A 71,791-nucleotide genomic window follows, 5' to 3' on the forward strand; every position below is an offset into this window, starting at 1 on the left:
GGTAACAATAGTCAGGTGACCTCTGTGTCATTCTAACGTGGTTAACTTTGTGAAACAGTCACAGTTTGGTTAGGTTTAGGTGTTTGGTAAGGTTAAGTTCTGACACATATTGTGACGCATATATGACACAAGTTAGACACGTAACATTGTGGGAGTTACCTTAATGGATGTAAATTGAAATAAGTCAACTCCAATGTTTGGTTTCACATGGGATGCAAACAGCAGTCTTCTGGGTGAAAGTCATGTGTTTGATTGGCCCATCCACGGACTTCGACCTTCTCTCAACATGGACTTTCCTGCTCTTTACACTACATCACCTGCCATTTTTTTTCTGTCTAAGAATGACATTCGTGCATAAAAGGACACACAAAGTCTTAATGCGGATGGTGGTAAATGACACGTGAAAAGCAAAATAGTTAGACTTAAGACATTAACATGTTATGTTATAGGTCATTTGGTTCGAACAGGGTGGTTTGTGCTACAGCTTGATGTTGATGGTAGAAAAGGTGAGTTACAGTGGTGGGAGAAAACAAAACAATCCCACAGTTACATGGGAAAAATAAATTTATTGTGTGAATAGCAATACAAGTGCGCAGTGTGGCCATATGCACTAGTGAGATTTTAGTCTTTATCAAACCTTCATAATGTCAAAATGAAAAGAATACAAAGAACACTCATTATGTATATTGCGCCTCACACATTACAACCAGTGTAGTGCAGTTAGCAGAACTTGCCTACTAGTTAGGCTAAAAAAGTAAAACTTATCAACCATCAATTAAAGGATAAAAGTGATGCTGGGCTGTGGCTGCTGTAGTCACTTCATGTGTACTACTTTGTCCTCATATCTATATGCAGAGCTGGCATAGCTTCTTAAGACAAAATTGGAAGAGAGACCTCAAAACTGGCATGTAATTAGATTAAAACTTTCTGTCAACATGTTTTGCCTGTGGCTGAATTTAATCGCACGCTTAGAGAAAAGCTGCTTTTAATCCTGTTTAACTTTTTACTAAAAGTCACCCTCTGTGAGACGGTAAAAGGTTCAGATGGGGTACCCATGTGGAGAGATTTACTTGGATAGTTGTATAAAAGGGAACAATACCATATGTTTTCTCTTGGGCTGTCTGGACATTTTGTACCCTGTCAACCAGTGTAAGTAATGCTAATTAATGACAGATGACAGATATTCAAAAGAAAAAACAGGACTGATGGCATGTTTTCCTCTATTTGTGCCCTCAAATCTTCACCTGTGCATTACAGCAGTGTTTTGCCCCATACCATAATGTACCTGTTTCAGCAGCTCCTGCATGAGTCTTCATATGATTATCTATTTTCAAATGATACCCTTTTTGCTTTCTTACCAGATGGCAGACATTGTGTATGTCAGGTTTGTGTGAGTCTGAGATTTTGCATGTGTATGTACATAATCATATTCATGGCCATATGCTGTGCCAATATGATTAAGCCTGTTAAAACAAACGTGTCTCAGAACAAGCCACTCAGCAGTGTCATATAGTGTGTTATTGTCCATTAACTTGTGCTTTTTTTCCCTCCCCTTCAAAAACTGGACAAATTTCATCACATTCACAGGACAGCATAGGAGAGTAATTGCTTATAGCACCGTAGCAGTTTATAGAAAAACATCATTTCCACAGATGAGGCGCTCCCTTCTCATCCCCCCATCCTGATTTTTTTCAGAAACAAGGTTTCACTTTATTTGATATGTGATAAAAGTACAGAAAACACCTTCATGCATGAAATGGTGAGGTTGAGAGGATTTCAGCCGGATTACGAGGCAAGACCAGCTCAAAAATCCAATCTAATGCTGTAATCTAATCTGATCTAGTCCCGGTGCATCATATTCATCAAAAATAAGTCCAAAGGAACACATAACTGGCTCGAGACATAAAAGCAGCAAGTGGTTGCTTAGGCTCCCATAGCCAATAGCGCTCTGAAAAGAACAAATTACATGGTAAATAAATCTTAAATCTTCCTTTTTGGGTTGTGTTTCTTGGTTTTGCTTTCCATAAAAAGGCAAATTATACAGATATTAAATTTGACCAATTTATTTTCTTACTGCAGTTGATCATTCTGCATATTGCCACAACAGCAATCATTTTATTGACTTAAAAAACACTGTGGTTTTCTGGCTTCATAAATGCTTTTAGCACACCACAGTCTTACTTACTACTCTTATTATATTATTAGATCGAAAACTGCTGTCTTAGAATTACTTAAAGTGGAAGTCTAACATTTTGGGAAATATACTTTTGTTGCAGAGAGTTAGATGAGAACTTTAGCTAGCTGTCTGTGTGTTCACTACAGTCAACATGAATGCAGCATGAAGACTGGAAAACTGAGGATCAAGCAAGCCTGGGTCTGCCCAAAGGTTAAAACAAATCTGCCTACCTGTTCCTCCGAAGCTCATGAATAACTAACTGTGGCAGCTGTTCAGAGTCAATAAATAGTCCTGCACATATTGGTGAACTGACATTTATTTACACTTTGGTTTTTGTACACATTAGTGAGCTTGTAGGTGGTGGATTTTGTTACCTTTGGACAAAGCCTGGCTGTTGGCTTTTTCATCCCTGTCTCTGAGCTAAGCTCAGCTAACCAGCTACTGGCTGTAGCCTTTATATTTTACCTTTAGCTCTCTACCAGGCAACAAATAAGCATATTTCCCACAATGCCGAACTATTGCTTAGAGACTAACTGTATGGCTCATAATGTAAGCTGGGTGAGGTTGGCTCTAAAATACTTATAATGCAAAAGGTTTTAGTGACTTACACCAACACAATAATTAAACAATATTAGATTTTTTTTTAAGACAAATGACCCTGTGTGACCTTGCACACAAGTTAAAACTTACACCAAATAGAAATCTACTCCACGTATATAGACAGTTAATTACGTTGCCTTTCTTCCAAGTGATAAACATACTGTGAGAGACAAAGAACATGAATTACAAAGGAAAAGAAGGAAAGACTGAGGGTCAGCCTCTCTCATCTGTGTAAAGAGGATAATTGGTGTCTGATCCTGTGACGTCCATCACCCTCAGCTGAATAGCAGGGTGACAGTGACTAACACTGTTCCAGAGCACCAGGAGCAGCTGCATCACGTGCACACACAAGCTCCAAGGTACACTGCAGTTCACACTCCACACTCAAACACACACCCACACACAGTACTCGCAAATTCTCATACACACACACACACAAACACACACACTTTAAAACCTCTAACCTCACATACAGAGTCTTATTTGTATGTGTAGTACCAACTGAGTGGAGTCGTCATTCACTAATGCATGTAATTAGAGCTCTTTGATCAGGCAGGATGAGCACTCAATAAGTACACTGAGTAGTAATAAAAGGTGTTTGCAGCATTTATTGTGTGTGTGTGTGTGTGTGTGCTAGGTGAGTGAGTGGGTTACTGCATGCATTCACTGGTACATGACGCTCAGAGCCCAAAGTTAAACTGTCAGAACAGGTAGAAACATGTTTCAGCTGAGTCAAGTTGAATACACTTTGACAGGCTTGTGAGAATTTGCAGTGTTTTGTAATATTAAGGTATCGTTCAAAAATGTCAAAAATTCACTCCACGCCCAGTTAGAGCCATGTGCGTAGGGATGAAACACTAAAATATGCAGCACTGTAATCAGTAGTGTTGTCAGGTCATCAAATACAGACGTTTTGGGTTATTTGTTCCTTGTTTCCAGGACTCAGCAATAAACAGTAGTGGCATCAACCCAGAGTGTTGGCATTTGATTACCTGGAAATGAGACTCAGCAAACAACCATCTTTCTCCAGCATGGTACATGCTGGCTTTAAAGGAAAATTTGCCCCTGAAAACAGCTATTACAATATTCGTGATCCTGGTTCTCCTGTATATTGTATATCTTACATCCAGGAAGAATTTTGGCATGTACACTTTAGGTGTTGCCATCAAACAGATGAGGCTTCTATGTACACCCACCTTTTTGCACCAATGTTGGACAATCATCCATCACGCAGCGTGGTCAAGAGATGACAGATTTCCATTTTAGGAATGACCAAATATTTTCAAATGGAAAATTTCTGTTACCACTCTTATTCTCCCTGCAAAATCAAAGTTAGACGCCTCAGGTGACTGCTCATCGTGTTGACTTTTCCCCTTTTCTCTGAGACGCCGTACTGACTCTCATCAAGGAAAGGTACCGGTTGCTCAATAAATCACAACTAGATGACAGCATGCGTTAATTTGCATCTGGATATCATATGAAGCATCAGTTATGGATGAGAAACCCTGTAACCACTGGAGTGGCTCGGATTTACAGTCACACTGCACAAGTGCAGTGGCATTAGTTATCTGGATTTTCACCAAATGCTGGGAGTCAACTCATTAACTCTGTGAGGTTGAAAGCAAAAAGAAAATGTAATAATGCAACATCTGAAGTGTACGGAATTTTAACTTTTTCTCTTTGACTTCAGCGTCAGAAGTGTCAACTGTGCATGATGTATAAATGAAGTGCCACTAATTCAGTCAAACAGTATAATGAGTTCCCCCCAGTTCTGCTAACTTTGGTGAGCACTTCTTCTGTTGTGTGATCATCAAGTCACTTCTAATTTGCCCTGTATTTTGATTTGTTTGCAAAACTTCCAAAATTTCCATCAAACTCAGGGGTATTAATGTTATTAAGAAATGTTAAACTCTTTTTCCCTGTGGTTCTCAGCACCTGATTGTAAACACCAGCTCACTGACAACAGAATCACTTTGGTGGAATAGACTTTTATGTTCATAATGCAGTGTTCACCATTTAACGTGTTTACATTTGTGTTTAAGTTCTCTAGTGTTTCAGTTGATGTGCGTAGCTGTTAAATCAGATTTATTTTAGCCCTGTTCATGTGACACCTCCGAGAATTTTAAGGCGACAGGGTTTGAAATTGCCTCGACTTTCCACTGGCTTTGTCATTGACTGGCAGTCAGGCACAAAATTAACAAATCTACATACAGCGTCTCCCACCTTAATATTTAAGTTCAGTTAAATCTGAGAAAATTGGAAAGGAGATTTGACTTTGACTAACAATGTAATTTCCTTATCACAACAGGGACTTTACGCTCAGCGCTGTCTCTTCCTGTGCAGACCTACGCCAAAGTCCCAGCATGCTTTGATAATCGTTAGACTGATAATTGGACAGACTAGCAAGGCTATTATTGCTGCTAATGCTTCCAGAACAGGCTCTCATCTCTTTAATCACACAGGAGAGATGAATAATTTTTTTGACAGTGGGGTTAGGTGGCCAGCTCCAAACACCTTGACGTTCATTATTAGAAGATGACTCACAAATCCCTGAAGGAGAAACAAGTGTGAAGAACCTCTAATGATAAAAAGAGATACTCGTATTATTGATGTTTAGTGGGTTAGTCAGCCATTCCTGTAAGAAGACACAGCAGAGTGATTCAGTCTTTCAAACAGTTTTCAAACAGATTTGAAGATGGAACAGCAGGATAACTTTTAAATGGATGACTATTCCCTTTACATGTGTAGATTGTGTTATATGGTAGCAGGGAACTCAGACTGATGCAGCTGATGTACACACACTGTCATCATGTTGGTGTCAGTTTAGTCATCTGACTTTGAGTGCAAGTCAAATTTTTCCTTGTAGGTAACACTTTACTTCAGCCTCGAAATTTCACACTTTTTATTATTACACACTTGTTAAATTGTTGATGACAAACTACAAAATAGCTGTAAAACAGATTTAAGCGTTTGCTAATGTATTTGTAAACAATTACAACTTTACCTGCAAAGGGGGCAGGAGGAGTTCTAGTTGTAAATATATCATTTATTTACTGCTTAGAAATGCTGAAAAGGTAGTTAAAGGAAAGGGCGCCGACTTGAATATCTTATTTTTGTTCATTAAGTTAATTATTTTCAGTAAACTGTAAGGTTTAGTAAAAGTAAATTAAGCACATGCATAAATCAAAGCAGGATGCACTGAGATAAGAGCAGTGCTGCCTCCATCTGCTGCAGGTTAGTAAGTACTGCAGCTTCCTATGGGGAGGTGGGGGGGTAACTGCCATGTAAACTTGTAGGAGCAACTAGGATGAACACTTCATTTCAAAATAAGATGTCCAGTCTTGGAAAACATCTGCGTTTAATTTTCCTCAACTTTATACTTCCACTTCACCACATTTTTTTTGACAATTTCATCTGCAAGTTACTTACTGATGAACACATTAATGCATCGTGAAATCCTGCACAAAGAGTTCTTTTAGTTTTAGTACTTTAAATATGTTTTTTAGACTTGGTGTTCATATTGAGAAGGAGGGGCTCAGGACTCCCTGAAAAAACAGATTGGCATCAGCATGCACTTACATGGGAATGATTTTTTTTTTCTTTGCATTTTAATTGTAACCTTTTCTGTTTTCTAGTCATGTCTCCTGACTTTTGTAGCACTTGGTTTTTGTTTTTTTTTATTGTCTTTTACTATGTTTATTCACAATAGCAAATTCCTTTATGCGAAAACCTCCTTGCGATGAAGCTTCTTGTTGTAGATTCTTCTTCAAATTCTGATCCTAATTGTAGTTGTTGAGATATTTCAATGTTGAACAAAGCTGTGGGCCAACAGACATTCATTGCCACAAAGCCGTGCTGTTTAATACAGCGTCTTTCACGTCAGAAGTAAATAAATCACTTCAAACTGGTTCAGAGGCTCTAATCTGATACTGTAGATTAAATGTGGGTCTCACTGATAAACTGATGTCAGTCTTCAAATAAGGATGGAGCACCTGACTCTGAGCTAACAACTTTTATGAACCTTATCAGCGTTCAGTGGCAGTGATTTCCTAATTTCCATGAGAAAAGACCTAACCTCTGAACATTCATGTGATGCAGCTTTATCTATGGGCCAGAGCTTTTTTTTTCCCTTTTATCGTAACTGTGCTCTGACATGAAATCTCTCTGTCATTATACTGTAAATGAAAATGAAGTTGAAGTATTAAAGCGATAGAATAACTCCTATTTAGACCTCAGCCAGTATGTCTGAAACTGAACTGAACTAAACAGATAATACTGACAAACAAGTTCATTTTAGAATTGACAGAAATTTTGTTTTTACCAGTGAAAGCTTTCTTTAGATAACTACTTAAGATTTTATCAGTATCACTCACAAACAAAAAATAGTCTCATTACATTTTATGTTTAAAGGGGAAGAACAAATGCCAGTAACAGTGGACATTTTGATTAGATTTTGAGAAATGAATAACAACCCAAAAAGCTATTTGACAATATTATTTGTATTATTATGTAATATTGATTATGTAATCAATGACACTTCCATTATCCGATTGATTCGGAGGTCGACTGTATCTGAGTGACTTTCTAAACCTAAAGATAAGGATGGCAAATCTGACTATGACTCAATTTTTCTCACGTTAAGTTTTGTTAATCAGTAAACATGACTTCTGAATTAGAGGACATTCAGTGTAGAAGCACAAACATATTCACACTTTAGGTCTCTAATCTACCTTATTCCAATTCTATATTCTTTAGTAGATTTACAATTTAGCTTTAGAAGCTATTAATTAAGCTTTAGATAAAGATATGAAAAAGACTTGATGCAGCAGCCAAGAACGAATAGATCCAGACAAGACTATAAGGTATAGTTTAGAAACACATGACATATAACAAAAGTAAAGAATCATCAACTGCAGCATTCGCAAATGCAGCCATGCAGGCTGAGAAAAAAAGCATGCTTTATTTGTTCTGTACATCATGGCAATGTTTATACCTACTATGACAACACTGGAACTGTAGATGAAAAATAACTATGAAGACCATATTTTATTATATCTACTATGACTGATGTCGAAGATACAGTCAATCAACATGTTAAGAAGGTATTATTAAGAAAAAACTGCAAAATACTTCCAAATAATATATATATATATATATGTAGTTGATTTAAGTCTAAACTTACCCAGACTGTTAGAACTCTCATGGATGACACCAGAGATGGGGGAAGAAGTGGAGGTTCATGGACCAGCTATTACATAAATAAATAGATAAACTGTGTGAATTTAAAATACTTAAATTTTGCATAAAATCTGGAAGATTTTATAATGCAAGACAACCTGCAGGGGTATAATGGTATTTACTTTTAAAAAGTGCCTTTAGATGCCCATTCAATGCTAGCGGTTTTGTAGCTTGGCTTCATAATGTTGCTCCACAAGCAGTTGAACATCTGTTACACATTCCACATAAGATCTGATTCATGAGCAGTGGACAGGGAAGTACAAGGAAGAGAGAAATGGTTAACTAAAACACATTAACTTACCAGCTTCATGGGGGACATGACCAAGTTCTGCACCAGGAGAAGACTTGAATGATGGATCTGTTTAGTGGCACCTGTGACCCTTTTCCAGGCATGTGCTTCAGGAGAGGGGATGGGAGTAATTACACAATAAACACCAGATGAGAACATCAGAGCCCCATAGATAATAGGTGATAATGATAGGCGATAGCTTAAACTGAAGAAGACCCTTACACCATTAAATTTATTTACTTTACTAATCATTTCCATAAGTAAGAACAATCCATGATCAATGGATCAGTTACAGGACAGTTAAACATTAATATACCTTTAAATCATAAGTAAGCTGGATAATTATTGATTTGTTGATATTGTATGAATATATAATTTAATGATATGTTATCATATATTATTTAAAACTGTGCCAAGTTTTAAAAATCTGTGGTGCTAACTGGTGCTAACTGTGGTGCTAAATAGTGTGAACAATCATAAAAGATAGATGAAAATGGTAATCAATAAAACCAATTTTACTATATAAAACTGATAAGCAAAATGTGTCAAAGCTTCATAACTCAATGGCACGAGTCCTTCAGCTAACATGAAAAGGTTACAAAAAAGTACTTTCATTTTATTGAACATGACGAAACGATCTTCTGTAAACAATCTAACAGATATGTTTAGAGCCATAGGAAGCATGACAAAAGTAAGGAGGTATGTACAGTAGCATTTACAGCACATCGATAACTGCAGTCAAACAGGCTGAGAAAAAAAGCTGCTGAAACTTTTCTGTACATCATGGGAACTTTCACACCTGCAGTCAAAACGTTGGAGCTGTCGACTCCTGGAATTGAGGGTTTGTGTCAATGAACTCTTAATCTGCAACTAAATGTGTTTAGGTACGTGGCACTGAACGCTCCAGAGTAAATGACCGAGGAAAATGACAGGATGTCGCTTCATGCTAAACAAACAAGTAAATCAATGTTTAGAAAATATTTTATGTACACATTCAAATAATGCATTAATCAAGCTCAGCTTTCCATTTAAGAACATTTTCAGAACATTGGTATTGGTAAAAAAAAATTGGTAAAAAACTATTATAAAAAACTACTAAACTACAATGTACTATGTGGAATATAATATAGCATTTCAGCAAAATGTCAGTGTCACATGTACAATAATTTTCCTTTATTGTAGAAAATTTATCAGAAGGCACAACATCTGCACTTAAAATGCACTCCGACTAAAGGGCAAATATTCCCAAGATATCTGATGTGCTTGGTCCTTGAACATTAAAACAAGCATGTGATGCACAGCATAATCTTATCAATGGTTATATGTCTCACTGACTTTTACAAAGGAGGGCTGTTAACTTAAGTCATATTTTCCATCATTGGGGCAGTCGGAACAAAATGTACATGGAGGTTGAAACACGTGAGTGTTTCCAGCTGTGAGCAGGTATATATGGAGGTGTGGGTTGTTCCCTGAGACCAGAGTGCTCACAAGTTCTCCTCAGGTTTTTCCTAAAGCTTCTGAACATGAACTCCATCAGTGTACTGTCCTGCCTCAGCCTGCTGCTGGCTGCCGCCGCCGCCCAGGAAGCAAAACCATGCGGTCAGTAAGAGTTTTCAGTGACCACAGAAAAACATTGTTTTGTTTAATTTTTATTTGTATTTTCCAGCATGTACAAACAGACAAAGTGTTATTTTTATGTAACCTAATACTACCTGCAAATTAACAGTCGGTGATACAAACAGATCTCTAATTATAGATTGGCTATAAAAGCATTGCTTTGTGAACCCAGACTTCACACAGCAAGCTACAGATACATTTCAACTTACTCACACAACTACTCTTAAACATTTTGATTTTGTTTTCCACAGTTTCTCCAGGGCTGATGAGTGGAGGTATCAGTGTGGTGAGTCTCCTCATGTGCCTCCCACATGTAGTCTCTCCTGAATGGACTCAAGTAATGCGATCTCTGTCTTTTCCTTCACTTTCTGATCTGTCTCTTTTCTCAGATGGGTCCCAATGGATTGGTCATGTATACAGGAACAATAAGCTATGATGCTTTTGGTCAGAGGATGCGGGTTAGAAACTATGGGGTTGTCGGCAATCAGACCTTTGCTATGGACCAGCTGATGCTTTTCGGGCAGGTACGTAACTAAATTATTTCTGCAAATGCCAGGAATTTCTCTCCATGTTCTTGATGTGCAATACCACTTATTTTCAATTGTTTGATCATCATCCAACAAACTGAAGCCTAGACAGATGTAACTCACTTTCTCACAGTCAGTGATAGTGATAAACTTTGCCAGAAGCTACACTCTCTCTGTCTCTGTACCTGCATAATGTCTGCCAGCCCCAAAGAACTCAGTGATTGAAGTCCGTCCCGCACTAGCAGCAGCTTTTTCTCCTCTTCTTCATTCTGCCGCTGCATAACCTCATCTTATTCTGTACTGTGATTAAATCTCAGATGCTTACCAGAGTTTTTAGTGCTGCCACAGTACCTCACAGGCCCCTCACACACTGCATCTTTGCTTTTCTGAGAACTGAAAAAGCTCCTCTTAGGACGGCACATTGACAGCTCAGTTACTTTCTATTGTGTCCCTGCTGAAGATAAAATACAAATTTAGAGTTTAGAGATTGTTTTACTTTTTATATAAAAATTAATCTTGAAACAGAAACGTTGGAAGTATTGTAAACATTAGCTTTCATGCCCTTTTGCTCCAACACCATCATGTCTAATCTCTCCATTTCACAAAACAGTCAGTGTTCTGTGATCATGAATGATGGTGTGTACTTAGGTACTTTCAGAACTTACTCCAAACAATAAAGAATAAGATAAATGTATGTTCTCTGACCTTATCCATTGACCTTTCATTAGTACTTCACAGGTTTATGCAACTAAAGCATCAAGCAACATGTAGCCATGCACAGATTGATGGCAATCTGGTTCAATACATTTAATAGCTTGATGTAATGAAAGAAACAGACAGTGAGGTTAACAGTAGCTACCTTCTGCATTCTTCTCAAACACGCCATGCTAGAGCTGTATTTATCAATCAATTTTTATTAAGGGTTCAAGCGGCAGCATGTGCTGCTGGAGCCCTGTTGTTTTTGTCTGCCTTTTTTTCCCTTTCTTCCTCCTCTTATTATTATTTTTCTCAGTAAAAAGTGTTCATGAAGTAATTGGTTAAAAAAATTCGGTCGAAAAGCAATTTAGTCAACTTCATTTAAATTCAGCACCAGCACTGAAGATGTCAGAGCAGCTAACAGCAGCTGCTGCCTCCCATTTCTATCACCCTTTTTCTGTTTCTATCACAGTTAGTTTTGTGTTTAGGTCATTTAGAGGCAGACTCTTCTTGACTTCTCCAGCACTGACTGGAATCATCAACAATTTCTGCAACTAATACAACGCGTCCTGACCAAGAAATGGCAACTAAGCCCAAGTTCATTCTCATTCACATGTAAAACATATTAAAAGACATGGCGGGGTACACAGGATAGGACATGGGCAAAGATGTGAGCAGTGAAAGGACGGCATTCCCTGTCTTCCTGTGTTCTTTCAGAAAGTCTACTATGAGATCAACTGGAGCAAATTGTCCTGCAAGAAGAAAGCACTGGATACCTCCTTCATTCCCATGCATGTTCCCTCTGATGCTAAACTGATGGGGCAGGTATTCATGGGCTCCTCTTCCTCCTGGGGAATGGGCGTGCTCGTCAACACCTGGTATGGAGACCTGCCACACAATGGTAAGAAGAGACATTGAGTCCTAAACAAAGAAATCTGTTTTTTGTTGATGAGACCTGAGGAGATAATTGCTCTTGATAAAGTGTACCATGTCACTGATGAATCTGATACTGATGCTATAATGAAAGGTCAAACTTGAAAATGAAAGGCTGGAACTGTGGTGAACAATTTACTGGCATTGTGAGAACGCCAAAAATGAAAGCTTAAACTTCAAGCTTCAAATTCAAATTTGATATTTTATTTATTTATTTTTAATCTGACAGAAACAGCTATATGCTAATAATAATCCCCAGGCAGAGTCCCTTCTTCACTTGTCTGTGAAGAAAATTAACGCCGTAGTATTAAAACACAATTACAAGACTGCACATATTCTCTATTCAGTGACAATATATGCAACAGCAACAATCAGATTTGTTTATGTGTGATGGGCCAATCTCAGATATTTGTGTTTTGGGTGACCCTTTAAATGCTACTGAGAAATATTTTTCTCTGTGGAAAACAACTTCTGTAAGTGACGCAGAGGAAATTCCTACTTGTACAATTAAAATAAACTCTGGCTTCATGTCCTCAGGCAAGTACATGACTGTCTTCAGTGAGATTGGCTGCATCCCTATGACCTTCACTGCCTACTCACCAGAATCTGGGTGGACCACAGTCAGGTGAGCACCAGAGAGGCCAAACCCACAGGAGCAATAGTGGCTTAAAGTCAGAAAAAACTCTCTTATTGCACACAGTATCACATATATTATATTTTTATAACTCTATATAAAATCATATTGATTAAATATCAAATCAACTCCTGAGCATGGTGCTTTAAAGAGACATTAAACTAAAAACAAATCAAGTTTTTTGTGAAAATATAAAAACAGAGTGTGACCAGTCATGTCGTCAAGATGACTATGAAAAAACTAAAGAAGAGACATGGGTCTTAACGCTAATTTTAATCCAATCCAGGATGTTATATTAAAAATAAAACAAAACAAAACAAAAAATGTTCTAGCTCTTCATTGAAGGTAGGCACCATAGCCACAGTACAACAACACACAGCTCGTCAATCAATTATCAAATGTCAGCAGTGGCCACAATTTGTAATCACGTCTGATTTTGAAGATAACACAGCTTTTCTGGCTAAGCACAGTTAGACAAGTTGTGTGGAAACGAGATACACATTGTACTTCATGAATTCTGCTGAGCTTCATACATGATGCCCTGTTCTTCTTCCACCTCTGAAACTTAACTCTGTGTTGGTGGCAATGCAAACATCTAACAGTCAGTACATTTTCGTTTGTATTTCAGCACCTTTAACTGGGTTTTGGGCAACACAAACCCCATGGACTACTTCCCTCCCTTCTTCTGTTCCAAGTCTCAACTGGAGGAGACAGAGAAGCCACATAACATGTTCACTGCTTTGGAGTCTCTGGCCATGAAGACCAAGAAAGAGGAATAAACGTCTGGAGCGTGTCGCTAAGATAATCACTGACTCTGCTCTCAACAGGGCAGCAGATCTACATTTGACCCAGATGATTGATTATTTTGATTAACATACATTTCCACACAACAAGTCACAGGGATGTATGCAAAGTTATCTTAATACATTCTTGGGAAACTACTCAGCCCATTGCATTGTTGTAATGAGGCAAAGCCCACACAGCCCATTCATTGGTACTGCAGGTTAAAGGAAGCTATAAGATGGTGGGATAGTCGGAACAAATGTGGACTGTTAGAGTGAGGTACGCAGTAAGAACTAAAGCAAGTCATGTATGTAACTGTATACGTGCTATGTGTTCCATCTGTCAGTCTCTTTAATAACACCAATTAAAAGCATTAAATATTTCTGTAGTTATTGGGAGTTGGATGCTTGAATGCATGGTGAATAAGACAAAGAAAATAAATATTATAACAGTGAAATATAAAAGTTTAATGATTACCAAACAGCTTTTTCATCCTGACATATGGAGCATACCTGTAGCAAATTAAGCAGTGATGCTCATACCTCAATAATTAAACCAAAAATGATAAGATATTCAGTGCTTGAACCAGCAAACCAGCCAATTCCAGTTAACATAATGTGAGATAGATGTTAGCACTTGGTTTCACAGAAGAATTTTACACCAGCGGACATTTTTCTAAATGAAATGAGCCAATGTGTGGCGATTCTGCAAATCCTAAATCTTCACGCATCTAATATTGATTTTGGTGCTGAGAACTAACTGGCGTAAACACCATCTTGTCGTAGATGCAATCAGTGTGTTTGAAATCAGTTTGATCTGCTCTTTGACCTGACACACATAGGTTTTGGAGCATTTAAATACAGTGGGGCTCATAACATGGAATCAAAGGTACAAGAAAGAAAAAAACTCAATTGCCACATGACATAATGCATATTATATTTATTTTCAAATATGCATATTAAATAATCATCTCTGTATTTTATTCTTTAGATTCTCTTGGCATCTCAAGATGGATGGTAATTATTAAACTAAACATCTTCTCAGCAAGGAAATATACAATAATTCAGTGCAAAACAGCTAAAGCCAAATTAATTAAAAAATGCCCCCCCTTCCCCAAATTAAAAAAAAAAAAAAAAAAAATTAGAAAGTTTTAAAAAGCCAGTAGTTAACAAATACAAATAAAACAGAATGGATTTTAAGAGAAGAAAACTTTTTTGTTTAGATGTAGTTTCCCTTGTTTTGCAGCAAAGTATCAACTTGCAAATGCCCACCTCATATGCAGTAACAACAAAGTGTATATTATAATATAATCTTGTTACAATTTCTACAAGAGGTGTTAATTAAGCGTTAACAGTTACATGAGGTGAATTTCTGCTCATCTGAATTGAAGGATTACTCAGGGTTTCTGCATATAACTCATGTCAGAAACACTTATTCTTTGACAATAATTTGTTGGCTAGTTTATTTTTTAACATTTTCATTCCTGTTCAGTCTCAGACACACGGTCACACACATGGACTCACACTGGTTTGTTGTCTAGTGTCAGTTAGATCGCTCTCTTCTCCACAGTAACCGTCCACTGGGATTAGATCAAACACTGGTTGAAAAGGCAGCGTCTTTATCTCAAACAAAACGACTGAAACACAAAATTTCAAGCACGCAGACATAATGTCATCACCTCACTGAAACTGAAAATCTCATTCATCCCAAATATTCCTTTTACGGTTCAGTCTACCTACAGCTCTCCAAGCTCACTCTCCTCCATTGTGGGTGAATTTTCAATAAATTAATAAATACTGTGCTCACTGGTCCATCTTGTTTGTTTCTGTCTGCACACATTTATGTATTTATTTGATTTTCTTAAATCTATATTTCAAAACTCTCTACAGCATTCATTAATCTGCCTTTCTCTTTAAATCTCTCCTAACATTAGTCAATCCTTGTTCTGCTCCCTAAAACTGGTCCTGCTTTGCTCATTCAAAGCAAAGTCTACTTTAGTGTCTACATTAATATTAAACTTGGTGCCTACTTCACTCCCTACCTGGTATCTTCTCTATGGCTACACTTCTACGGAAAGTATCTCTAACTTTTCCTTTACATGTCCTGTTACTATTTCAACAAATCATAGCTTTACATGTCTGTGTCAAACAGTCATCCTAACAACAGGCAACATAACACACTCATCTGAACAAGCGCACACAAGAAATGAATGGACTGTGAAACACATCAATAATGGAGTGCAATCAACATGTACCGACATCGGAGACGCTGACAGGACATGTAGGCGGGGTCCTCCTGAAACTGAGAAAATAGGAGAGTGAAGTGTTTGTGTTTTCTTGAGTTGCTTAGTGGGGGAGTCCCAGTTTTGGCATGGTTGGGAGTTGGCAGGCAGGGATTCTGGCAATAGGTCAGTTTGGTGTAAAAGTGACGAGAAACAGCTGGGCGGGGTAGACCTTCAGTGACCGTTCACATGAGGCCGCACGTATTCCCTTTTAACGGTAGAGTTATGATGTGAACAGATGAGGCCTGCGTGAGAGCAAGGAGGAAGCCACTGGATGCAAAGAAGGTCCAACAATTTGGAGGATGAATGTCAATTTCACCCAGAAAAACAAAAACAGTATTTCAGAAGTTTCAGAAGTTGCAGGAGCTTAGTGTGGCGTCCAAGTCTTCAGCCTTGACAGTTTATGGGCCCATAATTTCGCCCTTGTTCTTGTTTAAGCTCCCTCTACTCCTCACTGGCCCTCTGTCAGCAGTCAGAGACTTCGGAGGTGTCACTGGTGAGTTTCCTGCGTTGTCTCACAGATTTCTCCTCATCCTGCAGAGCAGAAAAGATGGTTGTTTCACCTGTTCAGTCCAGCTGAAATCAAAAGATTGCACAGTCGCCCTCAACTGCAAAAATCCACACAGGATATTTAACATATATAAGATATATTTTGATTATCATGGTCCCTTTTCCTCTAGTACCACAAATCAGGACGAGGACAACAAAGTACCAAGACTCTCCTGTCTCACTGCCAATTCATCTTTTAATCTACCTAGACATAATAATGTTTCAGTAACATGTACTGTCCACAGAGAATAAAACAAAACTTAGGAATGAAGTACCTGTGTTCTTGCATTTTTTCATCTTTTTGTGTAAATGTTCCAATCTGTTCCTGATTCCAAAACCAGGATATCTGCCAATACTATTTTTTTTTTCCAACAATACCAGTACTTTGTTTTCCTCAAATTCATAATCTGTGCACTTCAATAGAATAATTTTACGTAAGGTTTGCTGTGGCACTAAAAACGAGATCGATTGAAGGAAAGTATGAGGAGGAACATGGACTCAATTTCAAAATGACATTTAAGAATAAACTGTATTCAACATGGATCAGTCACGTCATGTTTCCTGTTATTGTGTGTGCTCACAGTCTGAAAGACTCCATTCTGGCCCCACTCTCCAGGGGAGTGGTCCTCAGGGTCCTCTGCTTCTTCTTCTTCTTCCTCCCCCTCCTCCTCTCTCACCGTGTCCATCCCGTCTTCCTCATACTCCGTCAGACAGTCAGACTCCTCTCCTGAATGGAAAGATTTAGAGAAGCTATTACTCAGAGATTTAATAGCACAGGTGATCCACTGGGTTTGGATAGCACCCATAAAATATCAGGGACATCCCCTACTGTATTTCAATAAAACAGGCCAGGTGAAAGCAATTGCCCTTTATTTATTACAATGATTAAATTCAAGATGATCTTGAAAGTGAAGTGTGGATCTAGAGGACTCTGCTGCAACAACAACTTTGAAGTTGATGTATAAAAAGAATCGCTTCTGCATAGTAATGAACTGATGAGTGATCGTTCACCTTCTGCGGCTACATAGCTTTGGACTGGCTCTATCCTGGATACGATCTCTGCAAGGTCAGTGAAGTCAGCCCCTGGACACGTGCAGGACTATGAGACAAGAAATAATTATTACATATGTACGCAATAATGTTGACTTTGAACGTACATGTATGCATAGTTATAGATCAACCGTATTACACATCATGTATGGTATATGTGCGTTTGTGTGCTCGTCTTACATCAGTCCTCTTGCTGTCGTTGTAGTCGGCTGAGCGGTGGTCCTTCAGCATGTTCTCAATAATGTCGCCTCGGGCCCAGCCAGTAAACAACAACTTCCCATGCTGGAAGCCCACATCCTGAAGTAGTTTAAATACAAGGACAAATGGAAGGTACTTTACATAAAGTAAGTAGAGAGGGGAAACACTCTCTAACTCTAAATGCACTGAACAAGACATCCATTTCAAAATGTGCCGTCTGTGGGATGTTAGCCTTTTCTGACAACCTGCAAATCATACAAATACACAATTAGACAGACAGAAATAGACAGAAAGCTGCAAAACCCAGACAGCATGGGGCTAAGTTGGATTTTATGAATATAAGACGGACTGTTCTACGAATAGAAATAAGGAGGTGCAACAGGAGCACAGCTGAAGCACAGCTGAAGCTTGTAGTTACTACATATTCCCTGCTAGTGGCTTTTATTGTTATCCGTACCGGGAATTCACACATTAAACAGAACTGTAAATCTTGTGTAAAAGATCCGTGACTTTGATGGTTTATCAGACACCAGTGCACTGCAGCGGTTTGTAATATATGAGATGGCAATTATTTTATCCTCCGTCTCAGTGAAGGTGTTTTGGTATGCAGCTGGCCAGTGCAGCACTATATAAGATGATGGTGGCAATGCTTTGAAGCAAAAGATTTGTCAGGTTGGTGATTTTGGGCAGACGAGTCTGCCATTTATTTGCCAGAGTCCTCAGCATCGGCAATCATGCTCGTTGCCTCATTTTATATAGTGCTAATGTCGGTCTGAACATGGCTGTAGCCTTCAAAACAAAAGCACACGGAGTGATACCAGAGTAGCAACATCCTCTTTGTACAATGAGGCAACGGCGATAGCAACAACCAATCAATACAACTGTGAAACAGAAGCAGTTTTCACTGTGCTCTCATTTGCTTGATATAATTTAATAAAAAAAAAATTACAATAATGTTTTCAAATTTGGGGTATCCCTGAATGAATAAAAAGAGGCAATACTAATGAATTAACTCACATAGATCTCGTCAAACTTGCCAAAGTCCATGGTCTTGAAGCGATCGATAGGTGGTCTGATGTACTCACAGTAGGCACTCTTCTTCACCACCTCTAACTGCCGCACACAAGAAACGTAGGCCAACCGAGACTGGATCTCCGCCATGTCTGGCACCTGTGGAAGAGGCTGGTCTGAGACTGCTATAGAAATGACCAACTCAAAAAACTGAACAAAATCATCTCTGCCACTTTTTGATTGGAAGTATTAAAAACTCCAGAAACAATAGTCAACACTGCATTACGCTGCCAGTCCGTACAGTACCTTTACTTTCTGTGCCCAGGGATTGATGCGTTTCCACAGCAACCACCAGCCAGATAGGCTGTCACCATAGTTACAGAGGTCAGTCTCATCTTGGCTACCGACGTCGATGGCGATGACTGTTCTGGCGCCCATGTTCCTTGCAATGTCCGCTGTTGAACGTGTAATGTGTACACCCGCATTCACACACAAGTCACACAGATGACAGCACAACGAAACCCAGCAGCAAAGACGGTAAGACAACAAATTCTCTGTTATTATTACTCCTGTTTCAGGATAATAACGGTTTCTTTAAACCTTCATTATAAGAGCCACAGTGTTCAAACAGACTTAAACCACAAAAACGTCAGTTTTTTAAAGTGAGCATCTATGGCCAATTAGTGAGAGAAAACACTGCAATTTAAAAATAAATTAAAAAGGAGGATGTATACTTTCTTGGCCAACAAACACAGGGCCTGAGGTGATGACCTTTCTCATTGACTTGTTAGAGTGTTGGGAAAGTGAGCATTTTTGTGGTGTGAGCCTATTCAAAGAGAAAAACAGGACGACATCCCACAAGCCCAAAGCACTGATCCAGTGTGCCAAGAACAACTATAAATGCAGCTGACGGAGCACAAATTCTTCAGGGAGAAGGCACAGTAACAAAATTCAGAAATAAAGGATGTTGATTTTACAAGGCTCCCTTTAGTTGGATCAATCTTTGGGCCCAGAAAGCACCATATTTCACAAGCCTCACTGCTTGGAGGGGAGTACCGCTTGGGAGATAATGGATCACGATTCCCATACGAAGTACAAAAGCTAAGTCCGGAGCTTTGTGAAATATGGCCGTGTTTCATCAGCAGAAGATGATCTTTTCCATAACCACACAGAGACAGGCTCAGGGGAGTTTTCGTCTGCGCACCATTACGAAAGCTAAAAACAGTTTGTCTTACTGTACACTACAGGACACCACAGTAATATGTACATTTGCTCTAGACCCCCACCTCCCCCCCTAAGTCTGGATCATTTTAACCTAATGAGGATGTACGTCATGGTTCGCAGACAAAAAAACAGCTCCTCCCCTCTTTCTAAACAGAACTGAAGGCATTTTTCTCCCTCAAATACTGATTGTAAAATTTAGCTTCAGTATGATGAACAAATACTGTAGGGCCGGGCAATATGGTTGAAATCATTATCACAACATGAAAGAAGATATTTTCTGATGATCTGATGATCAATTGTGATATCTCATGTGGTACAAAAGGTCAAACTCCTCATAGGTGTAAAACAAATAATACTGAATAGCAATATTGAATAATACCACTTTATTGCCCAGCCCTACAGAAGACTGCACATGAGGGGAACAGACATAAATCTCAAAGCAGCCTGGTGTCTTGCTGAAAAAAATGAAAAATCATGCTTTAATGTCAGGAACTTGAACCCCACCCCACTCCCCCAAAATCTTTACTATCATTCTCACCAGTTGGCTTCCCTCCCTCCATTTTTAATTCTACACCTTTCTGACATCAGGCTGTTTCACAAATACCACATCCCCCCTATTAAATGTGGTATTTATTTTAAGTGAGACTTTGTCATTATACGCACTTCAATCCACTATGAATATAACTCTGACTGCTGACTTTTTCCCCATCTAGTAATATAGAATATTGTCTCAGGGCCTTATAACTCCTTTTAATAATAAATGTGATTGTTTAAGACACAGTTTGTTATATTTGATGGTCTAAACTGGCTCCATATCCAGCTGGGGGAAAACTCAGCACTCTCCTCCTCTAGCACCTGACTTCCCTCCATCAGCATTAAGAACGAGCCCACATCTGTATACTTACCCAGCCTATAAACAACTTGATTAAAACCCCTGACAATAGTCCCTCACCCCACCTCCCACCTGCTCCGGGACACAGGAGCTTGGTGAGGACTGTGTGTTGGTGGGGGTGGGTGGGGGTGGGGGGGTAACCACCTCTACTTGCCTGGCAGGTTGTTGATGTAGCCACCGTCCATTAGCAAGTTGCCATCTTTGGGGTCGCAGAGAGGCGGCAGATACCCAGAGAGGGTCATGCTCGCTCGCACATAACGCCACAGAGAGCCTGACACACCAGGAAGGGAGGGAGGGAGGGAAGGAGGGAGGAGGAAGGGTGGGGGGATAACATCTCAATAATGTTTGCGTAACGTTTCAGGTTAGTGTCGACACAGACCACAGTCCCAACACCAGAGAGGTCGGACAAAGGAAGGTAGCTGACCCCTGCAAAGGGCAGGACTGTGGTTCTGTTCACCTTTAGACTCTGATGTACACCACTGCAAACCTCATTACCTTGCACAAAGACCCTGTGTGACTTGTGCATAAGGTAAAAAAGTAAATGGCAACCATCACAGAGCACCAAGGCTGTTTGGGTCTCCAAACTATGTCCCAACAACAGTACTTAATAGCATGAAATCATAAGATTTTTCTCCTGATATTTAAGCGGAAACCAATCATGATAATGTGAGGAGAAGAAGCTGCTTTAATTGTCTACATGTCAGAGAAAGAGCAACGCCAAATGTTGCGACAATGTTTGGAGATCCTTCTCTGTGAACATGGCAGGGAAGCACCCAGCCTGCCCTCTCTTGCAACCCAGCACAGTGCCAGCAGGGGGCAGGAGCAGGCCGGGTGCTGCATGGGTTGGAAGGATAAGGAGCACCAGAGAGAAAAGCAAGGGGTGCAATGTGAATGCTGAGGCAGGATTCTTTCACTGAAATATGACTTTAGAGGGATTACTGCCACCTACAGCTTTCCATTTGTTTGCTCTAGAGTTGCTTAAGGGCTTTTATCAGTTTGTACAGGGGCTACAATTGGCAACAGCAGGATCCAGAACACATATTCCTCTAGGATTCAAAAGAAGAAAAAAAAACTAAAAAGATAACACATGCCATCAATATATATTCAAGAGAAATATATAGATTGGCTCACAGTGTTTAACACTGGCATGCACACAGAAGCAAGCAAAGCCAGGGGAGAGGACAGGTATTGTGTGGGAGAGACTGAATGTGGTCCTGGAGGTAGACATGAGTGAAATGAAAGAGAAGCAATTTCACATGGACTTCCTCGTGGAAAACAAGGTGCAATTCAGTCCAAAGGACGGACACACTGGAACCCACCGAAATGCATAATGATCCACAACAACAACAGACAGATGTAATGTTGACGTGGTGCAGCCCTTATTGTCCATGGTGATGCACAAATGTCACCTTCAACTTTATCAGCTTTCTTTTAATCAAAACAAACAGTGCTGTCTGGTCTTTGCACCAGATCTCACACTGAAAGCCTGCTAAACCCAAACCAATCAAGTCTGATTTACGTCAGCCAAGCTGAGCTACCAGCATGTGAGTAACTGTGTTTGTGCACATATATTAGATATACAAGAGAAGGCAAGATTTTAGAAAATGTAGGGGGCCAGAGAAAGCCAAACCTTCATGCGTTTCTCTATGACCCACACGTCCAGACATGCTTTAGCAAACCCTCACATAGAACAGGAAGGTTAAGTTCCTGTTAAGTATGAAACAAAAAGCCAACTGGAGAGAATGATAAATGCTATTCGCTTTTTTTCAATGAAAGATGAGGCACAGATTGGCTCAATCCTAAGACATACAGTGGATTTAGTCTTTCCTTCCAAACCATGGGCTCCCAATGTCCACCTGGTCCGGGGGGGTTAGTTACGAGTGAGAACTTGGGAGGGAGAGGGCAAGAAAGAGGAGGAGGGTAGTCGAGTGGTTGATTGTGGAATTGGGGATGGGGGAGGAGGTTTTGGTGTGCGGGTGTTTAAAATCTGACCTGGGACATTGTTAACATAGCAACCATCCACAAGCAAGTGGCCATCCTTAGGGTCGCACAGGGGAGGTAAATAGGGGGTGTAGGAGGCACTGGCTCTAACATAGCGCCAGACACAACCTGTCAGGAAATGGAGATGAAGAAGGAGGAACACGTCAAATGTGGGTCAGACTCCATGTCACAGATGGAAAGAGCGAGACAGAGAGAGATACGGAAATAGAGAGGAGTAAGGAAGAAATAGAGAGAAAGAAATGCCCACAACATAGAGGCTAGTCCCATAAACCTGCCATCTGATAGATGGAAATTGTTTGGACTGTCTTACCTGCCAAGGTATACAGCAGATGTTAGTGAGCACATTGCCTGTCTCGCTGTCTAATATACTGAATGAGGAGAAACTTACACAACTTAGATTTAACTCCTATTAACTTCTAAAGTAAATCTTACCTGCCAATACTTAGCTGCTGTTTGGACAAACTGTTTCACCAGATGTCACCATTTACACTAAATTTATGAAGACACCATTTTATTGACAGTAAAATGTCAAATTTAACAAACACAGTAACTAGTAACTAATATATGCTGCTATTTTGCTGTCCTGGGAGAAAGCCTCTAGATGCCTCAGGTCAACCTGGATGTCATGCTAACGCCAGGTGTAAACAGCTTCATAGAGAAGGAGAGAGAGTGCAATAAGCTGCCAGGAGTGGGACAGAGAGGAAGGGCAATACAGTGTCGACAGAATTATTTACTCATGCCTATGACGTCTAACCGAAATGCAGAAAATTCTAATCCAATTTCAAATACAAGCATACCCCCGGGCCTACTCTACAGCCAAGTGAATTTAACTATTTGAAGGCTATTGAAGGAAGTATAGCTGACTTTCAAGAAACCAAAATATAAACACAACAAAATTTTGTGAATGAGCTACAAACCACACAATTAAGGCTAACATCACTAAAACCAGTGTGTGATATAAATGACAAGAAGTCTGACAGATGAATGACACTAAATGCATGTAAACTAGCTTTACAACCTAACAGAAGTGATGCAAGGTTTGTTTGATGCGTTCAATGAGCACATTTAAAAAAAAAAAAAAAAAAAAAAAAGAGTATTAGCTTTGTTAGATATCAGGTCTGACAAGCAAGGTGGGCAGCAGACAAGCAGAGAAAGAGAGAGACGGAAACAGCGAGAAAGAAGGAGAGCGAGAGGAATAAAAAGAGAGACAGAGTCCACTATGTCAAGAAGTGTTGGGAGCTTAACTAAATTCTCCAAACTGTCAAATGAAGAGAAAATTGCAGGGGGAGCTGCACAAGGTTTCACAGGAAAGTTCTGCGATTTGAGTTTAGTTTCAGATCTCAGTCTTGCTAGTTTTTCCCACTGCCTAAAACCAAAGGATGTCATGCAAAGCCACGACACTGAAGTAACTTACACCAATAACAATTGCATACATTTGCTCTTTTTTTTTTTTTTCTTTTCAGTGGCGGGAGCCAAAGTGACATACTCGGAATAGCACCACTCTAGCGATGTCTGACAAAAGCACACCAGGGAAAAACTACAGAAAGCACAGACTGGAGGTAAAGGAATGAGAGAAACAACATGGAATGTCATTAAGGAGTGATGGGGGGAAAAGCAAGATGGAGTGTTCTGGATCCTACATGTTGATATGGATGAGGGAGGGGAATAAGCATTTAGTGGTCAACGACTACACGTGTTATTTTGTCTACGACGTAGCCAACAGATGGGCAGCTCTGTGATGTCTCTTTATGTACAGAAAGACCTGACATAAGATACATATATACACACAGGGCATAATCTTATAGATTTAGACACAAATGTGGTGGACAAGAAAATGATGATAAAACTACAGCTTCATCAATTTAGCATATGAAAAGAAGGAAGCTAAGAAGAGCGAAGAAGAGGCATTTATCAGAGAGAAAAGAAAGTAAATTTTTACAAGAAAGAAAGAAACTAATGCAGCATAGAGAGGTAAATGAAGGGAACAATGAGACAGACAGAAGATAAGACTTTGCTCTAGCTGTTAGTTCATACACATGCCAAGATGCAATCACAGTGTTTCCCTGCAGGACTCAGGCCTGCAAACCCCTCAAATCCAGTAATCACCTTAAATTCTGCTAGTCTCTGCAGTGAGATTAGCAATGCCTCAGTTTGATTCACACAATTACAAATTACAAGGTTTTATTACAGTGACTATGCTACACCAATGGGCTACACGGCAAAGAAAATGTCTGGACAACACACAGGATTTGTGGGGTTCGTTGGGTGTCCTTTCAGGCTATATCTACTTTAGCTAATGTTAGTGATGGTGCAAATTTTATGCAAATCAAACAGAACACTTTTGCCTTCATACCAGCTAATACAGACATAAGCATAACAACATCTACGCAGTGTTTTCATTTGTACATTTTTCATGAAACTCTTTCTAAGCCTTAAGCTGTGCGACTTACTCCAAACCAGACTGAAACTGGTATGTCAAAATAGTTCCAGTAACTTTTACTAGTATTAACGCTTCTTGTCGCGTACAACTTGTTTACTTTCAGAGAGACTTGCTTCACTTCCTGAAGTGGACACATCTACATTATATTAACTATACTAGCCGTTACCAGCAGCAGTTTTGAGGACACATCGACTTCAATTTAGTTCGGAGTATACCCGCCTTAAATCATAAATCTGGAAGCATGCATTCCAGTAATTGTTGATGGAGCACAATCACATTAATTCTTTGAGTGCTGCTCCAGGTTGTGCCATCTAATACAATATTTAAGGACTTGTATAAAAAAAAAATGCCACAGCGCCTAAAGTCATTTCAGAATGTAACTGAGTTCAACAACATGTCAATATATTCACTTAGGTAATAATAACTTCAGTTGCTGTGCCATTTTATTTCTGACTGACTGCTGCACGCTTTACTCACTGTTCAACTGCTTAATTTGTAACATAAATTGATGACAATGCCAATTTCACACATTAGTTCTCTGTCATTCAGAGCAGTATTATTGATTGAGTTGTGTTAAATGTTAAAACTTTAACGATTACTCATGCCCTTTATTGCATATGTCTATCAATATGTGGGTGTTTGTACTTATGTGTGCTCATCTCAGACACTGATGTACCAAAGTACTGTCTCGGACTTGTCTAAAGCTTGAAAAAAATACATTTAGCCAATCACAACAGTAATATGTCAGAGATGGGTGTTGGCCCCTGCAGTCAGCTCAGCTGTCACTTACCATCCTGGTGAACACGCATGGCTGAAGCCGTGATGTCAGTGGTGACGTTGAAGTATGGCAGCCACAGATCCTAAGGATACAGTCATAAACCACATTATTATTTTACAGGTGACTGATTCGAAAACATGACCGTCTTGTGTTCTGGCAGAGTTTATTGCAGCGGGAAATAAATATTCTACTAAATTTTGTTGTTTCGTGTTGCTCACCTCAGCTTGCTTATCCTGGAACACCTTATAAATGCTGGTGTTGAAGGCAGAACCAGAGAACATGGAAGTGATGGGATAGGTCAGATCCAGGACTGTTTTAAATACTGAGTTCATTGCCTGTCGAGGAAAGCAAAGAAATGTAAGATGAGACGTAACTCAATAGTTTTTTCATTTCTCATCATTTACATTCTCCTAGACTTTGAATTGAAGGCTGCTTGATGTTTTTATTTTAATTTTAAGAGTAAAGTTAAAAAATCTTATGTTACACAAATGAGCAAGACAGAAATGGCTGAGTATTGGATTCATGGTGCTGCACCTTGGACCACTCTCTGGCTCTCTGCTTGGTTCTGACGGCACTCCTCTCCTCGGCGTACAGTGCCCCAATGAATGAACCGATTGAGGTACCACCCACTATGTCAATAGGAATCCCCGCTTCCTCCATAGCTTTGATCACACCCACGTGAGAGCAGCCTCTTCATAAGGAAAAACAAACATGTTTGACAGTTGCTGACACATTACATAACACTGGCATCATGTTGGTAGACTCCTTTGTTATTATTACAAAACACTAAGACTTATGAGACCCAAACTGCTCTCTACATGTCTGTACTGACAGCAGTGGCTTGGCCCTGCTCACCTGGCTCCACCTCCTCCCAGCACCAGGGCGATGCTGTTTCCAGTCAGGACTCGGGCCAGCCGAGAGAAATCACTGTGCCTGTCTGCAGTTTTCTCAAACACCTTCTCATATACTTCCCTCTGCACAAACATGACACACAAAAGCCAGGTAAAGGGTCAACTTTCATGTTAACATTTAGCAACACAACAATGGTATTCTTGCACATTTTTCATACTATAACTGCACTGATTTATCACATCATCATTTCGTGGCTGCGTTATTAGTTTACATTTATGAATGAGTGGCTAATCAATTTTATTGTCCAGGAGGTCACCTGATTCTATCCAGTATAGAAAACCATAATATAACATCAATGACAGGAACTTTTGCTTAGTACCAGCTTGCTGGGGCTGCGTCTGGAGAAGACTCTGCGGGGACATTTGAGGTGCAGATGCCCGGAGCACCAGCTGCGCATGTTGAGCCACTCTACTGTCCTGGAGGGGCCCGGTCCGTCCTCTTTGTGCAGGAGGACCAGTTGCTTCAGCGCCCGAACTGCTGTGTTCTCCAGCATCTGCTCCAACTGGAGGGGCAGAGAAGAGAAGGGAAACAAGAGTTAGTATCCTCAAGAGTTGTACCTATTTTTATTTGAAAGGTTTGTTCGTTACTGGAAATATCTTCGCACTACGTGTTTCCTCTCCTGGACACACACACGTACCTCTCCCAGGGTAGGCTCTTGGTCCCCCAGACCAACAATGAGGATGCAATCAGCCTGGCGGATGCAGCGCTGAGTCCATGGAGTCATGCTGTTATCAGTCTGGTACAAGACGATCCGATTGATGTCCTCCTGCTGGGCCAGCCAGCCAGACAGACGGTACTCATGGATACTGATGGATACAGAAGAAAAGCAGGGATGAGGATATGGAATGATGAAAGGAATAATGAATATGGAAATACAGGAGAGGGATACACAGAACAACAGAGACAAATCTAACTAAATTTGGAAAACAAAGGAGAGTGGAAGGTGATGCAGGTGCAGGGTGCAGTTGGAAAGTGCTAGTGATGATGCGTGATAAGAAAAAAAGAACTGAAATGTTTTTTTGGTTGTCTCACTGACCTGTCCAAAGCAGAAGCACCAAGTCGCTCCCTGATTATGTCACTGGTTAACAGCAGAGTGGGGCCTGCAAGTGTCAAGCAGAGCGAGTGTAAAATGTATGACAACAAACATACAAAGTAAAGAATGTACAACTTCCAGATGTGTTTTCAAGTTTATGTTATTTTATCATACTGTAATGTATACATCTTGTATAACCGGGAGACTAAACAGAAACCAACCAATGGCATTGAGGGCATGGCTGAGCTCCAGGTTGAACGCGTTGATCGGCACCTCATCACACACAGGCAGAACAGCCACGGTGGAGAGGTTGCTGGCTGGGTTGGTGACATCGGCACTGGCTGTCATACCGGGCAGACTCAAGGCTGAACCTGGAAGAAGGAACAAAGTGTGTGGATGGAGTGGATCAAAAACATACAAACATACATTTATATGCACATAAAAGGCTTTTTATCATCTTCGTACCTGAGAAGGGCCCGCGGCCCTGCTGTAGGTTCCCCAGAATCTTCTGGCCTAACAAGTGGATCAGCCTTGTCACCACCTAATCAGACACAGAGCATCAGTACCATTTCAGCTGTACGCACAAACACAATCAGATCAAGACAAATTTACTGACCTGAGGATATCGTCTTTTGATGTTGTTGAGTGTTCCCTCAGGCAGTTTGACCAGCTCTGTGTCTCGTACAGCGTGGACGGTGGTGGCTCTTGGCTGTCTGGTCAAAGCCTCCACCTAAAGAATAAATCAAGACCAAGAGATCTTTCAGAACTAAAAAACATAATTAAATCAATAAGGTAATAATAATGATGGAGAACTGATCACCATTCAAGCAAGATGAGTTTGTCCTTTCAGTCAAAATGGTGGACAAATATTTGAAAGTACTAAGTATATAGAGTATACAGTCTTTTTCAACCACTAATTATCTAATAACTACTATTATTAAATAATCCAGTGTAAGAAAGACAAGTTTTGTAAGTTTAACAGCTGGGCACAAGTTGTTACACTGTTGTGTGTGCTTAATAATAGACCAGGACTGAGGCACAAATCTATTTGTGACATCACAAATCATGTTTATGGGCTCCGCCTCTTGAAATCAGATTTTCACTGAGCGGAGAGAAAATGTATATTCTCAACAATAAATGTGAAAACAGCTTTCTAATGTTAGACTCATCATACAGATAATTCAGCACAATGAAAGTCAAATGCCCAACTGTCAGAACTAGAAGAAAACTTTCATCATTCTCAGCTCCATTTTTAATTTTGATAGCTGAGGTTTCTTTTACCCATAGGCAGAATGGTATTGTGACTGAAGGGAGCCTGGTTCTCACCACTCCGATGAGGTCTCCTCTGCCGTATTCCCCAACTAATTCCTTCTTGCCATTTGCCTTGCGTATGACTGAACGTAGACGTCCATTCAGAACAATGTAGGTGCAGTCTGACTGGTCGTCCTGTCTGTAGATATGAAGAGAAAAAACACAAATATTACAGCAGCCATTACAACTAAACTATAAATGAAAACACAGAGTTAATGAATCTGACGCTGAGTTGCACAAACAAGCAAAATATTTGTCTGTATGTTCATCCAGGAAAAAGCTGAAGTGGGATACCTGTAGAGGGCTCTGCCGGCCTCCACAGCCATCCAGTCGATAGCAAAGTCCATCTGCCTGACAAAAGGTGACATGCGGATGGCCACCGTGTGAGCCGCACTCAGCACCACACTGGGCTGCTCCCTCATGATCCTACAGGGGGCAGCACACAACAGAGACACAAACATGAGCCATACTGACTATATAGATTTTTTTCTTTGTAAGCAGATGTTTTCTTTCAAAAATGCAGATGAGGCACATAAATTGATTTAATGATATGTCTGTGGAGAGCAGAGTGTACTCCATTAACTGTGGACTGAAAAATCAGGAAAGAAAAAAAACAAACAAACGACTGACTCACTCGTAGAAATCCGACTTTGAAATCTTGAGATAAGTGCAGTCTCGGATGGCCTTGATGGTGAAGATGAGGGGCTCTCCTGTGAGCACAGCGAGCTGACCCACCATCTCCCCTGGGTGGGTCACAAACAAGCAGACGGCTTCCTGCTTGTTAATCATTCTCTGGTAAACATGGAGGCAACCAGACAGGACAAAGTGCAGACTCACATCCTAAAAGAAAAGAGAAAAGAGAAAAAGATGAAAATAAGCACAATAAAATTTGCCAGATAATACAGGAGTTACTACATGTGATTGCTGCACTTGCTACAACTATTATGATATGCTAAAGAGAGGCAGTTTAGTCCATTATAGGTTTTCAAAAAGGGGTCCAATGTGTACCTGGTCTCCCTGTCTGGCTAAGACGGCTCCAGCTTTCGCATGGTGAAGAGTAACTCTCCCGTTTAACAAAGATGGGTCCTGGATTTAGGAATGAAAGACAGAAAAAAGGTCAAAAAGGTCAAAAAGAGATTATAAAAGAGAACACAGCTGAAGAGCAGTGCAGCTGAAATGTCTTCATTCTCCTTTGTGCAAGCTGCAGACGATGCTGCAACTTTTATTTCGTCTATCTTGCTTTGATCTAGTTACACCATCATCATGTTTTGAAATGCTGGGTCTTGAAATAACTACTCTGAAAGCACCCCACATTGCATCAAATGCATGTATACAACTTCCTACCAGATTTACTCCTGGGCTAAAATCTGCATTTGAATTCAATCTGCAGTTGAGGCTTTTTTTTTTTTTTTATCAAGTGTGAATTTTCTAAATGATCGATGCAAAGTGTCTGCAGTTCAGAATACAGTTCAGTTGTTGTTTATGCATTCTAAAGTATTTTTAAAGCTTGTTTAGGCTGCATACTCTGTTACCACTTTTCTACCAAACACACAGGAACATCTCATGTCTCAACATTTAAGAGACTAACACCGCAGTCTCCCTCCCTCCCCTCAACTATAAACCAGGCACAGCTTCTGTGCTGACTGACCCTCTTCTGAAGTCATAATCTGTCAGAAGATGCTCCAGCATGATTTGCGACAATGTACTGAATAAATAAATAATAATAATAATGAGCCTATAATCATTTCTTAGTGTTGTCATACAGTATATAACAGGCTTGACTGAGCACAACATGCACAAAGCAAGTTGTAATTTACTTGTTATAGTGTGACTTAAAAATGGACAAAGAAATGACTGTTGATAACATTTTATAATACCATTGGATGTAACTGAAGAATCACAATAATGTGTAAATGACTGGACATTATGTCTTCGGTGCTTTAACTATTGTACTCTGGAAGGTGCCGCCAGTGTGATGAATGTGCTTTCTATATCCAGATGTCACTGACAAAGAAGCATTTTTCTTGATGTAAACACTAGGAAATTTTATTAAACGCTTGTGTTTGATTTTGGAAAGAGCTTACATAGAAACCCAGTGGGTTTAATTACAATGCTAAAAATGAATATACTTCAGGTCACATAAACAACGAAACAAACAAACCTCAATCCTCATGAGCTTGAGGACCTCCTTCTGAGCTTCCTCAAACAGAGCAGTACTGGATCGACTGGATACAGGTGTGAAAATATTGTCCACTCCTGACTCTTCCTCTGGATACAGATAGATCCCTGAGGGAACCTCATCTACTGTCACCCTCCTCTCTCGCTGCTCCTGGGATACAGACTGTAATGATAGAAAAAGATGTTTGATGAGGCTCAGTCTCCTGCTGAAAACAGAAGATCAGTTCCTACAAAATAAAACATGAATAATCCTGATGAGATGCTTACCTAAAACTTCATCTTAAAAAAAAAGTGTCTGATAATATCATATACGTAGCCGTGTCTGACATCACAAACAATTAACAGAACCAAAACTAATATACCTGTAAAGTTTTGGAACAACAAAAATATTTTAATATTACACAGCAGAAAGCAAAGAACACGGGACGTTCTTCTTTGTCTACAGAAAAACATTAGATTGAACAGAACAGTAGAACAGTAGATTGTTTTTAATACCATTTCATTTTTTGTGACAAAATGTAAAATATTTGGGGCATTTGGTTTACTATGTTGTTATTCATGTCCCGTAGTGGACATCTTTGCTTTTATTCTGCTGCAATCATCCTATTATATGTCAATTACGTCAACCTTATCTTGTTTGTGTGTCTCAAGAGTCTGCAGTCCACTGACCCGAGTAAAAGTAGGAGGAGTGTTGCCATCCTCTGCAGAGACGGAGATCCGTCCCCTTTCATAGGCCATGTCAAAGTCTGATCTCAGACTTTTCTGTATACCTGCACAAACAAAATGTAGCCTTCTTCAGCCTTTTATCCACATTCTGCTGTTGTTAGGATGCATGTTTAAAAGAAAAAATCACCAATCCTTCATTACAGAAGTTTTTATAAACCAGAAAAAAAAATTACATGTTGGACACACAAGTCTTATAAATGGCTCAAAATTAAAAACACATTTTTTAACCACATATGTTCATTTTTTAGGGTATAAACAAGAGTAGGAATGTAGGAATACAGCATCTACAGGATCAACAGATCAAACTCTTCTTTGATCAGACAGTTTGAATTACGTTTCATTTTGAAGTTAGAGAGATTTTACAGACAGCGGGGCAGGGAGCTTAACGAGCTCAAAACAAATAATTCTGCATGTTTAGCATGATGAACTCATCTGCCTTTACTGTCATGTGGATATTACAGAATACTAAGTTAGCAGCCAGACTGAAGTTTGCCCTCACTTCATTCTGTCATGTCAGGCTTTTTAAACATGACTTCACTGCTGGCTATCATGTTTCAACATCTGGGTGTTCAGAGCCATAAATCTCTCTGTGCTAACATGCTGTTACCTGCAGATTGTTGAGATAGCTCAGTCTGCCTTCCCAACTGCACTGTGCATCATTTGACTAACTGTTCATACATGTCCATAGTTTGAATAAAATGCTTTCATTATGAATGGTGTAAACATGCTCAAAAACTAAGAAGAGCTCAGTCCTTAAATCACTCAACAACCCTTTTGTGATGGCACACGTGTCCTTAATTGGAGTGGATATTTCATCAGATCATCTTTGATGAATATCTGTTCCCTCAGGCATGTTTCTATGTAAGGCCTTTCTCAAAAGAAAACTATATACAGCTAAAACACATCCTGTCAATTAGTAAAACTAAAGAAAATGAAGAAAGTCCCCCTCTCAACAGGAGAGAAGTCCCTCACCCGCAATGTCCACAGGCATAGAAATGGTCCTGCTAAGAGTTGGCACTGTTGCTCCATCTCTCCCTTGTTCCCCTCCTGTGCACACAGTGAACCACAGATGCAGAATTTAACAAGCAAACAAGCACAAAACTAACACAGGAGGGAACTGGAGAGTCAAGACAGAAACCAATAAATACATAATTCAGATTAATTCTCTCAACCTCTCAGAACGACTTTAGCTGTATTTCAGAGCTAATCATTTACAAACAAGATTCAATCATCCTATTACAGTTGTTCTAGATCTCTCTCCCTACCTGTAGCTTCACCCTTAATGGCAGCTTCCCGGTGCTCCTCAGGCACGGTTAGACTGCCGAAGCGCTTGCCATGGCGGATGGGACTGGTGCGAGTCGGGTGAGGAGACGGGGGTGGCAGGCGCGAGGGCTGCATTTCCTGCGCAGAGCAAGTGGGAGTGGTATATGTTATGATGTGTGCGTTCATTTGTGAATGTGTGCGTGTGATGGGGGAGAGTGGCAAAAGAGATACATTAACATTTAGAGACTCAAATCATAATCAAAACAGTGAGTGAACTGAGCTAATGATGTAAAATTCCCAATAAATGCCAAACCACATCACCCACAGATGTTTGTATGGGACAGTATGGTGTACTGTGGGTATGTGAGAGTGTGTGTGTGTGTGTGTGTGTGTGTGTGTGTTAAACTCACATGGCTGAAGAGTTCATTGGTCAGCCCCAGGTAGTTGTGCAGTGCGAGGACCGTTACTCTCTGGAGGCGAACCATGATAATCTGAACAGATACAACAGGTATCATTTGACATATTACAATGCAAACTGAGGACTCTATCAAAACAGTTTTATGAGTGTATACATCCATGAAGCATTCATGCATTCATGCAAAATAGAAGCCATAAAAAAATAAAAACCATAGCTCACCTGTACTACCCGCACCAGGCTCTCAGGGTACTTCTCAAATATGGAGAGAAAGGCTTCTACGGGTAAACGGAGAACAGTGGAAACCTCTGCAGCACGTGCTGACACCGTTCTGTAAGGCTTCTGGTGGCCCTGGATACAAACATCCCATAAAAATCTTCAGATTTTTAGAAGCTCCGATGTGGAGGCTCGTCTTCATCACGGCAATTCATCTACTAACGTTGCTTTGAAAATGGAAATCTTTATTTATTTATTACTCCTTATTTGTGATGAACATCATACTGATTCCATCCACTCTGTACAGGATTTTCACTGCATTACAGCTAAAGATCAATGAATGAGTCATGTGTAGGCCAGTGGAGGAGGCTGGATGAGTCAGATGGTAAATGAGTGTGTGGTGGCCAACTCACTCATATCCATGACTGAATCTTATTCAGTGTGCATCATGTGTGTACTGGGTGTGTGCGGGTTTGACGCAGCACCCACGCCACTGCAGATTTGTGCGTATGTGTGTGGGTGTGTCCTACCGTGATGACATCCAGGATGCTGAGGAGGCTGTGGACACTGTCTCCTGGGTAAACCTCCTTCACCACACTTTCTTTGCCATCCTGGAAGACAGAAATAAGACATGACTATAATAGCTACATTTAGTTTTACCGATATGCATAACAGCTGCATTGAAATCTCTACTGGGGCAAATATCCCACTTAAGATGTGTTAAATGCCATTGAGACTGGCTGTATAATACTTATTACAGTCATTAAGAGAGCAATCTTTTCTAAAAGCCATATTACCCTAGTTCCTTAATGCGATTATCTAAGTCGGATGTTGATACTAATTTGTTGAAAAAAAACAAAACTCCCTCACAGTTAAGCCCTTTAGGGGATTTGCTCCTGTAAGTTTTAACTGCTTTAAACCATATTCTCAAACACAAAAAAAAAACTCTTAAATGTGTGAAATTCATAGGTTATTATAATATACAGCTATGCATACCGCTCCAGTAAGGCACAATTCTAGTTTTCCATCCTGAACAACGTAGATGCTGCTGTCAGGTTGGCCTGGCCTGAAGACGTACTCCCCTTGTTGGAACTGCACAAACACCATGTGTTTGCACAGCTCTAGGAAGAGGGGCTTCTCAAAGTGACCCAGCACACTGCGGTGAAGGACAACACAGGGGTTAGGAGGTTTGTACATACACACAAACAGGTGTGTACATGTGTGAGTCCGTCAAGCCATGTGTAGCAGAGATACCCGTGTTGCTCATCTGAGTTGCTGCTCAGTCATGTAAATCAAATGTAATGTATCTACACGTCTGGGCCTTCACACAGATGTGACAAGATCAACCTACCGGACATTTTTGAGCATGTAGAGCACCTCAGAAGGGAGATGGGAGTTGGCCACATCAAACTCTGTGAGGTCAGCCTCCAGCACTGAGGGAGGAGGCTCCTTGGCCTGTAGGGTGGGCACCTCCTTCTTAAAGCGTAGGATCCTGCGTGGCAGAAAAATAGGAAGACAGCAGAATGAGATCAACAGATGAACCACTGATGGTGAACTGGTCATGACAGTAACATAAGCTTTATTGTGGTGAGAGCAAGCTTTCTGGTGTACTTTTTGGCAATGTTGAGCATCTTCTGCTTCTTCTTTAGGCGTGGTCGAGAGGACGAGGATGTACCCACCAAGGAAGAGGTAGACTGCGAGACCTGAATATGAGAAATATGGGGAAATATGTTGGTTTAAATAATATTCACATGACACTGCTGTTGTAGCAGAGAAATGACATGTATTGTAAGTCAGAGTCAGAATCTTATGATAACTAAAACACTGATTTGCATACTGGCTGTTGAAGTATTTACATTTTCTTTCAGTCACACACTCACTTTCCGCATGATCTTTCGCCCATAGAACATGACTTTGTCCCTCTTGCGAAAGCGGTATTTGGGTGCCTCCTGAGCTTCTAGGTCTGTGAAAAATGACAAATGAAAATTTACCACAGATCACAGCTATCAGGACTATCATTACATGTTCTCAGAGTAGTGGTGACATGGGGATCTCAGCAATTACTGACTTCGTAGCTGAATCCTCCGCAAGATGAAGAAGATGAGGATAGCGATGAGGACTATGGCGATGCCTGCGCCAATCACCATCCCCACCATCTGAAAAGAACCAACAAAAGAGGAAGAGAACTGCAGCACTTGAATTATATAAACTTGTTTTGATGTATCAAAAATAAATCATTATTAAATCTACATGCATGTCTTTTCTAAACATTACTGAGCTGAATTTTAATTTCGTATTTTCTGACTTTATTCTCTTCCCGCTGTTTAAATATGCATAGCAGTAGCACAGTTTCATGCAGGGGTGACCTAATAGCTAGTGTATGAATGCAGTATGAATGTGTATCTCAATGAAACTCACCATGCTCGTCTGTAGTTCTTCCTCCACAAATGTCTTGATGTTATTAAACCCGTCCTAAAGTAGCAGAGAAAGAAAATATTAATTCAAACAAACAACTGAAACATCTACAGGCAGCATGCTAGATGCTTGGTGGCCTGCTGGTATACCTGCTGGTTCCTACAGTACAGTGAGACTGAAACACTGAATCTGTGCCTGAGGGCTTCAGTTCCACTGAAGTGTAATGGAATGTGGGAATAAGGCATTTGCCCTGGAGGCAGGAATGTGTGGCTATCGGTGCCAGGGAAGTGAGAGCAGAAGGGGATAAAGAGGTAGCATCCAGATGTGGTGCTGCTGGGTCCACATGCTACACACAAACTGTTGCACTGAAAAGCAGGATGGTGCTGGGATATACCAAAGAAGCTCTTAATAGGAAGAACTCCCACTCACTTGAACTGATGTAGGAGGCACTTCCAAAATGAATAGGGTCTTATGGAGCCCAAAATGTAACTTTTATTGTGTAAATTTTTTTTCTGCCAACTTTCTTTATGTTTCCTATATAAGCGGTATAGACAATAGTTACCATTCCATTAGATTAGATTTTCACTGCTTTTTTGTAATGAAATACATTTCTGTATTATTATTTAAGTGTTCAATACATTTTTCATCAAGCACAAAGTTTGTGTTTTGTTTTAACCGCGTTTCAAATTTGGGAGTTTCGTCAAGAAGTACGTGTAAACAATTATTTTAGCCACTTTGCTCGATTCACTCCCGTTCATCAAGGACTATCTCACCCCCTACGTGAACTGCAGCCAACTTTCAGTAAAATGGGATTAATAGGGAATGGACAGGCTGTCTGTAGAAGGGCTGAGGGTGTACATAGGTGAGTGAAGTTTCTCTATGAATGTATCTAATCCAAACTGTGACTGCAGAGAGTGTACAGATACTGTGGCCAAGATACATTTGTTTGTTTTCCTACCAGTGGATCCAGGGAATGCAGATGACACCAAATTCTTGCTTAATGTTAGCTGGAAAAACTGAAAATAAATGTCAATGCCACCGAAATGTCTGCAGGTCACTTTACAAGATAACCTCTGCTGAATTCCTAATGTACTCCAGTGGCTGGGGCAGTCCATTCTAGCTTTGAATGAGCAGTAATATGGTCTCCTGCTGCTAGGATGTAGCTTCTTTACAGACAGACAAGACCCATAGGCTCACAACAAAATCTAATGAAAAGTGACAGAGCTGGACTTTGGGTAATGCAGGGGGAGGAAGATAGCAACTAAGCATGAAAGAAACCCAGAAAATACAGATAAGAGACAAAGGCACAAAACAAGGAGGAAATGGCTAATTTCTAATCATGTGATCTAATCACGCTCATCGTCGAGCAGCTAAACAGAGCCAGTATACTCATAGAAAACAGAGTGGTTGTTATTTTGGCCTAATTAAAGAGACTTTTATGATTTAAGCTCAGTAACATCAAATTAAGCAACTGTTTACTCATCAAAGCAATTCTGTCGGTACAGGGAGCAGAAAATTCCTGTTTGTTTAAGTGCCTGTGTGTATGTTTGGCTAGTAAGCTATCAGATATGGCCTGTAAGGGTAATATGTTTTTAGTGTTGTGGCTGACAACCCCTGAGACTACATATCTGTTATCAGTGGTGACTGATTATTGCGTGAGGAGCTAAGGGGTATTTGGCAGTGAAAGGCCTAAGCTGGACACTGGGGATATTGACACAGTGGCTGACAGAGAGGGTGAGTGCATGGAAAATGTTCACACGTGCAATTTAGAGTGTTAGTGTGTTGGATCCAATGAACTGACAAGTTGAAAGTGAAACTAAAAAGCAGAAGAATTTGTTAGATTGGGTACAGTGCTGGTGGGCTGAGTGCCATAAACAAAGTTTTACATGCTGCTGTGCCTATGAGAATATCGTCACATGTCCTCACACGACAGACAAAATGACGAGTTAGGACATATCAGAAAGACATTTAATAAAGTGCATCTCTCTACTAGCACTGTAATCTTGGTCGATTTACCTACTCTTCTAACAACCGATTAGTTGATAAGGGAAAAAGTTTGTTATTATTGGTATTTTTTAATCAGATTCCCAATAAAATAATTTTTAAATGCCCTATTTACTGAGCTAACAGTTTGCAACAGACAAATAATGCAAAAAGGGAAGCACAAAATCCATAATGATCTGGGGAAAGCTGCTTCACTGTGGGAGCATTACGATCTGCGTGATTGTGGTCATTTAAAAACTGTTACAGTCAGCTGGGAAAGCCCAGCAACATGCATCTGACCCAATGCTGGGAAAGAGCATGTTGAGTTTGACGCTAGTTAGCAGATGGTTGGCTGTTATGAGCTGCTAAGCTGCAATTGTGTTGTTTACTGCTAGTTGGCTGCAATGAATACAGTGTAATTGACACTAATGTAGTGACCTATTTTTAATATTTTCTCATTAGCTAATATAAGAAATCAGTACAGAGCTTTGGTCTAGTGTAGGACCACTAAGTTCACAGATCGTGGATTTTTTATTTGTGGCAGTTTTTTCTGCGTGTCTAGAGGAGGCCTTTTGTTTTATTTCACAAGGATGAATATTTCGTAGTACAAATTAGGTTTCACCCATTTCTGTTAGTGCTCTTAACAACGTCCAATGGCACATGCATGTTCCAGAGCTGCACTTACTGTACTTGTATTGTAATGTACACTGTGCGTTTCATCATTATGCAAATAAATACAGTGAACAAACTGACCTCTGGGTTCTCTCCATGGACCTCTTGTTCCGAGGTACTCTGTCCCATTGTAACCCTGTTTCTTCATAGGGATGGTCCATCAATGGCCACTGCAAACAGACACACATTCATACTCAACAGACCTTTATCGAGGAAGACACTTTGACATGATGAAAAGCAGAGGCATGAATACAAAAGCCAGTGATGGCTGAATTTCATTTGCCTGCTCCTAATATTAATCATGCTGGCTCACTGTCATGGCTAACAGGGACACTTAGGACAGAACCTTTGTTAGCGTTATTATTCACATCTGTGATTTTCCTACTGTAACAAATCAAAATGTCTGCTGTGACAAAAAAGGTCTACCAATGGGGAAAACATGCCTGTGTCTGTTCACTTATGCAAAAACATGTACAGAAATGAAAATCTCTTTCCTGGTTTCTCAGCTGCATTCATGGAAAGGTGCCACCTTACTTGTAGGAACTCAACATTATCAGACACCCACTAACACCTCAAGAGGAGTTTCATTGTGGCTGTTAGGAAATGTCTGGCTATCAAGGTCTTCCTCATTTCCTGTGACCTACAAAATTAAATTACGGCACGGCTTTCAGTCATACCAAGAAAATGTCTGGTAACATGGACATTTGTGCACATAAACAGACATTACATTTCTCCTCTGCAAAACCAGGAAGGAGAACCCACCAAACCGGGTTAATGAGAGAGAGAACAAAAAAGTTTGAAAGACTTTGCTGATATTCTTAAAGACTGTAACAAACACACTAAATCTCTCCTTAAGATCGATTTAACTGAGTAACAGATTCAGAGAAGGATCAAATTATTGCACCCTAGGACACCACACTGTTGAGGATACTGGGCCAGGCTTTGTCTGTCACACACACACACAGCAGGCTATCTTGATAATAGATAAAAACCTATCCAGATGGTGATAACCCCTTTCCCTTCATTTATCCATCCATTCACCTCCCTATGAGATGATCTCCTTATTGTTCCAATTACTTGTATTGGGGATTTAAGGAGAACATTTAAGGCAACACAATAAAAAAAAGAAAATTTGTGGGTACAGATTTTTTCTATAGTATCTCTTCTTTTTTTGGTAAAGCTTCTGAGCATGCTGGGTTCGCCCAGTATAACTAGAATCCTCTGATGCTGGTTACTGAGCTACTGTACTGAAGCAATAATTCCTAAAGTTCATCCAGGCTGGCTACATACCACCTCTCTGCCAACCTCTGCCAGTCCTGACTGATTCAGCTGACACAGGCATATGTGCAGTGGCTGGGACAACAAGCTTCATTCACCGTCTGCGAACAAATAAACAGCTATGCTAGCTTAGCCCACTGAGGCTCACCGATTTCCCCCTCCTACTCTGACAACTCCAGCAGAAAAGGGAGCCTGGAGGGAAAAAACAAGCTGGCTAACATCAGGGAATCTGTGTTTGCTGAGGGCATACAAAGTAGGCTAAAGCACTTGCATGAAGAGGCCTTTAAACAAGCAAGTGTCTCATGGCTGATAGCACTGAACACCATTAGAGGAAAGAAATAATCATAACCAAGATCAGATTACAAATAGGCTTTTTTCCCCTTTGTCCCAAGTATTCATCTAAAGGATTTCGAATGTATTTCCATACTGACAGATGGGGGGTTTGGTGTACATTTTAGTTTGACAATACACTGTGATGCCATTATGTCACTCACTATGGTTGAATACTGCTGATAAAAAAAACAAAACCTTTTGTTTAATTTGAAGATGGACTGCAGCTAGCATTTATTCAGTTAATAAATCAACAACAATAACTGACTTAGATTAATTCAGGTATGCCAATAATTGATAAATTTAGTCAAAATAAAATATCTAAAAGATATCTGGCTCCAGCTTCTTCAATAATCTCCAAATAATTGATAATGAAAATAACTGTTAGTTGCAGCACAAGATCTCAGAAATACAATTTGCATTAGATATCTGCCAGTGACAATAGCAATGCCCCTACATTGTCTCACATCATATGAAGTAACTGGCATCAGCTGCATCTTTTGTCTAATGCATTTCCTGCTTAATCTAAAACATCAACAGCTGGTGTGGCTGTACTGCTGCAGGGATGAAATTCAGTCAGTGAGGATGGAGTGTCATGTTACGTGAAGTAACCCTGTGAGTCAGAACAGGATGCTTGTGTGTGTGTGTGTGTGTGTGTGTGTTTGAATGAAAACTGAAATGGAAGTGATGTCGTAATGCTGCATGCAAACAGCGGTGAATGGAAATTTCTGAGTAACTGCTTCACCTGATCTAATCTGTCAGTCTGTCTGTCCGAGAGGGACATCAACACCAGCTAATTAGATTTATTATTTATTATTTTTGGGCAGATAGCAAGCCATAACTTGCAAATCATTTGTTATTCTAAAAATTGTTCAAAAACTGCTTGTGGGTTTGATAATGCAATACTGTTTTCTCCAGTGCTATACCCACTGTCTCTTGTGCAGCAGTCTCTGTAACAAGACTTTCATCATTCTCTTTAAGACAATTGACCAAAACTTGCTGCTACACAACAGTTTGCTTCAGATTGTTTCTCTTTGTCTCGACATAGCCTTGTGTGAGGTAATAACACTGTAAAAAAAAAAAAAAAAAGCACAGGCCTAATATCCCCGAGGGATGAGACAGTAGCTAACCTCTCGCCTCCAAGCAATGCCTCCCTCCATGCAGGGCTACTCCCATTGTTCTCTATCAACAATGAAGCTAGTGTTGTCCCCACTGTCCAGGGGCTAACCTGGCCTGACAACCAGCACAGCCACGTCTGTATTTGCTTAACACAATATGCCCTCTAGGCCATGAGATTCACAATAACAAGCCTGTAGGGTTACAAGGCCTTATGATATGTTTGATCCCATCATTCAAATGAAGGGCTGGAAAATGTCTGGAACAAAATGCAGTGACTCTGCACTACATCCATATTTTAAAGACGGTGGACGAGGATAACTACAGAGAAACATGGCTTTCGCTGAATGTGCTTCTCTCAACACAAAATTAAACCAACTAGTTTAGGCTCAAGTTGCTCTGTCACCTTTGACCCTGAATGTCGTGTCAAACTGTTCAGTTTCAATTTTCACTTCAATTTCACTTATGTGTTATACTACCTTTATAGAAAGATGCCTTAAAGCTTGAGTAAATGAGACCTCATAAGAAAATAACAAAACATAAGCCCTAATAAAAACGGCAGTCAAGCACTGACCAAGGTGAACTCAGAGGACGACGTCAGCTCATATTTCCCTTTGGCCAAAATAGTTTTGCATCATTTGCACCCGCCGAGGGGTTGCCTTACTGACCTCGCGTAAATCCCTTGGCAGGATTGTTTAGTCGTGTTGTAAACACACCAAACTGGTGGGGAACCATCTACCCGAATAATAAAGAAATGTAGTTTTCTTTCAGTTAACCTCAAGCTCGTACGAAAGGCAGCTAATTCACACCAGCAGAGAGTGTTTTGACGCAGTGGTGGACTGTTAGCTAGCTAACAGTCACATGAAGCCTATAGGTGATTGTAGCTAAACAGATAGAGGACGGCCTTCTTGTTTATATGCAGACGAGGGTAAAATGACTGCCTTCCACTTCTGGAGATATTAACCATTTAGGATGATATTACTGTTAGTCTTTGGCTGATATTTGTAAATATCAGAATTAAACATCTTTCACACATACACACAGAGGGCACCTGACTGCCTATCCCATCTATAACGTATTATCGTGAGGCTAACGTTGTCACTAGATAGCTAGCTGTCGATGGCACCGATGGCGATCTACTGTTGTCATCATCATGGGTGCAGAAGTAAAAGGAATCCAAACCATTCATAGCCAAACGAAAATGGTTTCCGGTGCTTTATGTTTTCCCTTTTTGACCACCGCAGGAGCAATCTAACTGAGCTCTAACATTTTGGCTCACTTGAATGGATAGCTCATGTTTGCACCACTGCTGACCTACCAACGCTAAATGAGAACTCTCAATAAATCACGCGGTCGTGGGCAAGCACATAGCCGACAGAGAACATGTGATTAAAATGCAGATAGGTTATTAAAGAGATTTACCTGACCTGATGGACTCCCGTCAGTCGTCACTGACTGTCAATAATACACAACGGAAATCAGATTTCACGAAACCCCTCCTGTCTGACTTCGCCCGGAACTCTAGCCAATCAACAACTTAGAAGCTAAAAAGATTGACCAATCAAAATGCAAAGCTTGGGCAGCGATACCCAACCCAGTATTATGTAAATAAATAGTCGGTGTCCAATGATTATTCAGGGTCACAATCAGTCGATCCATGATTGGATAACATGAGGAACGATTGTTGTGTTTCACTAACATAAAATTGCACAAAAATTGCAAAGCTTTTCAATCGGAATTCGTCAGTAAGGACGTATGAGATGAGTGAATATTAGATGTACACATTGTATGCTAATATACCAATTGTGATTAGTGATTACATCAATCCTATTATCTACCACACCTCTATCGCTCTATAACAGCACTGTCGGTAACTGATTCAGGAAAAACGTTTGCATCGATTTAATCCAAACAGCACAATTCACTCGGTAACACAAATCTTTCATCATACAGTAGTTAGAGTTACTTAGAACTTTAATGTCAAAATGTTCGTAAATACACAAGCAAGTTTGCCTTTCAAAGTAAAACTAGAGCAACGCTGCCACCTCGTGGTCTTAATCTACACTATCACAACCTTTACTGTATTTGGCCCATATTGCAAACGCAGACACTTTTCTTTTCAGATGTTTATCAGATAATGAAATCACCAACGGTTCGCTTTAAAATACATATTCTTTATTGTGAGGTCAATATTCAGTTATACAGGATTACAGGTCCGCAATGGGCTTGTGCGGCCAGTAGGGGTGTTTGACCTTGTCCAACTTGGTCTCGGGGAAGGCTTCATTGAGATCCTCGATGGTCATCTGGTCGAAGGGGATCATGTTCTTAAACTTAGTCAGCTGAAATCAAACATTTAAGAAAGAAGAAAAGGACAGACAGAAAATAAAGAACAGGGTTATATATACACATTTCCTGGAGCTGTGCCTGAGGTGTTTTAGAAATAATGCAACCACTGTCTCACCTCATTCTCACACTGAGCAATGCGGGCTTTTGATTGTTCAATGTACTCTAATGCACTTTTGTTCTGTTGGAGAAAAGAGAAGTGATTTATACAGTTTTAGTAATCAACAGAATCCCTATTTCTGCACATTTTTTATTTAACTTAAACAGTTTACAATTCAAAAGGAAACATATGTTACAGCAGTACAGTAAAGCTGAATTTAAGGCAATACATGGATTTGTTCGATGCAGTCACTTACAGCTTCCGCCTCCTGTGCATTGATGGCGCTTGTCTGTGTGTCAACGGGCTCAGGGATCTGCAGGGCTTTGAACTGTAACACAATCCAACAAATACAAAACAAAGTGATGAAATTCTAACTTACAGAGGGCTAAAACCATTCACTCACAATGTCGCCCTCAAATTCAAGAGATCCTAGAAGCGACAAGCTAAGCTAAAATTTATCAGTTTGATTCTATGACCTCAACAGACGACTCCAATTTATTTCTCCTCAATTAAATTCACCACTAACTGGGATCCAAGAATATGTTTTTACATTTTATGAGAAGACACTACATAGCAAAGTGATACTATGTAGTATCAGAAGTGGGATTTTAATCTTAATCCACACACTCATGAGCGGTTTAATACCCCAGCTGCGTAAAGCTCACCTTCTTCTCAAACTCATCAACCATCCCAGCTTTGGCCACTGCACTCCTGTAGTAACTCCAGTTAATGGGTGCAGGAGTCTCTGGCAGGGAGGACAGCCTGGTATGAAGAGAGAAGATGGCGTTTAACAGATGACAATGAAGGTATAGTGAGCAAAGAATCAAATCAGTACAAAACTTAACAATAATAAGCAAATGTTTAAATGAGTCGATAAAAATGTGAGGAAAAAAAAGTGCTAGAGAGTGTGTGCAAGACAAATACAGTATATGGTGGAAAGATACTGGGTCTCCCAGGTGACCAATTAACAGCACAGTGCAATATTCTGATAATGAGGACCTGATAAGATGTCTGTGTCTGGGGAAGAAAACTATGAATAAAATGACAAAATGACAATTACTGTCTGCAGCCTAAATTATCATAACATCCCATAGTTTGGCAAAACAATACAAAAACCCAAAAATTAAACTTTAACCCTGATGTGCAAACACTAAACAGAATATTCACACATAAGGTACTTCAGCTAACATGTGAAAGGTTTTTATGTATTTACATGTGATAACCAGCACTTTGCATCATTTCTTAGTCGGGTGACCTGTGGGCATTTAACCTTCCACAGTGTATTAGCCATGAATCAAGTTCTGTACTTTAAGACTGAAGTTGACTTTCTAAAGCCTGTTGTAGGTGTAAAACTAACTTGGCAGCGATGGCATCACTGCGAGTCTTCAGTGCATTGAACATGCCCCTCTGGTTGGGTGGAACCCTCTCAGCAAATGACAGCCAGTCAATGGCCTTCAGAGCAACACGACGGCCTGCCATCCTGACTCTCTGTAGAAAGAAGAAAATCTTGTTTAGTCCAGACAAACATCAAACCGAACCGAAAAACATCAAAATAATTTCAGTTCCCAGTGCGAAGTACAACTTGTCATCAAGTCTAATACAACAGCTGGCAATAAATCATAAGGTTTTGAAGGTATTATTTTTAAGGCATTTATTTTTTATTATTATCTTTTATTGTTTCACTGATCATATATGAATGTATGGCAGGTGTAATTTTGTTAGCATACCTTTACATTAACATCAGGTTATTTATACTACGTATACATGTTGCTGACAACGTGTTTTTTTAAAGCCATGAAAACATTTTTAATTAATTCGTGAAGCCTGGTTGTAGCCTGGACACAGACAGACAGGCAGGCGCTTCCCACCAGTTTAACTAACACTGCATTGTCATTTCTGAATGCAGCATCTCAATTCAACGCAGCAAGTTCACTTTTTGTAAGCGATTCCAGGATCTGCGTCTCACAATGACTCTCGATTAATGTTACAAGTTTGTGTTAAACAGCGCTGACAACTAGCGTTAAGTGCACGTAGATACGCAAACATTAGTGCAACGTAGTCCGTTTAAAGTCAGTAACTTTACCAATAAAGACCGTCCGACGGTGCTGAAAGGTTAAGCATGTTTTAAAAACTAGCGGAGACGATAATATCGTTCAAAGAGATATATACATATTTAAGACAAAAGGCAATCAATGACAGCGAGCCCTTGACATTTTGTTCAACTGAATAATTCTAACGCTGCAAAACTAGCTAACAGCAACTAGCTCTGTTAGCTTGCTAGCCAAGGTCAGAGATGTCTCTCTGTAAGGCCGTGGTTTTCACAAAACACAGACTGAACGTCAAGTTCACTTTTGAATCTCGTGCACAGTGATATATATATATACAGGTCAAATCATCATTTAAACAGATTTCCATTCTAAGTTCTTTCATTCAGTGCATCGCTCAGCTAGTGGACTCACCTCGATGTGTAGTTTGCGACAGAACGGAAAAGCGGAAGTGCCTTTTCTTCATCAGGACAAGACGCAGCAGGGACCACGCCACCGCCCTCTGCCGGCCGGGTTTAGTAACACCGGCGTCATCTGTTTGTCGAAAGCTCATTTACACTGCTACATCTACAACTACATGATTATTACATGATAATTTATATCTGCACTTAAGTCATCAAAGAGGAAAAGTGTATGCTGAATATAACAAACAATAAAGCGTAATTATTTAGCCTATAAAGGCAACACAGGATTGATGTAAGATAACGCAAACAACGGAGCACGAAAATTAGAAAATGTGTTTAAAATATAACCTCTATACAGGTTATATACATAAACAGGTTATGTTTATATATAAACATTGAGTTTTATTGGCCAATTAATCTCATGGTATAGGCTACAAAGTGACAGAGCAGTTGGCTACATGAATGTTAAATCCACAAGTTTAGGCCGTCAAACGAAAGGCAAATTGGATAAAATGATCAATAGACTATGTGCAGCACACACTGGGCCATTTTAAAAAATGGTTCTTTTTCTCGATTAGGCCTGTATCAAGCTGATCATTTATGCTCATGTGAATGTTTATGTACGGTGAACGTAACGACATATGCAGGTAAATGAAACTGTCTTATTGGATTTTTTTTTTCGACTACTCAGTAGAAAGTGCCTATAAAACATTTGTCTACCTATTAAGACAATATACATCTGAGTTGGTTTTCAACACGTCTGGAATTAACAAAATGTGTGAGTTAAAACGCATTTACGTTAAAGTAAAAGAAATGTTGAAATGCTTTTCAATTAAACAAAATACTGTCTTATAACCTCATGAAATCTCCATTACAGCTTTGTTCCCAAAGTGTGTAACGAGTGCGTTATAATCTGAACTCTGTCTTTTGCATTAAAGGTGCGCAACGGCACGACACAAAAAACTACTGATTGGACGGGTTTCATAACAATTATGTTTGTCCCGTGATGAAGTTTTTGGCCACAATGGCTGACGTTTTGTATCTTTAACACGCAGTTATCGTTAAAAAATGACATGGCTAAACAAGTCTGTGCTACCTTTGATTTAAAAGTACTTTATATGAACCCACAGCGAACCTTCAGAATATTTCTTCTCCTCTGATCTCTGATTCGTCATCTTAATCAGTCATACCAAAAATAAATAAAAACTGGAAAAAGGTTGTAAAATGAATCCATCATTTTCAGGTTTTGTATAATGTTTATTTACTAAAATCGGTTTTTACAAGTTACTGAACATTTAGATAGAGTGACGTATGTACACAGTACAGATACAAACATATTCAATAAATACCACTTTTCCTGCTGCTCTTCACGTCAGGCTGCAGGGCTTTATGAACACTACACATTTTATTTACATTTACAGCAAAGGTCCTCAGAGAGAAACCTTTTATTACCCCCATCAAGGCCACGTTGTGTGAGTAAAAAAAAAACGAAAGTATATCTAATACATGAATTTTTGTAAAATATAATCTTGACCCCTGTTTACAAATATAGAAATCGTGACATGAACCCCTGCAAGGAAATAATATTCAAACAGCACTTCTGGGAAACCGTATAGGCTGAGTGAGGAGAAATACTTCAAGTGATCCACCGATCTTAAGGCACTGACACCGTTTAAGTACTTTTCTGTTGCTTTCAAACACTTTAACTCCGCCTCAATGGATCGTTGCCTTGATGTCTGGACAGACTTTAAATGTCCATTTCCACAAACTACTGTGGAGGGTGGCGGACGCGCTGGAATCAGATATTTGAGGCATGTCGTCTAAAAAGTTGACATTTGCTTTTGGAGCGTCGCCTAAGTAATTTAGGCCCGTGACTCCACAATCCGCAGAACTGGACGCTGTCCTAAGATGAGCACAGCAAGAAAACTCGCTCAGTCCAATTTGCACAGTTATATGTCAAAATGAGTCCCAAATTTGAATCGTTTTCTATTCTGGAGATAAGAAAATTTCTCTCCGAACTGAAAATATAAAAAATATTTTCTTAGATGTAGAAAAACGCATCATCCTCGTTCATAAATGCAACCATGACAGAATATTTTTTTTTTCTCTTAAACCACGAATACGCCCACAGTAATACTAAGACAAATAGTACATCCCATAAGTGACTGGTCCACTGAACAGTCCTGGGACCGGCAGACTGGGCCTCGGGAAGGCACTTGACGGTCCCCACGTCGGAGACCCCATGTGCGCTCCGAGGGGGAACGGCAACGCGAAGGCTGGCAGGACGGGCTTGGAGGCCAGTTTAAATTTTTCCAGCTCGGCCTCCTGCAGTCTCTTGGCTTTGGCCCTCCTGTTCTGAAACCAAATTTTGACCTGCGTCTCCGTCAGGTTGAGAGAGTTGGAGAACTCGGCTCTCTCGGCGATGGAGAGGTACTGCTTCTGGCGAAACTTGCGCTCCAGCGCCAGCAGCTGCGAGGTAGTGAAGGGCGTGCGAGGTTTCCTGTTGTTTTTGTGTTTCCTTAAAGTACACTGAGTTGGACTCGAGCTCCCTATTTAAAAAAAAAGTACAAAACAAAATAACTGGGGTTAGATTGAACTGAACGTTACTGTTTTTGTAGTAAATCTTCATCATCGCAGCTGGGGAACGTGTGGGTTTTCCATGTGATTGCAAATGTAATCATGACACAGCATGTAAACACACGTCAGCGAAAACACTCAACCATAAGTTAACTTGTGTCGCTCTACCTCCCAAACTGATCCCATTCAGCCACGCAAACACTCACTGTAAGGTTTATTCACACTGTAACATTCACCTTTGGAATATTTGCTTGCATACATCAACTGCGTCTGCAGGTGAATGTTCATGTTAAGAAGTATGAGAACGACATTGCAAATGTGCTTCATGCACTATAAGTGGCACAAAACTTGATTATAATTTATCTGCGGTTTATAACAAAAAGTAAAATGCATCATTGACATTTACGCACAGCCTGTAAAGCTATGGATTATATTAACATTGCTGTGACACGAATAGGAAATGATATAATACCAGTGGTAATCTTTGCGGCTGTGTTTATATTCGGTAGAGGAATAAAGACAGTGTGCACTTGTTTCAGAGTTTGCAAAACCCTCGGAACAGCAGAGGGACGGACTTACGAGGCGGAGTGGAAAAGGAGGACGTCTGGAACCAAGTGCTCTGATCTTTCTCACAAAACTGCGGACTGTCCTCGCTGGAGCTACTGGAAACACCCTGTGGGCTCTCGGCGGAAACTTTGCTCTCCGAGTAAAGAGTTCTTGGAGAGAAGTGCGCGCCGCCCTGCCCGGCCACGGGCTTCGGCAGAGCCAGAGCCAAATCTGAGGCGGAATAAGAAGTCCGACAGGTGGTCTTCTTGGAAATCAGCGACTCGACGCTAAACGGGAGGCTGCTCCGCTGGAGTTTGTATCCTTTCTCTGTGGTCATGTCTTTGGGCTGAAGTTCCTCTCCCTCCGTGTCCGTCTCCTCTTTTTGATGAAGCTGTTTGACGTCTTGGGACGGCGGCCCCTGCACAGGATTCATCATGATACAGGGGGATGGGGCCATGCACCTCCGTGCGGCCCGTTCAGAGGAATGGAGTTGCTGAGGTGTACAGTGTCCAATACGCGTCTCTGAGCTGTCGGCAGTGGCCAGTAGCCTTTACGCGCTGTACGGGGTCGTCTATAAAAGGACAGGGGCTGTCCCCCCTCCCCGCTCCCACCAATCAGCTCGTCAAGCTGTCCTCGTGACGTCTCGGAGTGCGGTTTTGATTGGCCCACTGCCTTCCAAGGCAACATGAAGAGGCCTGTGAAAGGAAGGAGAAGTTAATCATACAGACCCCATGCGGCGCGGGGCTATTGATGGCCCTCGCAAAGTGGCTTAGACCAATTTTAGCGCAATTAACCAGTGGGGAGGACTCTCTTGACCATTTACACCCATTAGGCGACCACTGCATCGGTCCTGTCCCCTGAATTATTCTGCTGCTGCCGTGAAGCTGAGCAGGAACTGAAGAGTCACATGTCAAAATGCAAGTGATACTTTTATCGAAAAAGAAGAATAAAATGAACAAATATCTCACAGACTAAACTATAGAGCAAGGAATTCCATTTGTGCCCTGCATAACAAACAGGCGGCATAAAGTGATTAAATGACAGTCTGGAAATTAAAATGAGTAAAACAATTCACAGAATCAAATCAACTAAGAAAAGGTGCGCAACCAGGATAGAAATTGATTAGGTATGACTGTTGGTCACACCGTATTACACCAATTTAAGGCCTGTCATGAGCTCTTCTCGCTTCACAATGGCTTCAGTTGAGAAGCAACAGGCGTTTTCTTTCTCCAGGTCACACTATTTAATAAGCCAGACAAGTTGTGTTTTGCAAGGCGCCAGACTCGGCAGGATCAAAAAGGAAGATACCTCGGGGAGAAAAGGCAACGGTTAACTCCACTTAACCAATTGTCCTCCAAATATTTCATAGTCCACTGCATGGAGCTGAGAAGCAGGCACTGACAGTTAACTGTTTCACGTCTACTCTGAAATCCGCGAGGGTGGACTTTAATTCACTTTGTCATGTTTTATTAATATGACGATCATCATCAGACCCATCACAGCACCATCACGGACTTCGCAACAGGTGAAAAATAGGTTTTATTAAGACTGAAAAGTAAGTGAATCGAGTTAATTACATGATGGGAATTTAAGTGGAACATTTCGGCTATATGTGATGGCTGTTGGTGACTTTTCTGGCTTTTAGTGGTGAATGCAAGTCCATGCAGTTCAAGATTCAGATCATTAAAAAAAAAAACAAAACAAACAAAAAAAAAACAATACAGTGTAAAATTAGTCTGTTACAAGTGAAAGTCTGGCATTGTACTGTTCATTTAACTACAAAGTACCAAAACGTACTACTTAAAGTAAAAGGATTCATTATGCAGGAAAGCCACGTTCAGAGTGATTGGATAGTTATTACATTCACTTGAACATGTAGTTAATTACAGACATGTGACAGTTAAAGTTATAATAAATTAGATTTTAGAAAGTAGTAGTGGACTAAAAAGCACAATATTTGCCCGTAAACCGCAGTGAAGGAAAATACAAAGTGGCATAATAAAGTACAAGTATCTCTGAGTTGCACTTGTGAATAAGATAAGAGATAAGGTGAGACTTCATTGATATGCTTCTTATTGAATACTGATTGCTTAGTTACATCAAATGGATGTTGTCCGTTTCTTTCTTCTTTATCACTTAATTATTATGTCCCAACTCTTTAATCTAAATTGTTCCTTTTCAGCCCTTCTAAGCTGACATCTCATAGAAAGTCCAGCCTCAGTCCATCTCAAATTCAACTCATCAGTCCAACACAGCACAAGACCCCACTGAGAGCTCCACAATCATCAACACTATCAAATATTAAGAAGGTATAAAGTGAGAAGATGGACCAAGTGGTTAATCTGAGAATTTCACTTGTCCTCCAAATTACATTATTTACACTCCTCTGACTTAATTAGATGAAATAGTGAATAATTAACCTATTAGACTTGCCTTGTTCTGAAACCACAAGTACTTGGTTGTGGTTTGTAGTCTTATCTCGCTGTATGTGATAGTCATGCCACTGGAATCTCGTCATGACTGACTAAATTCTCAACTGAGACCACTAATTGTTGGCCTCTTGGAAGCCCTCAGTTGCAAAAAATCAAGTTACCTCTGATCAGGTGAGAGGCACAACTTTGGCTGATGATTCAACTTGAGTAAATCCTGATGTTGAGTCCGCTCCCTCCTTTTCTACCTCACAAAACCAGCCCTCTGTCTCCTCACACACTGGGGGCCTCTCGTCACCCAGCTGGTTTGCGTTTAAATCCCAGCGACTGTGTGCCCTTCCTTCTATCTAATCTGCACAGTGTCGTGCGAGAGGGGGATGAGAGTCGGCCCAGAGAGCACACAGACTCATACAGGGATTCATCCGATACAGGTACACTCAGAGATAAATCTACACAAGAAGTACACTTACCTCTCCTCCCCTGGTGTTTGGTCCAGTGTATTTAGCTTCAGGCCCCCTCTCCCCTACCCTAAAAGACATTTCTGTAACAGCATGCAGGCGGGTGAACTGTGTCAGAGGGTGTTAGTGAGTTTGAAAGCAGATCTGTCCGTCAAGGTCAGTGCGAGCTCCATGGGAAGCACTTCCCCTCAGTCGGCACCAGAAATGAAAACTTTTTCACATGCACGTGCGGGCGCCGTTTACACTGCTCTTATGCTTTGATGAAACCACTTAGTCGGTTCACAAAGTGCAAGGGCCAAGTGGGAGAACGATTTCATAATGCGATTCTCATATGATACATTTGTTTTCTTGGTAAAGGGACGATCTAATAATGACCGAATTCTTCAGGTGCACCATGAGCTGATGAACTTAGACTTTGAGTGAGTCCCGTGGAGCTGGTGTCTGTCCTGCATCAACAACGTGAGAATTCCCTGCTGTAGTGAGGCCCTCTGACAAACAAACAGATCATTTAGGAGAGTGAGTGAGCTGTGGAACCCAATCCCTGTGAGATGTGTCGACAGTGGCACAAAGACCCGTGGCTACAGGCCTTCACGAGCCGAACACTCTGCTGACATGACAGCACAGTATAGTAGATGAGGTCAAGCGAGTGGGTCCCAACACGTCAATCTCACTCTGCTCTCACTTTCCTTGACTGAAATCAGCAGAAGGACGTTGGTTGCGCTTAGACAAAGCTGTTTGCGTAAAGTGATAAAGTGAAGTTAATTGCACAAAATGCTTTTAAGCAAGAGGCAACTTTTCTGTGTATTCTTTTAACTTTCTGCCTCCATTGACACCTTGACTTGTGTGTCTCCCTCACATGAGGTGACCAGCACGGCACTCTCCATTTACCAGTGGTTTAATTTGCTGTTCTTAGGGTTGCTCAACACAGTGGAAAATATCTTGACCTTTCATTTGACTTAACAAGTTGATCCAATCCACATCAGACCGGCTTCAATCCTGCACTTAAACGCTGGTTTAACATTTTCTGCCAAAGCCACTTCCTCTTGTGGCATCAGAGTGCCCTGGCTTTGAATGCTGGGTAATGAGGGAAATATTCTTGCCTTGCTGAAGTGAAGGAAGCAAATTGCCTTCATCATACTTCTTTTTCGGACTGTAAGAAAGCAGTCAGGGTCCTGTTATAGCTGCTGTTCTGAACCCAAACCTAAACACAACAGGGTTTATTTTTTTACAATTGCGGCGGTGAAATTTGCACTCTGGACTCAAGCTGAAATTAATGTTTGCACATATACTGATGGCTTCTTTTTGCAGTAACATCTTTAACACTGTTTCCCACTCTAGCTTCTTCAAAAACAGATGTTTTCATTGAGAGGGTTCCTCCTGAACTTTGCTGCCAATAGAGATTGTTAAGGAGAAAAACCACAAGAGGTGACAATGCAATTGGCAATTTTGTCTGGCTTGCCGTCGACCATAGAAATCCACATTCTTGAGGAAAGTCTTGAGACAATGCAAGTGGGCGAGTTAGGTTGAGGACTGGGGACGAGGAACTTTGTGTGGCTACTCTGTGGTCTCATTCACAAACCAAAGAATGTCACCACAATCTCATATGTTCTAAGCAGCCAAAGCTGTGATGAAGTAGATTTGAAGAAAGGAAGAAGAAGAAGAAAAAATAAAAAAAACTCAAGGCAGGAGCATCGGTTTTCTTTTTTACTGCTGGCTTCAAATCTCAGCCAGGAGAAAAACCAACAGCTATTGCATAAATATGAGTGATTGGGAATATGTGAACATACTAAGTGAAATCTTCTCTTTTGCAGACAGTTAAAGTGTTAGCTGGCATTTAAATTCGATGAGAAAAAGTATGAAATTTGTTGCAATTGTCTTTTTGTTTCACTTTTGACAAGACTGAGACGTAACTGAGATTCACCAGTTGAATGAATGTGAATTTACAGTGAATTTTACTAAATGACAAATAGATTACATTAATAATTTGTAGATGCATCATTTTATTTCTCTGGAAAAGAAAGGGAAAAAAGAAGCACCTTATCAATAATGACAGAAACTTATAAAAGCGCTTGATGTCAAAAAAGCACAGCAGTTTTTATCACAATTGTTTTTAAGTTTCAAAACGGAAAACGTGTCTTTCCACAAGATGAAACACAGTGGCCAAACATTTTATATCAGTGCTTCATAAAATGTAAAAGTGAAAAACAAACTAAGTAGATTAGTTACATAATATCTTAATAGGTTGTTAATAATCATTTTTAGAATAAATTGTTACAAGGCTTCTGCATTTCCAGAACAGAGTTTAAATTTGCTCAGATCATAACTTAATTATTTTAATGAGAACACATTAATGTTTGTCACTTGTTTAGCCCTCATTTCTTAATCTTACTCATCAAATGAAATTTTTGCAAGTCAAAAAAGGGTCGAATCCAAGCGTTTGAATGTGGTGTAGATCCAAATTGGTGATGCCTGTCTGATAGCAATAATGTTATTGCAGGCACCAAAGGTCAGAACAAATGTGTGTGTTTGAATATCCTGAGATTACAATTTCAAAGTCCTCCCCATGAGCAGCTGAACAATGGAGAGGGTGGGAAGTTAAAAAAGCGGGGGTCTCTTTCAAATAAACAAGCATGGGTTGATCCTGAATAGGGCTGCTACCGAGCAGCCGGATTGGTTCTCAGAAGATCGAGAGCAGCAACTGAACGCACTCCTCCTCCTCCTCCTCCTCATCCTGACTCCCAAACAACCTGATGTAGTAAACACAAACAACCTGATGGAGCCTCACATCTATAATTCAGCACTTTTCACCATTTCTTTATCCCACCTTTCATTTCCTCTGTAGTCTCCTTTCTCTCCTGCTGAACAGAGCGTGGACGGGAAAGTAGATGGGGGGTAAGAGCTCCTCTTTTCTGTCCTATTGCTTAATGAGCCTGAAAATACAATTGCACTACTGTGAAGGTAGCCTGCAGGCTAGTGTAAATTAGCAGCGCGAGGAAGCCCAGAGGGCTGAGTCTTGCTGAGCAGCCAGAATAGAGAGATGTGGTGAGAGGGGAAAATCCTGTTAGGGCAGTGCATGTGGGGGAATCACGGTGCGTTTGCTCGAATCAACTGGAGCCCACAGGGCCACTTGTTGCAGCAGCAATCCCCAGATCCATGGAAGTCCTGATGACGTGTGAGCTTTATTGAGACTGCACCACAGTCATGTGTATTGGCATTCGTTATGAGATGTCAGTTGTTTGTCACATTTCAAACCCATAATTCCAGTTAGCTCCACACAATGGCTCTTTTGAGCCACTACTACAATCATCATTCAATTTAATTTTCTATTCTTCTGTATATTCCAAGCCGAGAGGTGAGAGTCTCCCACATTGCACATGTCCTCTCTGAGCTCCGGGTGCTCTTTTGACCGCGCCGCTAGGCATCTGCTGCCCACAGCCTGCCTATATCTGCATTCTAATGCACATATCCTGCTGGGATGTTAACTTTAGGCCCTCAGTAATTGATGGCTTCCACACTTCAGCTAAGTCCCCCCTTTTTTCTTCTCCCTGCCGATTGTTGGTATATCTCTGTGGTTTGGGGGTCTTTCAGTCAACCATTGTTCTTTTATGGAGGAATTATAATAGACTAAAGAAGAGGGAGAAAAGAGAAATCGAGGAGGGGGGGGAGGAGGGGAGGGGATAAAAAGAAAGTCGCTGCTGATATTTAGTGAACTCCGATGGGGGAGTTTTCATTCTCATTCTGCAAGTTTGGCACATGCCTTCTGTTACTAAGTGGCAGTGCATTGAAAGAGTGCCTTGCATTTCCCATTCTGCAGCTCTGCTAGGTGCCCAGACTTACAACCCTGGCAGCTGTTGGGCCTTCTATGCAGCTTTAGACTCCTCTCCACAGGTGAGCTCCCCTACCAAACTCCCCGTCTCCACTTCACTCAATAGGGCCTTTTTCAAGTCTTTTATCAGTGGGGAGAGGCTCACTTTGTGTGTGCCACTCACACAACCACAATTCATGGTTCTCAAGATTGCAATTAATGTTATTCATTGTGTTACACACGCAGTTGAATTCAGCACAGGGATGATTTATATCTTGTTTCAGCATCATCGTCTCAGGCTCAACTGGATACAAGACGTTCACATATCTTTCTGACGTTTATGCCATCAGTAATTACAATATACACAAACAAACACAATCATCACAGAAACACAGTGTTTTCTGAGGTAAAGAGATTGCATCTTTTCTGAGGCTTGTCTCTTAAATTACTAACAAAAACAAAGCAATGACAATAGAGTAAAGCACAACAACAACAAAATCATGTCTGATTTCTCCCCAGTTTGTGACAACAGTGAATGATGTTGCCATGCAGATCACATGCATACAATATGTGTTTATGTATTATGTGTGCAAAGTGGCAAGTGGCTGCGTCTGTATTTCTATACGGCCACAATTGCTTTAAAAGCTATGGGCAGGATTGGTAAACCACTCTAAATGATGTTGTTGTTTTGGTTTGGGTAGGTTTCAGCACCTTTTTTCATGTGAATTCAGTGGCACAAGAATATCCTGTTGTTTATTTTCTTTCTTTCTTTTTTTTCTCTGTGATGCGAGCTGTTACATATTACTCCTGAGGTGTGGTGCCTCTTCCCTCAAAGGCCTCCACTGTTTCCCCCAAACTGCTGCCAAGCTGGGCTATCTTTTCATTTGGTTACTTAAGTGTAATTGCTCCCCTTTGAAGCCTCAGAGAGGCAAATCATTTGCTTTGGCCCCGGGGCAGTAATGGTCACCGAGCCAGCGACCCCCTCCCGGTCCGAGAGCGTCGGAGAGACCGCGAGAGGCCAGCTCCCATACGGAGAAGAAATAATACGGCCAGGGCCGCTCAATTTCACCTCCCTTTTCATCCCATTCTTTGAAAACTTTTTATTAACAACAGCTTTCTCTCTCATACCGGGGCGCCAGGAGAGGGGAGGAGAGGAGGCTGAGAGGTGGGGAGGGAGGATGGGAGGTGGGGTCGGTGGTGGCATGAGAGGATATCGGCAGCAGGGGAGGAGGGTGGGGGGGTGGCTGTCCCCCTGTAGATGTCTGCTGGATTCTCACACACTCACGTGCACATTCGTACACGCACACATCCATGCACATACACACATCATTAATAGTGACAGGTCAAGGAGGCATTGAGAAAACAGCCCCCCCTCCCACGGTTCACACTGCTAAACAGGGACTCATGTTTCATATGCCACAGGCCTCAGCACTCTCTCACACACACACACACACACACACACACACACACACACACACACACACACACACACACACTGGGATTCTTGCTCCATGGCAGCCTGTCAGAGAGATTTTGACTGTGTTTGCTAATATGAACGTGTAACTCTGCATTTATATGAGCATAATGGTCCTATATGTTGTATGGCTGCTCACATGATTGAATATATGGGAATGTATCTGACTTGATGCCAGAATGCCCTCTTTCAACCTATGACAGGCCGAGGAAATATACAGCAACATAGCACACAAAGACCCCATTTAATGCTGAAAATTACTCCACCACTTACTGTAATTGTCACAATCCTGAGCACATTGACATTGTAATCTCATAATAAGGTAATGGGGGCTGAAACTGTGTACAGGAGTGCGATTAGAAGGGTGTAGCTCAGAAAAAAGGGGTTAAAATGTCAGGGAATAGCATTTTCTTGTCCAGACACAGAGATTGCATATTGAATGTTTGTGTATTTGGTATTGATGGAACCAGGAGGCTAACTGATACCACACTATCTGTATGGCCTGCTGTTTTTCTTTGTGCCTGTTCTCATGAGGTATGTGTTTTACATACATTTTCAGTTATTCCATCTTCAGCTATGTAAAATGATTGCTTTTTTAAGACAAAAAAAAAAAAAAATCACAAGGAACAGCTCAGTTTTTTTAAGGCTGGACTCATCATGCTTCAAATATAATGTCATATTCGGCTCCACTTCTAAAAAGAAAAAAAGATAAATTCTAAATGGCATGAGTTATCTTCAAGACACTGTGGAGCCAAATTGATGTGGACAGGCATCCATAAAAAGCCAACCTGGTTATGAATGCTGGGTTTTACTTGTATCATTTTGACTTTGAGGTTTTTAAGAGAGAAGCATTCCCTGCAGTCAAGCCAGATGGTAACAATTCTTAGACATATTACGAGCTGCTCTCTGCCAAATAGCATACCTTTGGGCTATGTTTTCAGTGGGCTATAAAAGCCAATAATGTAATTTTGATCTATTTTATCAGATATCACCCCAGTCCTGGCTACGTTTATATAAGACAGTTTGAAACAGGACAGGAATTCTCTCTATTTTGCACCATTTTCAATATCTGACCCGCTGTGTGGCTTTGCTTGTTTGACTTCTTTGTTGAACTGAAATGCGGAGTGAGTTAGTCTCTGTGTTGTCAGGCATATGGCACTGGGTATGTGTAAAAATACACTTTACTATAGGTGCGTGGTTGTCCATAAAATGACTTGTGCAGGCCAGCACGGAGAGAAGAGGGGATTCTTTGTGGGAGCACTTAGAAAGCCCAACCTTGACATCTCTTAATGTAACGATGACACAGTAGCAAACTATCCCAGCGCTGCACCACACTTCCCAGTGGTCTGCCAGCGGTTCCATGACTCACAGCTGACCTTATGATAACTTTCCAGCACTCCTCCAGACCCATTTAGGGAATCTTAAGGGACTGTCATACATTTCTGTGTCCCGCGTGACGTGGTATAACACTAAACACACCTGAAATTCAGTGTGAGCTTGCGTAAACACACACATGCACACTTGCATGGCACAACAGAGCCGAGGGATTATATCCCATCTGCGGGTATTTCTGCCCCATAATGTCTACAGAATGTTATTGCCCCAGAAAACAACCACAACAAGGTGGGACAATCGAGGACATTAGCTCAGGTTTTCCATTGTGAAGCCTGTTGTTTTCCTCTCCTCCGATCACATGCACAACTGGAGGCCTGCTGTGTGGAATTACTTGCGCTAATGGCGCTACACACTTTTGTTGCAGGAAATCGAACAGCCGCGCTGTAACTGCTAAAACGGTGATTAAAAACCCCAAATTGCATCATGATGTTGGGCATTTTAGCAGAGCGAGAGAGAGAAAAAGTGCTCCAAATGAAGCGAATGAGATTATTGACCAGTTAAGGGATGTGTAAACCTGTCTTGTGGAGCTGTAGCCTTGTCTATTGGATTTCTATGGAAAATAAGACTTTAAAATAACTTTTCCAAATCTGAGGCTGCTAGTAAAGTCTAATTAAAGATCACAATATTAACTCTGTAATTTGCTCAACTGTGGGGTCATTAAGTGTCTTCCCGGTTTGGTTTAATGGGATACAAACTGCAGTTAATGAGACAAACAGCTGTAGTTATGCCTGGCTGACTGTTGGCTGTGGATGCTAAACAAGTTAATTTGAGATGTCTTTGTACTCTGTAGGTGAGAATCATTGGCTGAATGATTTGTATTAAGTGTGTTTTAGATTAGCTTGTTTAGAGATAATTAGAAGTGGAGTATAAATACCCAACTTGTGATGGAGAAGGTATAATTTTCTTGATAAGAAATGAGAAAAGAGCCAATATTATGTCAGTCAGGTGCCACTGCAAACAGGGGAAAAGAGTTTGTGCGTGCACCAGCTTTTAATCATATCTGACCTTTTTAAAAAAAACGTGGTCTTAATTTAACATCAGAGGGCAAAAAGTGCAGTGTGAGTTATTTTGAGGTTTTATCTCCTTACAGTCATATCCCCTTGTTGCTTGTGGTGCTTGTTAAAAGCCATTGTCGATAATGAACACAATTTTCCTGTGATAAACTGAAAACGACAGAGGAGCCTTATTGAAAAGTCTGCACAAAACTGTCTTTGTCTCTCATCTCCAGCGGCCAGTTACAAAGCCGAGCTTCCCGGACGACTGAAGTCTGAGTTAACTAAACATTTTTTTCTCTTTATCCCCTTTTCTCTCTGTGAATTTGTGGTCGTGTGCAATCCTTTAATGAGCTCCATCTTTGACCTGGGTTGTATGTTTCCAGAGATGTCATGTCTTGTAAGTCAAGGAAAGACTTTAATGTCCACATGATTTAACATTAAAAGAAGGGATTCCAAAAACAGGGCTCTGTGCCAGAGAGGTAATAATATCCCTGTAAATGAGAAATTGTAAATGCTAAATACATCCTACGGTTCGTGGGAAAAGACTGGGAGCAGCACTATGCACTGAGTTACTGAGAGACTCCTGCATTTTCAACAAACTAAACTGAAAATAACCACATTTGCACTGACCCTCAGCCTTCTTTTTCTCACTTCATTTCATTTTTAAAAGATAAACTTTGTCGTGCCCAGACACAATAGATGATGTAATTGCTGAAACGGGACAGCACAAATTCTTCCCAAAATTGAAGTCACCATGCACTTCTTTTTTGTTTACAAAACACACAAATCAAGACTTATCTTTTTTTCTTCATGCAGCTCAGCTCTTTTTTTGACTATAAATTTGTTGTGCATGTTTCCTGTTAAAACACATGACTTATGTCTTTATTCTTGACTTCAGATCGTAAGGATGAAAAGAAAGGGAACAGACGGAGGAAAAAAAGAAGAGAAAGAAGGACTTTGGCTTTTGACCATAAGTGACATGCTTGCCACGGCATTGTTTGAGGTTTTTGCAGACCTGTAATCAAATTTGGGAAGGTTTGGAAACCTATCGTCATGGTGTGCTCTCCAAGACAAGAATGATGTCCAGTAAAAAAAAAAAAAACACATTCACCATGCTTTGCTGAACTATGACATTTGCAAAAAGAAATATGCCCCACAAAAAGCAATTTTCATGCACCATGAAAAACGTTCCTATTACAAATACAGTTGTTATGTCCTTAAATCTGTTTGTTTTGTCATATTGCTACGGGGTTGTTTCTTTTTCAGGAAACCCTGGTTCAATTAAGTGTGATGGAACACATGTGTCCCTTATCAGGGGCCAACATCTTCTACTGTTGGCCTTTGAAACGACACTGGCTCCACGGGATAATTGGGCTTTAAAGGGGGATCCTCCCGGGGTGCCGCTGCTTGTGCCTGTCGGCAAGGATCAGCTGATGCCCACCATATCTATGGACTTGTTAAAAGTGATCATAAGTGGTTATGCATGTAGTCATAGCCTCAAGGACGATAGCGATCCCAGGAATCCACTCAGTTTTAGTTGAGGCCTCTGGCACAGAGACAGACACACAGATCAGGCTGCTCTCAAGTGTGAGACTGAATCTGATCAAATTAGACGGCACATCTTTGAAGTTTTTACACTCTCTGCAAAATGGATGACTGTGATGGTGATGTTTGTGTTTGGATCAAAATTATGACCCCCCACGTCCTGTCTTGATTTGTAGGCTTTCGTTAGGATGATGAGAGTAGAGAACGAGTGCTTGGTGGTCATTCATGTACTCCATCACACACACACCACACACACACACACACACACACACACGCACACACGTCAGCTTATGACTCAGTTGCTGCTCTTCCCTGCCTTCCACAAAGAATCTAGTGATCTCCAAAACCTCCGCCGACATCCCACAATGGAGCAGTGTTTACTCTTACGCTCCGTTTGCGTCATGTCACAAAAACAACAATTTGCAGCCCGTACATGAACAAAAGATTTCATCCTAAAAGCTTTTGACAGTGAGTGTTTTTTCTTTTGTGTGTGTGTGTGTGAGTGAGTGTGTGTGTGTGTTAGGGGGGCGGAAAGGGAAAAAGATAGAAGTTTATCCTCCTTGCAGAAGATAGGTTTGCTCTCTGAGGCCACTGTGACAAAGACAGACTGAGCAGAATGGAAAAATGATTCCCCGCAATCATCTCCTCATCGTCTTTTGTCTACACTCGACTTCACTTTGGCCCACGCTCCAATCATCTGCTCCTCCTTTGAACTCCTTTTAACCCTTTTTGATTTTGTTTATTTCTTTATTTGTTGTGTTTATGTCTTTGTGGACAGTTTCCAGTGACTTCCAAGCACAAAATGAAGAACTCAATCACTGCATTGCAACGAATAACCCGTACGCCAGCAGCTCACAGGAACACATACTTTAGGTTTTTTCAAAGTAATTTTAGCTAACTGTGTAGATCTCCTAAAGTGCTCTCGTAATAGCGCTGGACTTAGAATAAGATTTTACACTGGCAGAGCTGGTGAGGAGCTGCCGGAGGCCCAGAATAACTACGTGAGCCTTCAACAGGAAGAACGTGTATGACTACAGGCTAAGAGCTTTAATTGGCTGTCTGCAGGAATTTCTGCTGTGGCAAACTAATTGACCCACAACTCCCTGGTGCTTTATCAACACAGGGAAATGCCACTGGGCCGATAACCAGCCAGCCTTGTAAACCAATCTATAACAAATGGCCAATTTGAAACATGTGTTATTGGCTATTTTACGACGGGTCCCCTCTTCTACTTGACTGAAATATTTTTGTTGTATCAAGGACCTTTTCAGGTTTAGACAGCGACATTTTCTGATTAAAGCAGACTGAAAGAAATGATGGTGAGAGTGAGAGTAACTGAGACTAAGTGAGAGTAACTGAGACTAATAATGCGTCGTTATGAGTGAACATGAGCCAGCTCCTTTAAGTGAAAGATGGGATCCATCTCCAGTCTGAGAGCCAATTTCTTTTTTCTTTCTTCCTTTTTGTCTTTAATAATACAAGACAGAGGAATAGGATTATCCTGTAATGTATTTCTTAATTACGATTCAGAAACACCTCACATTGAAAATAATATTAAGACTCACACATGTTGAGACATTTGTATGTAATTTTGGTCACCAACATATAAAACACAGTTCAATATAAATAAAATATCAAGTGCAATTATATTTGATGTTTTTACCTTAACTCAGGTAACTAAACATACAATAATGTGAAATTATGCTATTACCAAAATTACAAGGTTCAGTATGATGAGAATAATTTAAGTGATATATGTGCGTATACGTGCACACATACTAGTCATAGGTCAAAATATTGCTAAATCTGGTTGTATTAGAAAAAACCAGAGCCTTTTGGGAGCCAAAAGAGTTGACCCTTATAACTGAGCTGAGCTAAATGATGTGGCTGGAATGGGTGCTAGAGAAAACTATTGGGTTATTTTACTTTTTTACCTGAAATGGCTTGGACAAACTGAGAAATTCCCATATTTTAATTTTGGCTTCATCTGCCAAGTTTTCAGATACCTGACTCCAAAATAATGGGAGTGAATGGAACTTGTAGTGCTCTGCCTTGAAAAGCTGCACTTAAAAGATTCAACGACATATTGTTGATATTTTTTTAAGTGCAAAGGAAGCTTTTAAGGGATATTTTCTTAGGTAGGTGGCATAATTGCATTCAGTTAAAGACAATAATGTGTTAGTCTGCCTTGCCTGAACTGTCTGTGGTTGCAGCCACAAGTCCATTTGTTGAGATGTAGATGGCAGATTTAAAAAATGGATCACAAATTTCAACTTTTAAAAAGGACCAGTATTTCTTAAAACACGTGATCAAACGGGAGTACAGCTTTGCTGGGGACTACTTTCAGCTGAGCAGTAATACACATTTGTCACTTTAGTCAGCATTTACAGCAGCAGGATAAATGTGGGATTGACTCAAAATAAACTACAGTGCAAATGTTCATCCTAATGAAGGAACATTTCACCAAGTCCAGCAGTGTGGCTCATTAATCGGTTTTAATAGTTTTGGACAACAACAAGGGTTCTATGGCACAGAGGAATAACATATCAGGGTTTGTCTACAGTTTATTGTTGGCTTTGTTGCTTTCCTGGAATTGGTCGACAGTAAGAGAAATATCAGGCTTATTGTTTAGGATCATGTTGCTATTTGATATTTGGAAGGTCAGGAAAAATGAAAAACAAGATGAAGACTTTCATTACATTTTACTGATATGGACTCTGTTTGCAAAACTAACACATTAAGTTCACAAGAACTGTACCTGGCCCACTGATCCATGTTACTTGTGCATCAGTAGCGGCATGTTGGCCCAGCACATGCTGTTAACATGACGTGATGAAAAGTCACAACTGAAAGGCCCGTTCTCACAAACCTGGTATTCACTTTGAGACCGACTTTCCCAATTGACTACAAAAATTATGCCATAAAATCTCTGAGTGAGTGTGACAGGTCCTAAACAAAACCAGCTGCCAATTAACTTAATGACTGAATCTATCACATTCAATTAGAGGGAGTCTATGAGCTGTCAATCCAGCCCTCGGCGAGCTCGTTTAACAAAAACACAGACGGAGAATGATCACTTTAGGAGGCATGTCTGTGTCTTTGTGATCCTTATCTGACGGGTCCTGCGTCGTATTTGAAGCAGTCAACCCTGACAGGTCCCACGGATAAACTTCTGTATGAAAGGGGTCACCTCAACCTCTGGAATCCATCGTCAGCTTTCTGTCTTGCGCAGCTGACAAATGGTTTCAAACAGTGATCAGGAAGCTTTAGAGAGGTATTCTCTGATGTGCGTCTGTGGAGAACAAGACAAAAGTCGAAAGAAACAGAGAAAGAAATGAGGGAGAAAGAGAAAAATTGAAACAGAGGAGATCTAAGTGAGATAAATGATCCAAAACAAAACAAAGAAGGAGCACCACTTTCCATCAATTGCCTCCTTGCTTTGGCACAGGGCCTACTGTAATCCCCCAGAGGAGCGGCTATCTGCCAAGAGTTTGCTCCATGGTCAGTGTCTTTAACCCCAGATGATAACACTTAGCCTGGCCATAAAACATAGGCCCCTTTAACTGATCCATTAGCGTCCAATTCCTGAGAGTGGACCCACTGGTGTCTACTGAAACTTACCAGGAAGCCTTGAAGGAAAACAGCAAAGCAGACATGCACTGAGATCAAAGACAAGAACCCCCCCACCCCACTTGATTCAGTTCTCTGTCTCTCTATCTCTAGTTCTCTCCCTCTGTTTATGCCCTTTAGGAGTATACCTACATTTTAAATTTGCAGGTAAACCTTTTTCTCTCTGTTTTTACCCTTTTCCTCACTGATTTTCCTCATAAGAAAATAGAGCTTTTCTGAAATATTCACCCGAGTGCATCAGTTTCGAAAGTAGAGAGATAGCTGAAAATGAGGGAGAGAGAGAGATGATGAATGACATACAATTAAGTTCTAGGGCCGGACCCAAACCCAGGATACTGTGGTTCAGGTTTAGCACCTTAAAAATTTAGGACACTAGGGCATCTGACCAGGAGTGGATTAATGTAAATATTAATTTTATTGTAGATAAGGAAGATAAGATAATCTGTTATTAGTCCCACAGTGGGAAAATTTGCAGGAATATCAAGGTCTTGTAAAACAACGCTGTGAGCTTGCTCTGACATGGTCAGGTATTATAACAGACAAATTTCTGTTGCTTCACACTTTTTTAGCGATTGCGTGATACAGCTATTGTAATTAACCTGTTATATGTTCATTTTGTCACATAAAAGAACACAGTCTAGACTTGTTTGATATGAAAATTATCTGGAGATAACTTTTTTTGGGCCATATGATTTTTCTGACTGCGGTGCTCTTGTCTAAATGCTAATATCAGAATGCTCACAATGAGAATGTTGGAAAACGTTAACGTGTTAGCTAGTGTTTACCACGGTTACCCATTGACTATATAAAGATGGATGACATGACAGCTCCTCACAACTTCTAGATCACCCCCTGGTGGCTGGCAGCAATATAGGTCATAAACCCCTCCCCCCCTGCATGTTAGCAGATGAAACTTGGGCCAAACTAAAAACACAAGTTAGGGATGTCTGTGGAGATTCTCAGTCATCCAGGTCATATTCACTCAAAGAGTTAAAGCAAGGTGTCTGGACATGTGAAGATTGACTTCAAGTCAATGCGTTACAAGTCAGGGATGTCGGCTTTGGTTAATTTTGCTTTTAATGGCACCCAATGACTGATAACTACTAAGCGCAAAATAATGTTAAAGACAAGAGGTACTTTTCTTTCAGTCTTGTGATCCATTGATTCAGTGGCTTCTAAGGCAGGTTGTCTGATGTGTGCCATGTGGAGAGGCCCTGACTGAGGAGTACACTTGATTGACAAATGCTGTCAGATCGGAAGATAGTGGGTTGTTAATGTTTACATACAGCCAATGTTTTCACCATATTAGCTTAGCATGTTAGCTAACATTTGCTTATTAGCACTAAACACAAAGTACTGCTCAGAGTGAGTATTAAAAGATCGCCAAAGATATACCTTCTGAGGGAGACATGTGTCTGTACCAACTTCAGTGATAATATACTTTTTAGCTGTTAAGATATTTCAAGCACCATTCAAGTGTATCTTCTTATGAGCTTCTTTAGCTTTTTGGTGTAATAAGTAACAACATTAAATCCCACAATCATGTAAACACAAGCAAAATAGACACCAACACTCCCCTGGTGCTCCGCGCTCCCATTTCAAAAAGACGACTCCAAGTTGCAAGGTTGGCTGAGCTAACAGGGCAGCTACATTTGATAAATGTCACTCTGACACATACACCAGATTGATAGATGGATATGTAAATAGTTTATTGATCCCAATCGAAGTTTAGTATCTAGCAGCATCAGTACAAAGACAAAAAACACAAATGACAATGTGGTCCATTGGTAAGCCCCATTCTCTGCTTGAATTAACCAAAGAGCCAACCAAAAAAGACAGAACTTTTTAACCTGAAAATTCTTTTGCAACCTATCTTAGCCTGCACCATTTGTTCCTGTCTGTCACAAACAAAGGCAGAACTAATATGACACTAAAGAGCCACAAACCCCTGTAGAGTGGTTGGTTGCATCAAAGAATGTGATTTGAATGTTGTTCATTTCTCATTTCATACCAACAGACCACATTCATTTTTGTTACCAAGACTAAAGTCTATCTGACAAATATTTTTTCCTAACTCTGAACAAATGTTTTGTTTTTTTTTGTTTGTTTTTCTTTTTCTTTTTTTTTTGGAAGGGGCGGAGTATGCTATTGGCATATATTAAAATGTACTACTGAGGTTTTATTAATTTGACTATGTATTTTTAATAAGTAGTCATCGAAAGAAGGTTTAACCAGCTGACACTCAGCAGTGGAACCACACTGTCAAGTCCCTCATCAGATGCTGGCTGTTATGTGCAGTTTTGTTATTTGCTAAAGTTTAAAAGAAGAAGAGTTAAAGAAGAGATATCTATGTAAATGACTCAGATGCCTTTCCTGCTCTATCTTACTGACAGTACTCCTGCTCTACTCCCTCTTCTCCTCTCTGTCTGACCACCTCCCTCTTTTTTTACTCAGCGTCTCGCCCTGAACTTCCTCCTCAGCAACCTCTCCTCCCTTCTTCCCATCAGCATCCTATTTAACCCCTCTTCACTCTCTCCTACTCCACCTCTTTTTCTTTCATCAAAACCTCTTCCTCTCCCTCCCTCTCGTTCCTCCCGACATCCCCCTGAGCTCTGTCTTTCACCTCACAAGTCTTTCTTCCCTTTCTTTACTACCAGCATCCCCCAGTCTTCCTCCCCCGGTGTTTTCAATTTAGCACCACTATGAACCAGTGCAGATTGTAACGCTATCAATTAGTCAGCGACTCCAGCAAGTTTATTCAATGGGGCCGGGAGTGAGCTTTGGTGATTTACAGGCTGTGAGGGAGATGTAAGGGAGAGATGTGCAGACATGGGCTGATATGGGTTTTTAAAGTCTGTGGGAACAGAGCCTATGTACCGTGTACCTTGAGGATTTAGTCCTGTGGTTTAAAGTCCCTGTAGTAATGCGGTGAAACCTCAGTGAGATGAAAAGGTTTGCAGAGGAAGAGAAGAAATGCAAAGGAAAGAGAAAATGTTGGAGATTTTCTGGAAGGCTAAATGCCTCTTTTCATATGTATTGGGTTTCAACCACGGCCTGTTTTGTGAAAGAGCTGCATTCTTGTGATATGCTATGGAAATGCTTTAAGATAAAAAACAGAAGGTATAAATACGGTGTATTGATCTTGGGTTTTGCTTTCAAAGCAAAAATGCATCTTAAATCACCATGACAGTTAAAAACTGTTAAGAATGCTATACCTTGCATTTTTCATCGCCGGGCGTATTTTTCTTGACCTGACCAAATGTATATGGAGTGATGTTACTTGGAGATAAGGGCTAATGGCTTTTATGTTGTTTTGGCTCCAATAAGATAAAGAAACCTTTCTTCCTCCCCCTCCCCTTTTGTAAACATAATGTATAGAGGCAGAAATTCACAATTTAAGCAGAGGACAGATTAATACTAGGACATACATATTAATTTTTGTTCATTTCTTTGCTGCAATAGCCCATCTTTCAAATGCAGCAATGAAATGCTCTCTTGTGTTGATTTCCTCTTGCAGAAAAACTTGCTATCGCTTGAACACAAAATCCAGCACATTCTCAGTTTGATTCTTAGTTAGAATTTGGTAAAATGTAGGAAATCACTAGCTGAGGTTTCAGTAAATGTAATACATTTTAAGCAAATCAAAAAAGTATGGAAAAAGAGAAATGCTCATCTAAGCCTGCTGTTATTTTTTTCCTCTTGTTGATGACTAGAAAAAAAGCTTTGTCAAGTGAAAAAAATTACTTTTTTCATTTGTGAAAACAGGTTAAAAAAGGTTTGACAAGGAAATGGATCACCACATTTTTTCTCAATTGCATCTCAAGGCTTCCGTATTATTGGTGTGTTTTCACAGACACACATTGTTTTGTGAATATTTTGAAAAAGACGAACAATATATTGTCCTCAAAAAGCTGCTGTGTTTCTCCCAGGACAACCCAGGCTCCCTGCTTTGATCGACTGTCATGAATAATTTGTCTCTGTTGTCTGCTCAAAGATGAAGACTGGAAGCAACTATTTGATATCCACAATAAAACAATTAGAAAAAAGGTTATTTTCTTAACTCTTTTATCAACTGTGACTTTCCCACAAAATATTTTTCCTCATCCAGACAATCTTTTTTTTTTGACTGGAATTTCCAGATTCCTTTTTGAATTTGGACACAAAAAACAGATTAATTGATTACAGATGATACAAATATTATTTTGTGCGGTTTTTAATTGAATATGTGTCAGAAAGGATTTTATTTATGGCTTTATTTATGTGTTACACAGTGTCACAACTTTTTTGGAATCAGGGTTGATAATTAGGATAAGAGACAGGTGAGCAGGAGAGCTGTTAAAGAGATGGAGATGGAGTATTTCATGTCCTCTCGATTTGAATTTGATATGTTACACGTCAGTGGCTCCTCTGTGCTTAATTCAAGACCCTACAAAGACCTCAGTTTGGTGTTGTCCCAGCCACAGTCAAACAGAGAGAGAGACAGAAAGACAGACACTGGCTTTCAGTATAATATTTTATACTAATACAATCATGTTCTCAAAATTGGGTTAAGTTGACCTACAGCTGTTCTTAGATAGAGTTTAGCACAATATAGGAAGACAGCACCACCATCCAGATCCTCCACAGTGTCCATGAAGTTCAATCAACAGTTCCCTATGTTTCAACAAAAATGTAACATGTATAGTCCTCGCAAAAGTTGGACTGACTATGGAGTTGTTGCATTGACTAGGTGTACCTACAAAACTTACAAGTGAGGCGAGTAGCTCCTTTATTCAGGTTGTCAACACCACACGAAACTGAACTGGCATTTTGAGGTATACTTCCATTTTATTACTATTGTTTTGGCCATCACTGCTTGTGCTAATCATAACCTTGTACTTGCAGAGTTCATTGCTGAGATCTGTGAAAGTGGCGGCAACGCTAAAAAGAAGTTAGACTAGGCAATAAACACACACATTGTGAGACAATCCAAGAGGTTTTAAACAAGGTAAGCCAAACTTATTTAAAAGAGAAATCAACAGCTACAAAAACAGTTGGAATCATACAGCTTATATACTGATGTCTGAGTTCAGCCTTCACCTTTTAATGTTTTCTTTTGCAATGAGTGGCTGTTGGTGATATTTCAGGTGCAAATGCGGTGATTTGTTTTTTCCTCAGGACATAGCAATGCAACCATGACGTGGTGATTACAATCTTATCAACATATCTTCAGCTTCCTAAGTGAAAGTACTACGTACGCAATACAGTCGGTGTCAGTATGTAGAATGTAGCTGAGACATCCAAGTGTGTGTGTGTGTGTGTGTGTGTGTGTGTGGTGAAACAAAGTAGGGGACCAGTCTGTTATGGGAGAACCAGAGAAGGGTTTGTTGGCTTGTCTGTACACAGCCAATGGCCTGTCGCCTGTCACCAAGCCCCCGCTGTGTCTCTCAGTGTCTTCCTCTTAATTACCCATCATTCCTCTCGCGGCAAGGCCCCTCACAAATTACAGCGCATTGTCCCCCACCGATCGGCCTGTCATCACACGGCTCCATGTTTCAGTGGGACTTATTGTGGACGGAGAGCAGAGCTGGGAGGGACTCATGCACATGCACATGCACACACATAAAACCTTCAATGTGTATCTGCGTGCGCACACACATTATTAATTTGAATAGACATACATGCAACAGAACCATTAGTGTCGACATTACACACATACACACACACGCGCGCACACACACAGGGGCCAGGTCCATTAGCTCTGGTGCCAGCTGACTCTGTGACCCAGACAGTTTTCTGCCATGTCAGCAGGACCAAATGACAGTGCTATGATAGTAATACCCCCAACCGCTCACACACACACACACACACACACACACACACACACACTCACACACAATAGTCAATCAGCTGAATGAGTCAACCCTAAAGATGAGCATAGAGAAAGTGACCCTGTTTGTGGCATAGACCTGGATGAGACAGCAGCAGCAGTTTCAGATTTAGCATAAAGTTGGTGATATTCTCTATTTTTCTCATGGCTCACAAATACCAGCAACAGCTCAACACTGAGTACTTTACCCAGTTGTGGCTGTCAGCCCAATTGGTTCTTGTAAATGTAAATGACAGGTCAAAAATCTACAATTTTATTTGTAAAAGAAATAATAAGCTGATTAATTTCTATAAATAGCTGGTCACTGTAGTATTTACAAAATGTGGCTCTAAAAGGTAATAATAGTATATTTGTTGGGGATTAATTTTAGCTACAGACTTATGTCCATGGATACATCAGCCAGTGCAGCAG

The 71,791-nt window shown here is 40.5% G+C and overlaps 4 protein-coding genes across 7 annotated transcripts; 1 reads left to right on the forward strand and 3 right to left on the reverse strand.

The window, feature by feature from the left end:
* The first annotated feature begins 8,818 nt into the window (after positions 1-8,818).
* LOC124069263 (ependymin-like) lies at positions 8,819-13,909 on the forward strand. Its single transcript, XM_046408246.1, has 6 exons — positions 8,819-9,902; positions 10,172-10,206; positions 10,310-10,444; positions 11,861-12,044; positions 12,614-12,701; positions 13,339-13,909. The coding sequence occupies exons 1-6, from the start codon at positions 9,827-9,829 to the stop codon at positions 13,487-13,489; spliced, it is 669 nt and encodes a 222-aa protein (XP_046264202.1). The 5' UTR covers positions 8,819-9,826; the 3' UTR covers positions 13,490-13,909.
* Positions 13,910-14,417: 508 nt separating this feature from the next.
* On the reverse strand, positions 14,418-43,300 carry pnpla6 (patatin-like phospholipase domain containing 6). Of its 4 annotated transcripts, none has more exons than XM_046408194.1 (37): positions 43,188-43,300; positions 39,123-39,211; positions 36,390-36,443; positions 36,040-36,127; positions 35,852-35,934; positions 35,583-35,674; positions 35,323-35,463; positions 34,968-35,127; positions 34,502-34,582; positions 33,978-34,106; positions 33,751-33,831; positions 33,343-33,478; positions 33,050-33,124; positions 32,021-32,121; positions 31,335-31,514; positions 30,182-30,259; positions 29,808-30,013; positions 29,468-29,599; positions 29,189-29,312; positions 28,479-28,592; positions 28,328-28,403; positions 28,084-28,233; positions 27,866-27,929; positions 27,467-27,635; positions 27,149-27,331; positions 26,773-26,891; positions 26,452-26,608; positions 26,136-26,252; positions 25,930-25,999; positions 22,691-22,807; positions 20,853-20,969; positions 18,889-19,037; positions 18,589-18,741; positions 17,554-17,670; positions 17,335-17,422; positions 16,905-17,050; positions 14,418-16,308 (listed from the first exon to the last, which is right to left on the reverse strand). In XM_046408194.1, exons 2-37 carry the CDS (start codon positions 39,168-39,170, stop codon positions 16,240-16,242), a joined length of 4,164 nt encoding a protein of 1,387 aa, XP_046264150.1. In that variant the 5' UTR covers positions 39,171-39,211; positions 43,188-43,300; the 3' UTR covers positions 14,418-16,239. The 4 variants fall into 4 exon arrangements, with proteins under 4 accessions (XP_046264150.1, XP_046264160.1, XP_046264169.1 ...); XM_046408204.1 differs by having other exon boundaries at positions 14,418-16,350; XM_046408213.1 differs by lacking the exon at positions 22,691-22,807.
* A 618-nt stretch (positions 43,301-43,918) lies between these two features.
* Positions 43,919-46,772, reverse strand: LOC124069256 (ATP synthase subunit d, mitochondrial-like). The gene is made up of 6 exons (XM_046408236.1): positions 46,668-46,772; positions 45,566-45,696; positions 44,874-44,970; positions 44,465-44,536; positions 44,227-44,289; positions 43,919-44,104 (listed from the first exon to the last, which is right to left on the reverse strand). The coding sequence occupies exons 2-6, from the start codon at positions 45,685-45,687 to the stop codon at positions 43,973-43,975; spliced, it is 486 nt and encodes a 161-aa protein (XP_046264192.1). The 5' UTR covers positions 45,688-45,696; positions 46,668-46,772; the 3' UTR covers positions 43,919-43,972.
* Positions 46,773-47,902: 1,130 nt separating this feature from the next.
* On the reverse strand, positions 47,903-50,465 carry LOC124053636 (homeobox protein MSH-C-like). The gene is made up of 2 exons (XM_046378985.1): positions 49,814-50,465; positions 47,903-49,206 (listed from the first exon to the last, which is right to left on the reverse strand). The coding sequence occupies exons 1-2, from the start codon at positions 50,235-50,237 to the stop codon at positions 48,794-48,796; spliced, it is 837 nt and encodes a 278-aa protein (XP_046234941.1). The 5' UTR covers positions 50,238-50,465; the 3' UTR covers positions 47,903-48,793.
* Between the last annotated feature and the right edge of the window lie 21,326 nt (positions 50,466-71,791).

This window comes from Scatophagus argus, chromosome 2 (genome assembly GCF_020382885.2).
Source record: "Scatophagus argus isolate fScaArg1 chromosome 2, fScaArg1.pri, whole genome shotgun sequence".
Taxonomy (NCBI): Eukaryota; Metazoa; Chordata; class Actinopteri; family Scatophagidae; genus Scatophagus; species Scatophagus argus.

Coding starts and splice junctions, on each gene's coding strand:
- LOC124069256 (XM_046408236.1), bottom strand. CDS start 45,687: ATGGCAGGCCGTCGTGTTGCTCTGAAGGCCATTGACTGGCTGTCATTT. Junction 44,971..45,565: donor AGTGATGCCATCGCTGCCAA/GTTAGTTTTACA, acceptor TCTTCATACCAG/GCTGTCCTCCCTGCCAGAGA. Junction 44,537..44,873: donor TTGATGAGTTTGAGAAGAAG/GTGAGCTTTACG, acceptor ATTGTGTTACAG/TTCAAAGCCCTGCAGATCCC.
- LOC124069263 (XM_046408246.1), top strand. CDS start 9,827: ATGAACTCCATCAGTGTACTGTCCTGCCTCAGCCTGCTGCTGGCTGCC. Junction 10,445..11,860: donor AGCTGATGCTTTTCGGGCAG/GTACGTAACTAA, acceptor GTGTTCTTTCAG/AAAGTCTACTATGAGATCAA. Junction 12,045..12,613: donor TGGAGACCTGCCACACAATG/GTAAGAAGAGAC, acceptor TCATGTCCTCAG/GCAAGTACATGACTGTCTTC.
- LOC124053636 (XM_046378985.1), bottom strand. CDS start 50,237: ATGGCCCCATCCCCCTGTATCATGATGAATCCTGTGCAGGGGCCGCCG. Junction 49,207..49,813: donor CTCCTTTTCCACTCCGCCTC/GTAAGTCCGTCC, acceptor TTTTTTAAATAG/GGAGCTCGAGTCCAACTCAG.
- pnpla6 (XM_046408194.1), bottom strand. CDS start 39,170: ATGGGACAGAGTACCTCGGAACAAGAGGTCCATGGAGAGAACCCAGAG. Junction 30,014..30,181: donor TAGCCAGACAGGGAGACCAG/GTACACATTGGA, acceptor CTTTTCTTTTAG/GATGTGAGTCTGCACTTTGT. Junction 17,051..17,334: donor AAGCTATGTAGCCGCAGAAG/GTGAACGATCAC, acceptor CTTTCCATTCAG/GAGAGGAGTCTGACTGTCTG.